At 38.8% G+C, this 60,948-nt stretch overlaps 1 protein-coding gene across 5 annotated transcripts; it reads right to left on the minus strand.

Annotated features, from left to right (window-relative positions):
• Window positions 1-5,878: 5,878 nt before the first annotated feature.
• KIF5B (kinesin family member 5B) lies at window positions 5,879-54,433 on the minus strand. Of its 5 annotated transcripts, none has more exons than XM_083376210.1 (26): window positions 54,075-54,433; window positions 45,307-45,394; window positions 43,076-43,149; window positions 40,894-40,998; window positions 37,309-37,357; window positions 35,213-35,268; window positions 35,040-35,127; window positions 33,723-33,847; window positions 33,284-33,388; window positions 32,862-33,007; window positions 32,133-32,281; window positions 31,467-31,660; window positions 30,097-30,165; window positions 28,958-29,164; window positions 20,780-20,923; window positions 20,030-20,215; window positions 16,794-16,911; window positions 15,367-15,428; window positions 15,165-15,274; window positions 13,390-13,491; window positions 12,573-12,633; window positions 12,413-12,484; window positions 12,209-12,313; window positions 9,867-10,083; window positions 8,499-8,650; window positions 5,879-8,278 (listed from the first exon to the last, which is right to left on the minus strand). In XM_083376210.1, the coding sequence occupies exons 1-25, from the start codon at window positions 54,198-54,200 to the stop codon at window positions 8,514-8,516; spliced, it is 2,895 nt and encodes a 964-aa protein (XP_083232336.1). In that variant the 5' UTR covers window positions 54,201-54,433; the 3' UTR covers window positions 5,879-8,278; window positions 8,499-8,513. The 5 variants fall into 5 exon arrangements, with proteins under 5 accessions (XP_083232336.1, XP_083232335.1, XP_083232338.1 ...); XM_083376209.1 differs by having other exon boundaries at window positions 20,030-20,218; XM_083376212.1 differs by lacking the exon at window positions 45,307-45,394 and having other exon boundaries at window positions 20,030-20,218; window positions 54,075-54,411.
• Window positions 54,434-60,948: the final 6,515 nt, after the last annotated feature.

The raw sequence follows: 60,948 nt of genomic DNA on the forward strand, positions 1-60,948 counted from the left end.
ATATTATTCAATATACCAAGATTAGCAATCAATATTTGATTTTATGTTTTGTTCTATGATTGATGAGTTAATGGACTTTTAAACAGGTGAATAATTTATTTCAAAGAACATACCATTCAAACAGTGATCATCAGAGACCATACAGTATATGTTTTCTAAGCTAAGATTGGCAAATTAGGGATCCTCAAATTATATATCAGGCAGTAGTAATGTTTCTCTCAGCCCTGTTGTGACAGACAAAACCCCTTTTCACAGCTGTTTGATCAACAGCTGTATGACAAGCAGAAACATGAGTGTCCTAGGATGGGGAAAGGGAATTTGAGCCTAATACAATTTAAGGATTCATCATAAGTGAAGCTGTTTCACAGGCAATTTAAAAATGTGTAAGGCTCAGTGTGTTGTTCCAATTCATTATTAATCATGTCCAATTAGGAAAGCTGGACATGAAAGAAATGTATTTGTACTTCTTCAATCATTTAGTAGCCTGCACCTCTTTAGTTTACTTTCCCTAAAGATACTTCTTTCATTAAAAAAAAATCCTGTTTTACAGTTACAAAGATCTGCTAGAACAGACTATAATCAATAAAACATGCTAGATACTATTAAACTCAAGCATATTAGCTAATCTTCAGCAATGCTAAAAAGCTTTCTTTACCAGGTTCCTCCCATCTTTGGCTGCCAATTCTAGCAGGCAGCTGTTAGGAAGAGAAGAAGCAGAAACACCCTGTAAGTTTCAGAGAGACCAAAGCTTTTGGCTTATCTCTTTCCATTGCTTCCAACCCAAGGCTATTCTTTATCAACAAGATGTGGGAACTACAGAAGGTATTTGCTTGTTTCTCACTCTCCTCAATCTCTTATTTTTTTCTCTTATATCCTTTGAACCAGTTTCTCACCATGAAAAATCAACATTTTTTTTAAAAAAAGCAACCCAAAGATATTCCACCAACTGTATCAAGATTTGGATTATTTCACTATTCAAACAAGAATCATGAATGAAATGACCTGATAGGTTTATCCCTAGGTATAACAGCAAAGCCAGTTTGAAAAAAGGGCAACTAGAAGTCTGGGATGAAAGTTCAACATTTTTTAAAAGGCCTTGAGTAGCTTACTTTTCTTTTAACTATCTTTGTGAACCTTGGATTTTCATCATTCACTGGAAATGATGAGTTACTGAAATGAAATATGCCAGTTTGAAGACTTAACAAATCTTACTTCAAGCACTGGTTAAATATGCCATCATGCAAGCTCATATACTTCACTGGATTCCATAATTATTTAATAACCATTAAAACATGTTTATTTCAATAGAGGTTTTTTTGTCGAAAGAAACAGGAAAGCTCAGCATTAATAAGAAATAACTGGGTGTTTCATGTTCTTGAAAAGATTACAGTAACAGTGTTAATACTAAAGAGTCTCAGAAACAGGAACTGGCTAGGCTTATATATCATGGGTAAGCCAAAATGTGGTTTGCTTGGTTTTGGCTTAGTATGTGTAAACCCAGCCATTGTGGTTTTAAAATTGTGATTTATAGAACAGAGGAAACCAGCCAAGTCTTTATAAAACCACAACTTTTTATGACCAAAATGACCTGTGATGATAGATATGAAGTATTTTGAATTATGTGAAGAAATATTCCTATTCCTTATAACAAGCAATTCCATAATTGCTCTTTCATTTTTTAACATGCTCAAATTAAGTTTGGTTCTTTTCAGCCATTTCCAGCTATTTCCCCATCATTTTCTTTAAACTGGCCATACCAGTTGCAACTGAGGTGTTTTCATTTATACCTAATTTTTCATTATCTTCTGCTTCCTAGGATACTTAAAAATATTGTTAGGTAGACTAATAAGTCTTTCACTTAACTTGTTCACCAGCCTCTTTTTGCCTGAAAGAGTCAGCAATGAAATCTGTAAGTACCAAAAATTGCACATCTTTATTTTCAACACTTACTAAAGTGTTGAACTAGGATAAACCTATCCTAGATTATCAGAGGTTTGCAGCTATGTATGTATTTGAAGAATATATGTGTCCATCCACTCACTCTCAATGATACTGGGCAGTATACAAAAAATAGAAACCCAACATGCAAACAGTAAAAGCAAAAAACCCTCTCCCTTAGCAACATTTGATGAGCTCCATCTCAATCTGGGTTCTCCAGACCCATTGGCAAAACCAGGTCTTCAGGCCCTTGCAAAAAGTGAAGGCCAGTTTAATTTCCAAAGGGAGTGACCCACCATGGAGAAGCCCTTCATCTCAAGCCACAGCTTTAAAGGTGACAACCAGCACCTTGAATTGCACCCAGAAGCAAATGGGCAGCCAATGCAGCTCCTGCAGGAAAGGTGATACTTTTGTACCTCTGGGTCTGAACAAAACCATGTGGGCCATTGCATTTTGAACCAATTGGAGCTTCCAGATGCTTTCAAGGGCAGCCAGGATTGTTAGTCCACAAAAGGGCATAAGTGGTACACAACTCAGTTGCAGGAAGGCCCTCCTGGTGACGATTGCCACTTGCTCAAGTAGGAGTCGTGAGTCCCAGATTACACACTGAGGTCTGTGTAGAGCAGTGTCACCCTATCTGAGACTTGTATAACTTTTGTTGCTTTGTAAAAGCATCTCTTTAACCATTCTTTTACACATTATTTAATAAAATACTTTGAACCAGCTTTGTTTTTATTTTTTTCCAAAACAATGGAATAGCAGGGAAAATTAAGTTAAAGGGAGACAGAACTTTGTCACCAGAATGATTATCTGAAAACTGAGCAGAAAATCAATGGCAGAAAAGTTTAAAACAGATCATATTAGGATGAGAGTGCTAAGGAAAAAAATCATCTTTTTTTTCTTTTTGGAGGTAGGGGGGCAAAAGGGCAGCAGGTCAAAATGTTGTCAACTTTTCCATTCAGAGTCCCCTCCCTTTCCCATGTCATGTGATCTAGAATATAGGTAACATTAGCTGATACAAAAGATTTTCTCTATACCTTGAACTTTTCAAAATGATGTACTTAGAACAAAGGGATAGCTGCTCCCTCTGGTGGCCAATATCTTTAGCTTAACTCCTTTCGGCTAGCTGGAAATTGTCCATTTAATCCACAGGTCAAACTCATGACATCACATGATGTCGCACAACATATCGGGACAATTTTGCCATTGCTGGCAATGGGGTCAGCATGGCTTCTGGATGATGCATCTGGCCTGCGGGCCGGCAGTTGTTTTTTTTTATCCCATTTATATCCCGCCCTTCTCCGAAGACTCAGGGCGGCTTACAATCTAAGCACAAATCAATGTGCTTAGCAATAGCCTTCATCCTATGTATATGCCTGCTTATTAGGGCTTTCGCCCCCCCCCAAACGGCATTATTACAAAGTCAGCTTATTGCCCCCAACAGTCTGGGTCCTCATTTTACCTACCTCGGAAGGATGGTAGGTAAAATGACACCCCTGATTTAATCAATGCTATCAGGAACCTCACCAGATAATAAATGTTAATTTTTGCATAATGGAAGCAGTGTTGGTAGGAATGGGAATTATTATAAGTTGTACATTGAAACACAATTGTTAAAAATGGCATTAGTTTGTAGAACAAGAACTCGCAGTGAAGATAAAATTTATTGTATGAATTGAAATCTGAGCTGTGTAAATTTATTTTCGTGTATATGCTAATAAGGTATGCGGTGGCTCAGTGGGTTAGGACACTGAGCTTGTCGATCAGAAGGTCGGCAGTTTGGTGGGTCGAATCCCGAGCGCGGCGTAACAGAGTGAGCACCTGTTACTCGTCCCAGCTTCTGCCAACCTAGCAGTTTGAAAGCACGTAAAAATGCAAGTAGAAAAATAGGGACCACTACGGTGGGAAGGTAACAGCGTTCCGTGCGCCTTTGGCATGTAGTCATGCCGGCCACATGACCACGGAAATGTCCTCGGACAAGCGCTGGCTCTTCGGCTTTGAAACGGAGATGAGCACCAGTCCCTAGAGTCAGAAAAGACTAGCACGCATGTGCGGGGGAACCTTTACCTTTATATGCTAATAGGCTATCCTGGACTCAGTAGCAGCTGACTGAGATCACCCTCTTCAAGAAGCATTTTAATTCCTTTTCTTTTTTATTTCTTCACCTTCTACATCTCTGAGTGCAACAATGGGGGTCGTTCTGGGAAAGCCATCTAGCTTTCAGCATGCAGTTTCCCTGAAGAGCAGTCTAAGTGCCAACCTCTTGCATGGTACATCAGGGGCAATTTTTCAGAAATAAAAAGTCTGGTATGACAAGTTGGCTTTACACAGTTGTTCTTGGAAGAGTATGGAAGGTTAATGGGAAGGTTTAGAAATTTGATAATATCCTCCCTCAGTAGATGGAAGATTCAGGCTTGAATTTCAGATTTATATCAAGGCATATGAATACCACATGAGCAAAACTGATGCACATTCAAATCTGAATGCTAAATCCATGAAAACTATATACTTTTGTACAGGTAGTCCTCAACTTACAATCACAACTAAGTTCAAAATTTCCATTGCTAAGCAAGATGGTTAAGTGAGTTTTACAACCTTTTTTTGCCATACTTAAGTGAATCACTGCAATGGTTAAGTGAATCATGTGGCTGTTAAATAAACAAATAAAAAAGCTTCTCCCCTTTGACTTTGTCAGAAGCTAGCCGGAAAGGTTACAGATGTTGATCTCATGGCCCTGAGACAGTGAAACTATCATAAATACCTTCCAGTTTCCAAGGACCTGCACCTTGATCATGTGACCTTGGGAATGAAAATGGGTCATTCAGTGCGGTTGTAACTTTGCATGGTTGTTAAACGAATGGTTGTTAAGTCAAGGACTACTGCAGAGGTTTGTATGATTGAGACCATGCTCATGTTCAAATGAATGAAGATACTATCGCATGTATATGCTTCTTGGTCTTTGGTACTATGGCAGAATTACCAGTTGAAGGAAAGGGGTACTTTCTAGGAAAAATAGAGAGGCATTTTCAGCTCTGAGCCGGTTTGGGGGAGAAAACACCTGAGATAAAATATCTATTTGGGACTACAGTTGTGGCCAAAATTGTGGAAATCTTTTGGGAAAAGTGTATTTTTGAGGTTTGATGGCTAATAACACTTTTTTTAAAAAATAGTACCATAAAATTATATATCAATGGAAAGATAATCAAGAATGTAATACAACATAGTTTGTTCAATTATCTGTACTGTGTTCTATGAAGTTAGCCAGATAACCAGAAAAAGGAAGCACAACTTGCTTAGGTTGATGTTAGGTAGCTTTCCTTCATCTGATTGTAGCCAATGAGCATGAGTGTTTAGAGAACCAATCAGGTGTCATCTTGTTTTGGCAATGAGCCAATCAGATCAGTAGGATTCAAGTTATTGATGTCATATATTGAAGCTGAGAGGAGGACATTTGTCAGTGTGTGATGTGATCGCTATCAAGTTGGTTGGGGTTTATTTTCCTTTCATTTAGTGAGCTTGTAAAACATAATAAAATTAAAGTAATGGTGCAAAGAGTTGACTGGTTGCCCAGAAAGTGATGTAAAATAGCATTATTAAGTGAACAAGGGTACAGTTATAAAGAAATTAGAAGAAAAATTGGTTGAAACCTAACCAAAGGTGGCATTTCTACTTAAACTTTTCCCAAAAGGTTTTCATAATTTTGGCCACTACTGTACACAGTGATTCTGTAAGTATCCATACAAAATTATGTATTGTTGAATACGAATTCCCCTTTGCAGTGAGGAGAAAATTTTATGCTTGCTATTGAAGACTCTTTCCAGAATTAATCTTAGCAGAATATTGGTTGTAATAAATATGAATCCTTACTACACTACTGTACATATTAATATGTCATGAGAGATTCTACTTGAGAATTAAATTACATCTCAATTAATTTCACTAGAATTCAAAGATTTTCTTTATTTGAGACACAAAACATTTACAGCATGCAAGTAGTTAGCTATATGGCATCCTGTCCAACAAATCATTTATTTATCCTAATATACTGAGAATAAACCAATGTGCCAATAGGCTAACTCTTTCATTTCATGTCTAAATTAGAGATAATTGTTATCAGTAAAGTTAGGGAGATTATTTAGTTTATCTCCATAAATAGTGTCTTCCATGTTACTCAACTCTTATCCTAAGCCATTTTTAGAAAATGAGTTAGAGAAACAGAAAACTCAAGGACCATAAATTGAAACTTCAATGCATTTAACATTTCTAATGTAGACTGAAGATTTTAAATTTGCAAAACCATCAGTTGTGCTGTCATGCAACATACCACAGGTGATCCAAAGAATTAAAAGGGAGTTGTTTTGAAAGTCTAAGTTGCAATTCTTAGTAAACTTCATATTGGATTAAAATAAAAAACCCTCCAGGTATAAAAAATGTACATATTGAGGTACATGCTAGGTACAGTTTATTTAATTTACACAGCCATATCAGCACCAAAACCTGTGATACATTACTTACAGGAATGAAACTACCATAAACAACCATGAGAAAATATCCTGCTTCATATCCTGCCAAGAAATCAAATTTGAATTGTGCAAACTGAATCGGGATTAGAACATTATAGTTACTGTTGAGAAAGTGACATAGGCTATTGCAACTGAAAATACTAAGAACTATTACTTAAATATGCATTTCCCTTTGTACAAGTCCTATCTTATGTTGCAGAGGTCTTTTCATCTTATGTCTGGAGGGTTGATTTTAAACACAATACTGCGTTAGGTCAATTCCAAAACTAACAACAGTTTGGCTGATTAAGAACAAAATCCAGACTCTAGAAATTATTTTTAAAATCACAAATGAGAGGTTATTGGGAAAAAGCCTAATTTTTCTATCTTTAAGCTTCATCATAATATAAATACTTTAATTTGTAAAAAAAGTTAAGTCATAGAAATCTTCAGAAAACCTTTATCCCCAAGTGCTTGTGAACTTACTGTAGCAAGATATAAAACTAGCATTAAATGCATTCCAGGAAAGCAGTTATTTAGCATCTCCACTGCTGTAGTTTATTCTTCTACTCCTACAAACCTTATGATTGTTATGAGAAAGCCTTCTAAATTCTTTAGAATTTATCATGCAGGAAGTTCCTATTAAAGGTATTATTTGAACTTCCTGAAGTGCCATTCTATAGGGTAAAACTCTCGTTTTTAAAAAACAGGGCTTGGGATTTTTTGTAAAAACTAATAGAAGAGTAATTAATTTGTCTGACAAGATGTTTGGAAAACATACATTTACAGAAATCTAAATTTAAAATTAATTACAGTGAAAGTTCATCTCAATTTCCATAGTCATCTAATATTTCTGGTCTTTTTAAATAATTAACTTTGCTCCTGTTTTTTAGTTTGCTGACAACTAATGAATCCATTCTTATTTTTGAGTTTTAAATCAAATTTGTAGTTTGCAGACTACTCTAAACTGTCATTTACAGAGCATTGTATAGTTTACTTATAGAATAAAGTTTATTACAGTAAGAAATAAAAATAATGCAAAATAATTTCCCGATTTCTCCTCCAAATTTATACAGCTCTGATGATTGGATAGGGATAGGCTCATCAAGAAGAAGCAGAACGTTTTCATCTCATCATGCTATTCTGTGTATAGTCAGGAATAGGACAAATTAAAGTCATTGCCAAATCTTTCCATGCCAATCTATATTTACTACTTGCTATACACAGTATTAACTGTAAGAGATATTTAACTAAACAGTTACATAGCCTTACAAAAACACTTTCTTAGTTCTATGTTTTTGAGAGTTCAGTGCCTAAAGGCAACAGTCGTCATAAGTACATCTCAGTAATTTCACACTGTACAAATAATTTTAGTCTTAGTCTCTATACAGCCACACAGGCAAAATTAATGTACAGCCATATAGGCAAAATTAATGTACAGTGTTGTTCTAATTCAGGAGTGAGTCAAGTAGTGTAATTAAAGTGGTAAAGTTTAAAACTTATTTCAACATAGCTCCACACTTCCTAAGACCATTAAATATACATAAATTAAACTAGGAAATTTTAAGATGTTGCTTAACATACATTCAACTTGGCACAGTGCAGACTAAATTTAAGACGTGAACGACAGATCATGTAATGAGACCTACATTTTAAGTTATACGTCAATTTTCCAAAAAAGAAAAAAGAATTCTAATTTGCTGGGATTCCATTAGCCAAATCCAAAAATGAGGAGAGCTGTACAGATGGTACAAATTTATATAATTTTCTAATTTTCAAGGAATGACTCTCATTGCGGAATATCCAATTTTGATCATGTTGTATGTACTTCTCACCATCTAGAAATAACCAAAGAACATGCATAAATGAAACATGCTTGTAATTGTTAGTCTCCAAAGTGTAATTTTACACAAATATTCATAACTATATACGTTTATTCATTAAATATACAATCTCCACGTCAGTAATGATTATATGATTCTAACCCTAGTGCACAATTCTGGTATCTTTTTAATTCATTGCTTTTTGTAAACTACCAGTTTAAAGTAATCAACCAACCTTGATCATCAAAATTCATGCTTTCTCTTGCCGAGCTCCACCTCCACGTACAGCAACTGGCTGACTATTTTGGGTAAAAGCAGTTCCACCACGAATTGCATTTGGATGAGTTGGAGAAGCAGCTGGATGCTGACCAGGACGAATAGGCTTAGCTATATGAAAAAAAAGTGTAAAGGATAAAGCAAGGCTATGTGACAAATTAAAATGTGATCAATGAGAGATTAAATGGAAGCAAGAAACATTTAAGTTCCAGAAAAGTATTTCAACATATTTCAGTTGAAGATTGCTCTTTACAATAAATTGAATATTTGTAATTAACTAATTTTTGCTTTCTTTTTTCCTATTATAGGTTCCTTTGTCCAATGGACTAAGGGACTTTCAGTGTCTTCAGGACTGGCCATTAAGGTTTATACTGCTGTGAGCTAGTTATTACATATATCTAAGGTAGGTAATGCTAGACACGAAAAACATATCTTGATGTGTCACAAAATGATGGGGGTTTTATGTTTATATTTAATGTGGAATGACATATTCTATGATGCATTGTAAAAAAAATTGAAATGCAGGATATTAAAAAAGATTTTTACATGAGTGCTCCAATAGGTACAAGACAGCATCACACTATCAGATTTTGGTAGATAAAGCAGCAAATACTGTGTGTGTGTGTGTGTGTGTGTGTGTGTGTGTGTGTGTGTGTGTTACACTAGCTTCTGTTTCCACTGGCAAGCCTTATTTCTATGTGCTGTATCCCACAATATTTTCAAGGAGTGCGAGGTTCTTTTCTGAAGTGAGATTTATTTTTACTTACTGAGGTTATATCCTACTTCAGTTATATAAAGCTCTTTTGGGGGAAGGGGGAGAGAAAGGAAGCATTCTGTTCTTTACAATCCATAAACATTAAAGAACGTTTGCATACCAAGATGTGAAAATGTGAATACCAAGAGGTTCAGTTAAAATTAGGTAAAACCTAATTTTTCAGGCAATCATAGATTTTCCATGCTGTTGGATTCAGTTCTCCCTGAATGTCCAATTCCCTCTATTGTGCCAAAGGCCACCAGCTTTTCTGTACTGGATTCTAGTAAAAGAATTAGTGTTTTTCTCTCCTCTTCCATTTCCCTTTCCTTTTGTGCCGTACTTTTAACTGTAAGTACAAGTCATTCAATTCCTTTGTACTGTAAAAAACACTTGCTGTATTTAAATTATTGCTATACACAAAACATATTTTGAGACCTTCAAAATTTGTCCCACAACAACCCAAGTAAAATTAAGGGATTAACAGTCCAATAATATGCACATTTGTTATATTCCATTATTTTAAAATTTCTGTGTGTAAGCACATCATGTTTATGCTTCATTTGTTCTACTTACCAATCTGTGCTGAATGTGCCTTTCTGATCATGTTCTTTGATCTCACTGCTTCTTTAATTCGGTCTACTTCTTGCTGGTATCGCTTGCGATCTCGGGAAGCGTTCTCTTTTGCTTCTTTTAATGCTGATTCCAAAGCTTTAACTCTTTCAGCCGTAGCTCTAAGCCGTTTCTCCAGTTTTGGAAGTTCACAACGAAGATCTGCATTATCACGTACCAACTGGACATAGATAGGTAGGTAGGTAGGTAGGTAGAGGGAGAGGGAGAGGGAGAGGGAGAGGGAGAGGGAGAGGGAGAGGGAGGGAGAGAGAGAGAGAGAGAGAGAGAGAGAGAGAGAGAGAGAGAGAGAGAGAGAGAGAGAGAGAGAGAACAATCCAGGTGAATTTGTGCAACAAATTTTACAGATTATTGACAATTTATAATAAGTATCCAGTAAACCATTTCTATCACACAAAATGTTTGACATTCTAATAAAATCAACACAAATGAATCAATCATAAACATATTATTATTGTTTTTTCCATTTGATTCCCTTAAGATATTTTATCCAAGCCCCTCTTCCACCAGCAACTCCAAAAGCTGCTTAAGTCCTAAATTGGAATCCCCACAAATCCCAAACTATCTTATCCAAATTGATTCTGAAGGTTGAAATCTATACTATCTATTAACACAAACTGACAGCTCAGAAAATAAATAAATTGTCAAAATTGTAGACTGGGAGAAGTAGTTCTCTTTCTCTAATTGCATGCTAGTTCCTTTTGGATTCTAATTGTTAATAAGGAGGTAATTCCAGTTTAACTAGATGTTGATTGATTGCCATGTGATGGGGGGAACATTATATGTAGAGCTGATCCACTAATGCTGAGTCTTTGCTAATGACATTTGATATATTCATAGATCTTTCTTTGTTGTTGTTAGTTACAAAGTCGTGTCCGACCCATCACAACCCCATGGAAAATATTCCTCCAGGACTTCCTGTCCTCTACCATCTTCTGGTCCATTTAAGCTCATGCCTACTGCTTCAGTGACTCCATCCAACCACCTCATTCTCTATCATCCCCTTCTTCTATTGCCCTCAATCTTTCCCAGCATTAGGCTCTTCTCCAGTGAGTCCTTCCTTCTCATTAGGTGGCCAAAGTATTTGAGTTTCACCTTCATGATCTGGCCTTCTAAAGAGCAGTTAGGGTTGATCTCCTCTAGGTCTGACCGGTTTGATTGCCTTGCAGTCAAAGGGACTCGCAGGAGTCTTCTCCAGCACCATAGTTCAAAGGCCTCAATTCTTTGGCGCTCAGCCTTTCTTATGGTCCAACTTTCACAGCTATACATTGGCAACTGGGAAAACCATGGTCTTTTGTTGGCAGGGTGATGTCTGCTTTTTAGTATGCTGTCTAGATTTGCCATAGCTTTCCTCCCCAGGAGCAAGCGTCTTTTAATTTCTTAGCTGCAGTCCCCATCTGTGGTGATCTTGGAGCCCAGGAAAATAAAATCTGTCACTACCTCCATTTCTTCCCCATCTATTTGCCAGGAATTGAGAGAGCCGGATGCCATGATATTCGTTTTCTTAATGCTGAGTTTCAAACCCACTTTTGTATTCTCCTTCTTCACCCACATCAAGAGGCTCTTTAGTTCCTCTTCACTTTCTGCCATTTTTATGGTATCATCTGCATATCTTAGGTTGTTGATATTTCTCCTGGCAATCTTAATTCCAACTTTTAATTAATCTAGCCCTGCCTTTCTCATGATGTGCTATGCATTTAAGTTAAATAGGCAGGGTGACAGTATACAGCCTTGCCGGACTCCTTTCCCAGTTTTGAACCAATCAGTGGTTCCATGTCCAGTTCTCAATGTTGCTTCTTGACCCGCATATAGGTTTCTCAAGAGACAAATAAGATGGTCTGGTACTCCCATCTCTTTAAGAACTTGCCACTTTGTTGTGATCCACACAGTCAAAGACTTTAGCATAATCAATGAAGCAGAAGTAGATGTTTTTCTGGAACTCCCTAGCTTTCTCCATGATCCAGCAATTTGATCTCTAATTCCTCTGCCTCTTCAAAATCCTGCCTGTACTTCCGGTAGTTCTCGATCCACATACTGCTGGAATCTAGCTTGTAGGATTTTAACCATAACTTTACTAGCATGTGAAATTTCCTAAGGCCCATTTCACTTCACATTCTAAGATGTCTGACTTGAGGTCAGTGACCACCCCATTGTGTTACTGAGGTTTATTTAGGAAGCTGTGTAAGAATGTTGTTGTTAGAGAATAAAGCTACAAAATTTTATAAAATCATTGTTAATCTAGCTCTTTTAAATATTGCAAACAAAAATATAAGGTTATCACATTTTACCTGTTTGTGGACTTTTGTGAGCTGTTCAAGGTTGTTCTCTAGAAAAGAAATCTTCTGTTTCTGAGCAGCACTCCCACCAGTATCATCTGAATCAATCTCTGCACTCTTTGATAAGGAGAGATATGGTTGCAGTTCAGATTCTTGCAGAATGAAAATCCAAAATATTAAATTCATTTTTAAATAAAGAACTAATTGTGACATTACCTTTTTAACCCTGGTGGCCAAATCTTGAACAAAGAGTTTTCTGAGATTATGCAGAGTCTGAAGTTCTTTGGCCTAACAGCATAAGAGTATTAGAATTAAGACTACTCTTGGTAAAGTAGTTCAAGAATTTCAAAGATTGTTTTCAGAATATACAGCTTACCACAGTCTCCTCTAAACCTTTTAGGTCTTGCCTTGCTTGCTCTCTTCTATCTTGCATTACACTGAAATCATCAATTAAAATTTATTAAACTTTTAGTACTTGTTCTCAACTCTCTGGGGACTTTTAAATAATATGAAAAATAAAACCTAAACTACTACATTAAACATATAAATAGATTCCACATTTTAAACTTTGATTTACATAAGAAAAATATTGATTAAAAAAACAATGTTGACCTCCTTTGTACAGAAGGAATTCCACAATAGTTTGGAAGCTATCAAACAAATGAAATCATTTGGCATTTTATCTATATTATTTAACATATGCACTTGCAATAAATATTGCAGAAGCATGTATGTATATTGCATGAAATGTAATGGAACAAATGCAAAATAATCCATCTTTAAAACAATTATATTGTTGGAAGAATGGCACAATCAGCCACCTGCCAAAACTCAGTAATTACACTCTTCTTCTATCTCAGAACTAAAAAAACCTAAACTTGGCATACTAGCAATTATTAAGGACAAGCTATATCTTTTCTATCTTTCTTTGTAAGAGAAAGATAATGAACAAAAATTTAATTTTTATTAAAATCCAGTTCTAAATAAGTTCCAGAACTTCTAAGAACAAAAGCTTTTAAATTAGTTTGAAAATATTTTCTAAGTAACAACCATTTGTAGGAAAATATAAGATGGTAAAAGAACACAGTATCTCAAATTAGAATTCACAGGCCTGGAAGCCAATTTCTTGAAAAGTATACCAAAATGAACAGCATTGACAAATTTTTATTATATTATAAATTGTCTTTACTTACGTAAGTTCATGCAATTTCTTGCTTTTGTCCTGATCCACAGTTTTCAGCTTATCATGTTCAATTTTGAGCCGTTCCTGTTCTAGTATTATCTTCTGATTTTGACTGAACACAGAACAAAAATTAAGTGACGTGGAACAAGGGTGATTATTTATTTTGTGACATATTAAACTGATTACCAATTTTTTATTTCAAAATCAAGATGACAATCAACCATACAGGCCCTAATACTTATTTTAGAACTAGATGATAACTGGTTTAAACCCTTACACTTCTGAGCTACCAGATGAACTTAGTCGATTTTAAATAAAAATTGTTATATTATAGTACAGTAGGAATGTGGAAGTTAATGCCCATCTTAACTGACAAAGTCTCAATCAAGCCTCCTCCATGTTATCTGCAGCAAGACCTGTACCTCAAATCCAATATTTCCAAGAAAACTGTTTGGCTTGTTCACATCTTAGCCAAAACACATAAAGTGGCACAAATCAAGTACAACCACTCTTGAAATCAATTTGCTCAAAGATCCTACAAGGTTAACTGGGGGGAAATGCAGGCTGGCAAGACAGAAAAGGGCATTGAAGTGGAAAGTCCTGCAGACTTTCCTTCAAAACGTCATACCCTTTCCAATGGGGCAGGAGAGCACTGACCTTCTCCCTTCATAATATGTCTTCATTTGCTGCATGCCTTCTCTCATCACAAAAAAAGCAAAGGAAGGAAGAAATCTTTAGTTGCTGTTTCACACTTTCTCTTACTTGGAAACTGTAAGCAGCTCCTGCCATTTCATCAGTCATGCTTCCCTCCAACAGGGAAATTCAATTCACTTTGCAAGGTGAGAGCAGAAGTGATGGTTTCTGCTTTATCTTGCATTTAGCGTTGTTCTCCATGCTGATGGATACAAATATTTATTATCACTTCCTGCAGATGAACTATGTTCCTTAACCCAGAGGTCACCAACCTTTTCATGCTGGCAGCCCAGAGGGAAAGGGAGCAGCTGGGAAATTTGTACCCACGCGAACAGGGCTGTGTGCAAACAGGGCAGCGTGCACCTGGATGGCACTAGTAGCCCCATTTGCGCTTGCGTGCAGGTGCTAGCCGCTGCCTCCACTAGCACTGTGTACATGTGCAAATGAGCTGCGCAACCTCCATAGCTAGTGGCTGGTTTGCGCATGCACACTTGCGCTTGCCACTTCTATTAGTGCTGTGCGCCTGAGCCAGCGGGCTGCACAACCCGTGCATGCTACTGGCCCCACTTGCACAGGTACTAGCCACCCTCACATGCACAAATGGTCTGCAAGCTCTAGTGCCAGTGGGGGTGAGTGCGCGTACTGGCCAGCTTGTCCTGTGGCCCAGTGACCAGTAGGCCACGGACCATCAGTGTGCCACAAACCATAGGTTGGAGACCCCTATCTTAACCAATTCCAAATCCTTCAATCAAATCAGGTGAAAAGATGGAATAGATCCAGTTCTGAACAAGAACCCATTCTGATACCTAGACTTGAAGTATGTCATTGTTTCTTTGAAGTGGATGTTTTATTTTATTTCTACTATGCTTTTTAATTTTGGGAGGAAAAACTGCAAAAGTGAAAACAATGAATATAGAAAAGATGTTTCTGGCCACTGTGGTTACCAAAGTTTTATCCACCTCCTAAAAAAGGCTGAATATGTAAGTATGTAAAATAAAAGAACATAGTGCACTTAAAAATCTATTTCATAAGCAAAAATAAGTTATTCCCACCAATCCCACTCATTACAACAAAGCAGTGTGCAAAACTTACTCTTGCAAATCAGTAATTAATTTTTCTTTTGCCTCAATCTCATCTCTCAAGCTGCTAATCTGCTTCTGATGAGTCTCACGGTGACTTTGGATTTGCTGCTCAACTGCTTGCTGAAGAATCACATATTCTGGTTATTTTACAGCATAAGGACAAACATTGAATTTAATTCATTTTAAAAAAATTAAAATGTTGGTTGACTTGCCTTGACCTCATTTGCAGTCTGAACTTTGTTCAGATGTTCCTTCTCCATTTCATGAACTTTTTCTAGTAAAGAAAGGGGAGAAACTCATCTTTAAAACTCATGATCAGATAGTATAAAAAGTCCTCTAATACTTGTACCTTACATAAATATAATTATCCTGAATGATCAAACTAGCGGGCAACCCATTAAGGAATTCTGCTTTAGTAGATATTTCTAAGAAATTCACTAGTCAACCTGTCTTTCACACAAAAAATTTATTCATTGGAGTTATAGGTCCTTGAATTATGACAGTAATTAAAGTAGAATTTCAATCACTAAGTGAAACTATCGTAAACCATGACATCATTTGACTGGATCACTTAACAACAGTAATCCCAGCAATCCCCATTACCATTGTTAAGAGAATCCCAGTGGCTGTTAGCCATGGGCCAACCCCAGTCCAAGCCATTCCTGGCTTACTCTCTTCCCTGAGCCTTGGTAAGGTAAGGGACTGCCTCCTCTGCCTTTTCAATTTTCTCCAAGCCTTCCAAAGCAACATGAGGAGGGCATGTGCTGTTTGAGGAACAACATGAGTAGACGTGGGAAGAGGCTCTGGCTGGTCAGCAGTTGCCTTGCATAAGACCAGGCAAACATCAGCAATAAGGGAAGACAGGGCAAGTCAAGTGCATGCAGCAGGCCTGTGAAGCACAGACGATAGGGGCAGATAGAGCTTTGCACTCTGGCCCACATGTTGTGATGCTAGAAGCAGCACTCCTTGGCAGCAGCACCACTGGGATTAAAGTAAAGGCTGAAGGGTGGTGGCAGCCAGCTGAGACTGCTGAAGGGCCCAGGCCTCTACATCTGTCCCACCACCGCCACCACTGAGAAGTATTGTTGTGGAGTGCAGTCAAAAGGGCAGAGATGATGGAAAGGGAAATAGGCCATCAGAGGAAGTTGAAACCCTCCTCTGGTAAGGTTGGGTGCTCTGCCAAGCACCCAAATCTTGATCATAAGGGCTGCAATGGCTGCCACTTCAGGGATTGCTTGGAAGTATCATTTGTTCAGCCCCCTTATAACTTTAATTTGACCCTGAACAGATGGTGGTAAGCAAGGACTACCTATATATTATTTTCTTTACCAGCTCAAAGCATAACAACTTCCCCCAACTTGTTCTAATGAAATCATCCTATGAGGTGAAGTGATTAATTCATAGTCATCTATAGAGCTTATAGAGCCAACTGAGGACTTGTCATCCTGGCTTAATCTATCACTTTAATATCAATATACCCCCCTACATATGTGATTAAAACATGCTTACTAGCAAATACAGTACCATTCCCTTATTGTAGAGATGTACCGGTTGCCATAATTTAAAACTTCAACTTCTCAGCTTATGAATCATGTTCTTAATCATCCACATAAAAACAGCAAAATAAAGCAATACATACTTTGGGTTTGGAGCCCAACTAGCTCCTCGTTAAGAGAATCCACAGACTCTTCAAGCTGTCTTTTCTTCTGTTCCACATTCTGAAGATATTCTGTAAGTGATTTGATCTTGGCTTCATGCTTCAAGATGAAAATAGGATTGATATTCCAGTGAATTAGAGACATGTATCAGAGATTTAGAAAACTGATGGTTTAAATAAAATATCAAGGAGAAACATCTATTGAACAATTTACAGAACACTTAAAAAGTAAGTTGAAGGTTTATACATGTTGTATATAGTATGTTTAAATGTATATTATGTATGTGTACACTTTTGAGAAGTGTACACATACATAATATTTCCATTAAGAAAACCAAGATCATGTTATCCAGCCCTCTCAATTCCTGGCAAATAGATGGGCAAGAAATGGAGGTAGTGACAGATTTTATTTTCCTGGGCCCCAAGATCACCGTAGACGGGGACTGTAGCCAAGAAATTAAAAGATGCTTGCTCCTGGGGAGGAAAGCCATGGCAAATAATGAGCCTTGGTGGAGCAGTGGGCTAATGCCTCCTTAAGTAACACCAGCTGCCTGCAATTAGTGCAGGTTTGCATCCCACCAGGCTCAAGGTTGACTCAGCCTTCCATCCTTCCGAGGTAGGTAAAATGAGGACCCAGATTGTTGGGGGCAATAAGCTGACTTTGTAATAATGCCGCTTGGGGCCCCCGGAAGCCCTAATAAGCAGGCATATACATAGAATGAAGGCTATTGCTAAGCACATTGATTTGTGCTTAGATTGTAAGCTGCCCTGAGTCTTCGGAGAAGGGCGGGATATAAATGGGATTAAAATAAAATATAAATAAATAAATCTAGACAGCACACTAAAAAGCAGACATCACCCTGCCAACAAAAGTGCATATAGTCAAGGCTATGGTCTTCCCAGTTGCAATGTATGGCTGTGAAAGTTGGACCATAAGAAAGGCTGAGTGCAAAAAAATTGAGGCCTTTGAACTATGGTGCTGGAGAAGACTCCTGCGAGTCCCTTGGACTGCAAGGCGATCAAGCCGGTTTGTCCTAGAGGAGATCAACCCTGACTGCTCTTTAGAAGACCAGATCCTGAAGTTGAAATTCAAATACTTTGGCCACCTAATGAGAGGGAAGGATTCACTGGAGAAGAGCCTAATGCTGGGAAAGATTGAGGGCAATAGAAGAAGGGGACGACAGAGAATGAGGTGGCTGGATGGAGTCACTGAAGCAGTAGGCGTGAGCCTAAATGGATTCCAGAAGATGGTAGAGGACAGGAAGGCCTGGAGGAACATTTTCCATGGGGTTGTGATGTGTCGGACATGACTTCGCAACTAACAACACTTTTGAGAGCCAACAACAAAATTTCATTTTCAATGTGCGCCAATGCGCCCATAGTAAAAAATGACAATAAAGTTTATTTATCTAAGAATACTTTCTGTATCATCTATATTATGCAAAGCCAAATGTGTTCTCCTCTAAGTAATTCAGTTTCAGCAATTTTTAATGTCTTTATTTTCCTTGCTCTATTAGTGAATCATAAGAGGGAATTTTATTTAAGAAACACTAATGATACACCAAGGTGTAACATAGGAATGTGGGAATTACACTTGAGAAAGTCCAAGAATATGGAAATCTATTAAATCCCTTGCATTGTTTAAACTGCTCCATTATAAAAACAATTTGCATTATCCAAATGGGGATAAGTATATTCCCTTTCTACCTTAAAAGTGCTTACTAAGGCTTTCATTAGGATTTTAAGGCCATTCTGGGAAAGAAAAAATCATTGTGCCATAATAATAGATCAGTTATCTAGATTCCTTGCATATTTTCTGACTATTGGGAGTAGCCAGCATCTGAAACAATTATTTCCTTTGAATATTATAATTACAATATTTTTGTTTAGTTAGAAAACTTGAACTTATAAAAGCCAATAAGATACCGTATTTTCTGGCGTATAAGACTACTTTTTAACCCATGAAAATCTTCTCAAAAGTCAGGGGTTGTCTTATACGCCGGGTGCTGAAACTTTAGGGACAGGGCTGGCTGGAAAACCTGGAGCAGATCTCCCATTTGGTCTGTGCAGGGAAAGTGGGACCAATTGGAGAAGAAGCTGCAGTCTGTGATTTTTTACAGGCTGGGGTCCGGGAGTCTTTCCTTCTAAAGTTGAAGAGCAGCTGCAATCTATCCCAACTTGAAAGGCAGGTGGGGAATGCAGCAGTCAGAGCAGCTGCTTAGCTCCAAGGACACATTTGACTCAGGAACTGGGCAGGCTGGCTGGAAAACCTGGAGCCTTACGTTTATAAGTGACAGTTTTCCTACTAAGTACCTGCATGTCATAAGCATTTGAATTAAAATTACCATATTAAAATCAAATCTGATGTTTTTTAATTTTTATTTGGTGTGCATTGGAAGAGGGGTAGTCTTATATGGTGAGTATAGCCCAAACCCTATAATTTAATAGGAAATGTAGGGGGTCGTCTTATACGCCCAGTCATCTTATACGCCGGAAAATAAGGTATTTTATTACAACTGTAGCTTAGATACAGTTCATACGCTGAGAGCTGTAACCTAAGCTTAAAATATGAAAATTGCTGAGATTTTGTATACTAATTGTGTAAAAAACTCCACCAAGTTCAAACCCATCAAAAATGGTCTCAAGCTTAATTTGAGCTACAATGTTCAAACAAATAAAATCTAATATTCAGCTTAGAAAAAGTTGTTCCATTTCAAGTGTATAGCCATTACTTTTGTACCAGAAATGGTATATCGAGCACACAAAGTATCAGTGGATATAGAGGAACCCCAAGATTTTCAAGCATTCAGAAAATGTATTTTAAAATATTTTCAAGCCCAATAAGGACTCAGCACATTCATAGGCAACAAAATGCTAACATTCTGTTCTGTACAGGAAGAGCAGATGGGATGGAAAATGAATAACCATTTTAAAATTAGGGGACCCTAATCTCCTTTTCCTATGCCAGGTGTGTCAAACTCGCAATGTCACGTGATGTGTCGCAAAGTATCGTGGCTTTTTTTACCATTGCCGGCAATGGGGTGGGCGCGGTTTCATTATAATGTATCTGGCCTGTGGGCCAGCAGTTTGACACCCCTGTCCTATGCCCTTGTATTATATTAAACACGATCCTCAAATTCCCAGGTAGGATGGCTACTGAAGAACATCAGATTGGACAAGGTTGTTATAAAGTATTTAACAAACAAAATCAAAATTACCTGTGAAATACGAAGCTGACAGGCTGTTAGTTCTTTTTCGTTTTCTTCCATTTTCTTATTGCTTTCTATTTGCGTACTTTCTAACTGCTTACATCGTTTTACCATAGTCTTTACTTCAGATTTCATTTTACTAATGTAGAGTCTTGCAACTGTGAATTCCTCATCTATCATACCAGTTCCTTCTGGCTGCTAAGAAAGAACTACTGTTTAGCTCCAAAAAATTGCAAGTTCATAAAATAATTCAGCAACTTATTCCGAGTTCATATATTATTAGCATCAGACCATTTCCTTCCTATTAAAGTGTCAAACGTATTCTTAATTATGAAATTCTATTTTAAATGAGATTGTAGCAAAAATGATGTACAACATATATCTAACTCCATTTCCATTTGGCAAATTTGGGGCATTATGATTTAACACTAAATGTTTCCATAAAAGTATTTGTTTTAAAACTGTTTTTTTTCACTTCTCACAATATCTACAGTTGAACTCTTATAAATTACAGTATGCTTATCAATACTGTGCTATATTGCCATCAAAATAACATGCTCTCATGGGAAATGGTAAGCATACTTTTAAAATTGTCTTAAAAGAAATGCATACGTTTATGTAATATTTCTCATGAAGAAATACTGTAATGAGTATTCTAATGACAAATTAATAATGAAAAGAGAAGACATACAATGATAGGGATGTGCCACTTAGGGACAGAATGTATTTGGAATCTTAATGGTTCATTAGATGGCTTACCTTTACATCATTATTTCCAACTGCAATTCCTATTTCTGCAAGATCTTTTAACAGAGATGCCATCATTTCAGTTGCACGTTTTTTCTGATGATTGGTCATTTCTTTAAGTTTTTGAAGCTCTCCATCTATACTAGCTAATGTTATCTGGAACAGAAAAAAATATTGTTATCCAGATAATATTATCAGCAGCCAAAAATCAAAAAGTTAATGAAATAGGGATTACTTTATGAACATCTTTCATCTTTAAATAATGCCCTCAGTCAGCTGAAAAAAAATCTATTTTTGTAACAGATATTGTAGACGTATTTGTTATTTTATTAAATTTAGAAACCACCTAATTTCATTGTGACTCTGAGAATTCTATCAATCCAAACTTTCTTCCCCTTGTAGCCAGATAAACAAACACATGCTTATGTCCTGGTATTTCTTCCACAATATGTTCATAATATAATTACCGGTAATATCATGAGTTTACATTCCACAACCTATTTTATTATTGTTAACAATTTATAATTTCTTGATGATAAAAGGTAGGTTTGCTTTGTTTTACCTAAAATGAGTCTAATCAAAACACTTGATATGGAGTTTTTATGAAAGTGTTGAAAATATAATTATTTTATATTTGGATATCTCTTCTGTGTTAGCCATAACACAAAAGAGATATAACACTGTGCAAGAATTCAAGAATTCTATTTTAATTCCAAGAGTTTCAATTTTCATCTGTCAAGCTTCCCGATGAACTCTTCAAAGAACTCTGAGGCATTGTTTACCCTGAAAGTCTTTATTAGAGCAATATCACATCAGCAATACTTGGTTAAAGCCAAAATCTGGATTCCACTCCCCTGAGCACAATATTAAAGCATAATTCCCTCCTTTAGTTAGCTATCATAAATCACATTCTCCAATTAGTTTGAAAGGTAAGTTTTCCCTCCTTAGCTTAACCCGTTCTTATCACCTCTTATTACATACAATCTTGAAAATGCTCTGCTGCTATGTTATTATGTCTAACTAATCCACCATGCATATTCTTCCTTTCCCCCTCCCATCTTTATCTAACTTTAACTCTAAAAGTGATACACAAGTAGAAATATAAAATAGCTGCTTCTTCATTTTTTGTCAAAGCAAGAACATCTGATGTTAGCAGCATTGACATCAACATTCTTTCTATGTTCTATGAGCTCAGGAATGATAGGATACTAGGATTATTCTCACTGTACTCCAAAAGATTGGCATGATCATGAAAGCTTCTGCCTCGCTGCCAGTCATCATTAAAGCCATTGGGCACAATTATTCAGTCAAGCTATTGAAGGTACAAAAACAACTACCAACTCCCATAAACCCTAAAGTATTGGTTGCTTTTCTTTTTATTTCTTAACTGCTCAGAGCTTTCTCTGATTACTGTAACCTTTGGACAGTGCTGTTCAAGAAAAACATTATCTTAGAACAACTGCTGGAAGCAGAAAATGGAATTCCCACATTTAACTCTTGCCTCTGCATCTATTTATCTTTGGTATTTAAACTTAATTATTAACCAGTTCTATAGCCTAGAACAGAGCTTTTCAACCTTTTCACCCATTGTACCACTTTTAGGATATGGCAACATCTGAGTACCACCAGTCGCCTAGCAAGGTGTCAAAAACTTGATAACCAAAAAAAAGAAAAGAAAAAAAGTGATGAAGTACAAGTAGTCCTTGACTTACAACAGTTCGCTTAATGACTGTTCGAAGTTACAATGGCACTGGAAAAAGTGCCCCCCAAGCCACAGCTGAGTAAGAGACCTGCCTGCCCACCTGGTGGCGCTCTTCCTCCTGTCCGAGGTTTCCACTGTTGTGAGCATTTCTGTTGAGGATTGCAGCGGGGATGGGGTGGGTATTTGGTTTTTATTCCCTCCCCATCTGCTGGGTGGTTGCAGCAGGTTTTGGTCACTTCACATGACCCTGGAACACTGTGACCATCATAAATATGAATCAGTTGCCAAGCATCTGATTATAAATCACAAGACCCTGGAGATGCTGCAACACTCCAGCTGATCGGCGCTTCTTCTGGGCTCAGCAGAAGCGCCAGGATCAGCACTGGAGACTGGCGCTGATCCTGGTGCTTTCACTGAGCCCTGGCATCCCTGCAGCTCCAGCCGTCTCTCGCTCAGGCTTGTGTTGTGCTGCCACCGGTTCAGCTCATTCCCCTCCCCCGCTACCACTTTTCTAGGATGGTTGCTTACCACTGCCAGATGCCAATGTACCACAGGTGCTACCCATACCACTGGTTGAAAAGCCCTGGCCTAGAAGTTGCAATTGATTTATTATCATCCTAAAATGTTTTACATTTCAATGTGGGTGAAGACAATCATTTTAAAATAAAAAATTCAGATTAAGTTATATTTTTAAAAAGGGTATGCAGAACCTTAAATTCCCAAATACAAGCTTCTATTTGAAGTTTCTTAACATGTCAGTGAAAATCAGACAAGATACAACAAGCCCATGACATAAGGCATATAATTAAATGTAGCCCTCTGGGAAGTTGTGCATCATAGATACAATCCATATGGGGATCTTTAAATAAGATGTATATTACACAAAGCTGGTCAAGTATACAAATTACATTTATGAATGCATGTTATCAGAACCAAATTCTTTGGTATTCAAAGTTGTAAAGGCCCAAAGCAATGTGGAAAGGCACTACTGTAACTGATCGTACATATCCATTTTTTAAAATAAATAAAACAAAAATACAGAGGTTGTATGCTATCTTCCTGAGAAGCATCAGTTTGCTTTCTGTGAATAGAATATTTTATTGTATTTTGAAGTGAGGAATGTGCAATTTGACATTTGGGACTCGATCTGCCTTTTATTCAAATTCTCATTAATATTAACTTGTATGTCACTAACATTAACTAGAGTGTACAGTCTACAGAAATATGTTAAACTGCAAATAAGAAAGACTGGAAGTATTATAACATTGCACTGCCTCAAACTTTCAATTGTTCTCAAACAGGTTGTATTTCTGAAAGTACTAAAAACAAATTTGTTCTAGTAGCAATACTACTAATTACTAATTAGAGCAATGGATGACACTTTATACCTAGAACATAAAGGCAGCAAGGTCTTTACGTTTGAATTATATTACTAATAAGAAGACATTTAGTTACCGTATATACTTGAGTATAAGCCGAATTTTTCAGCCCACTTTTTGGGCTGAAAAATCCACTTCGGCTTATACTCCAGTGAACAAAAAAAAAAAAGAACTTCTACCCCCGTTTGGAGAGCTGCTGCTTTCATCAAACATGGACAAAGGCAGCAGCTCTCCAAACGGGCTGCGGCGGTTTGGAGAGCTGCGTGCGCAGCTCCGCCACCACCTCTGCAAGCCTCCGCTGAGAGAATGGGGCGGTGGAAGCTTGCCACCCATTTTCTCGGCGAAGACTTGTTTTGGGGGATCCAGCCTCTGTCACCCCCTTCTCTCAGCTGGGCAGCTGAGAGAAAGGGGCGGCAGAAGCTGCATACCCCGAAAGAAGTCTTCGTTGCTGAGACAATGGGCGGCAAGCTTCCCCGCCCCACACTTCGCGGAGCACTCCAACGCCTTGTTCTCTCATCTCACGGAGACTTGTTTCGGGGGATCCAGCCTCTGTCACCCCCTTCTCTCATCTGGGCAGCTGAGAGAAAGGGGCGGCAGAAGCTGCATCCCCCGAAAGAAGTCTTCGTCGCTGAGACAATGGGCGGCGAGCTTCCCCGCCCCACACTTCGCGGAGCGCTCCAACGCCTTGTTCTCTCATCTCACGGAGACTTGTTTCGGGGGATCCAGCCTCTGTCACCCCCTTCTCTTAGCTGGGCAGCTGAGAGAAAGGGGCGGCAGAAGCTGCATCCCCCGAAAGAAGTCTTCGCCGAGAAAATGGGCGCTGAGATTTTCTCGGCGAAGACTCACCTTGTCCCGTTCACCTTCAGCAGCTCCGCCAGGCCCGTCCAGTGCCCTGCTAGCAGAGCTTGACAAATGCAAAAGCTGCTTTGGTTAAACACTGGAAGGTTTAGTGATTAACCCACCCCACCCCACCCGGTCTTCTTGCTGTTTCTCCCCATCTTCACTCCTACCCACAGGGGCTCTCTGCCTCTTCTACTACTTCTTTTTCTTTCTTTCTTTTTTGCTGAGGTGTGCGTCTCTCTCTCTCTCTCTCTCTCTCTCTCTCCCTCCCTCCCTCCCTCCCTCCCTTCCTCCACACACACACATTCTTCGGTAAAGAGACTCACTCGATCCATGGTTTCAAGGTTGGGGTAGAGAAATCCCGGTTTGTTTCAAGAAACCGGGGTGGTTTATGAGCCTATAGATTTTAGACTTTGCATCTTGTTTTGCTTCCTCGGTTCCCACGAAGCCCGAAACTCTTTTTTTTCCCCCTCTGGTTTCTGCCCAACTGTCAACTCGTGGTAAAACAAACAAACAAACAGAAAGCCCTTGCCTCTGGTTCCTGAGGAAACAAAAAGTTGAGGCGAGAAGTGGAGAACATTCCCTTCTTCGTTGAAAGCTGAAAGCAAACGCGCTGCAAAATTCGTTCATCCTCATCCTCTTCCTCATCCTCATCCTCTCTCTCTCTCTCTCTCTCTCAAACGAATTGAACAGGCACCCAAGCTATCAGGTGACGGCGTTCACGCTTGGGTGTTTGCGCGGATCAGAAACGGAAGGAGAAATTCATTTCTGCTTGCAATTCACTATCTCGGGCATCCCTGAGAGAAGAGAGCTTTTAAAGAAGCAGCCACTTCCCATCTTTTTCATTCTTAGTTCAACTGCAGGGACCGCCGCCTTTCGGTCGGATCCCCAGGCTCTTTTGCTGGCCGGGCTTCCTTTTTTAGGGTTCCTGGGATTGCGCGGTAAATGCGCCTTTCCGAAGGGGAGTAAGTTTGGCTTACGCGCTTCTTTTCACTCTCTCTCTCTCTCTCTCTCTCTCTCTCTCTCTCTCTCTCTCTCTCCGTGTGTGTGTGTGTGTGTGTGTGTGTGTGTGTGTGGTGTGTTATCTCGAACCAGATGGGATGGCAAAGTCAAATGCAAATGGGGATCTTGCAGATCTTGCCCTGCCTTTCCCCCCACGGTTACATTCTGTTCTTGATGAGCTCACAAGTGCTCAAGGACAAAATAGGGCAGGGCAGAGCCGGCAGTTAAAAATAGGATGCAGATAAAAGGAAAGGTAAGGAGGGGTTCAGGTTGAGAGGAGAGGCTGCGTAGCCTTAGTGTAACTCCTGTTTGGGCTGACTGGGTTGCCTCCGATGGGCTCTGACAGTGGAACAGAATGGAATAGAAAATATGGAATGGATTGGAACAGAACGTAGAACAGAACAGAACAGAATAGAATAGAAATATAGAAAGTGAATAGAATAGAATAGAATAGAAATATAGAAAGTGAATAGAATAGAATAGAATAGAATAGAATAGAATAGAATAGAATAGAATAGAATAGAGAATGGTAATAAGAATAGAATAGAGTAGAATAGAATAGAATAGAATAGAATAGAATAGAATAGAATAGAATAGAATAGAATAGAATAGAATAGAATAGAATAGAATAGAATAGAATAGAAATATAGAAAGTGAATAGAATAGAATAGAATAGAATAGAATAGAATAGAATAGAATAGAATAGAATAGAATAGAATAGAAATATAGAAAGTGAATAGAATAGAATAGAATAGAATAGAATAGAAATATAGAAAGTGAATAGAATAGAATAGAATAGAATAGAATAGAATAGAATAGAATAGAATAGAATAGAAATATAAAAAGTGAATGGAATAGAATAGAATAATAGAATAGAATAGAATAGAATAGAATAGAATAGAATAGAATAGAATAGAATAGAATAGAGCTGGAAGGGACCTTGGAGGTCTTCTAGTCCAGCCCCTTGCTCAAGCAGGAGGACCTATACCAGTGGTGGTGAACCTATGGCACGCCTGCCAGAGGTGGCACTCAGAGCCCTCTCTGTTGGCACATGCGCCACCACCGCTGCCAGCAGCAGGTCCTTGTTGGTTGGTGGACTGGAAGAAAAGGGAGGGGGAAGCATTTTACATGCATGCATGCGCGCACGGGGCCACGAGCAAGCACATGCTGCAAAGGGGGCGGGGCTAGTGCCTGCGTGATACTCACTAGCCCAGCCCCGTTCTCACGTGGTGCGGTGCCTTGTATCTGCACCCTGCGGCACGGCGGTTGCCGTTTTTGTGCCTTGCGGTATGGTGGCCCATTTTTTGCTCCCCCTTTTTTTTCGTGCCAGAGGCGGCACTCAGAGGCACCTCCCTGTCCCCTCCCCCGAGGGCACCAGAATGCCGATGCTGCCTTGGCACTTTGTGATAAACAAGTGGGGTTTGGCTTGCGGTTTGGGCACTCGGTCTCTAAAAGTTTCGCCACCACTGACCGATACCATCTCAGACAGGTGAATGTCCAGTCTCTTCTTAAAAACCTCCAGTGATGGAGCACTCTTGATTTCTGGTGGCAAGCTGTTCCACTGGGCAGCTGAGAGAAAGGGGCGGCAGAAGCTGCATCCCCTGAAAAAAGTCTTCGCCGAGAAAATGGGCGCTGAGACGCCTCATTCTCTCGCTCAGCGGAGACTTCTTTCGCGAGATCCAGCCTCTGCCGTGCTGCACCGAGAGAACAGCAAGCCACCCCATTCTCTCGGCGGAGCACTCCACCGCCCCATTCTCTCGGCGGCTTGCCACCCCGTTCTCTCATCTCAGCAGTCTTTCGGGGGATCCAGCCTCCAGCTGCTACATTTCCCAGCCTCGGCTTATACTCGAGTCAATAACTTTTTTCCAGTTATTGGGGGTCTCAGCTTATACTCGAGTCAGCTTATACTCAAGTATATACGGTATATATAATTTTTATCGAAACATTTATACAAGAAGATAAGAGCTAACATAAAATAATGTAAAATAAGGAGGAAAAGAAAATTAAATCAAAGAAAAAGCAAAAAGTGCACGAAAAGGAAAAAGTTTAAGAAAAATAGAAAAAAAGAAAATATAAATAAGTAGCTTCTGATATTTTTCACAGCAGTTGTAAGTAGAAATATACTTTAATGCCTCTAAAGTTACGTCATATTCCTTTTTTCTATTAGGAAGGCATATAGAAATATTTTCAAATGAAGCTATGTTAGTGCAAGTTAAATAAATGTTCACATCATCTTTAACCATTTAATTTGAACATCAGATACCCAATGTATCTATTTTTATAAATTAATCCATATATGGATTTGAATAATAACATATATAGTTAACATAGCCACCCAGAATCAAAGTAACAGTAAGATGAACAGCTTATTTATTAATTCTTATGAGGCCCATCTCATTATCAAGCAACTTTGGAGAGCTTAAAAAGGTAAAGGTAAAGGTTCCCCCGCACATGCGTGCTAGTCGTTTCCAACTCTAGGGGCCGGTGCTCATCTCCGTTTCAAAGCCGAAGAGCCAGCACTTGTCTGAGGACGTCTCCGTGGTCATGTGGCCGGCATGACTAGACGCCAAAGGCGCACGGAACGCTGTTACCTTCCCACTGTAGTGGTCCCTATTTTTCTACTTGCATTTTTATGTGCTTTCAAACTGCTAGGTTGGCAGAAGCTGGAACGAGTAACAGGCGCTCAGTCTGCTACACGGCACTCGGGATTCAACCCGCCAAACTGCCAATCTTTTGATCGACAAGCTCAGCGTCCTAACCCACTGAGCCACCGCATCCCTCTTTGGAGAGCTTACGATGCCATAAATAACAGAACAATTAGAAGGTTAAAACATTTAAATACAATAAATATTAAATAAACAGTATTATTTAAGACAAGGACGCGGTGGCTCTTCGGCTTTAAAACGGAGATGAGCACCGGCCCCTAGAGTCGGAATCGACTAGCATGCATGTGCGGGGGAACCTTATTATTTAGGACAGGAGTCCCCAACCCCCAGTCTGTGGACCGGTATCGGGCTGCGGCATGCCAGCAACCGGTCTGCACAAAGAAGCAAAACCCCATCCGCGGGATGCAGACAGCACACAATACCACACCTCCTCCAGTCTGCACAAAAACCTCTCTCCACGTAACCAGTTCCTGGTGCCCAAAAGGTTTGGGACCTCTGATTTAGGAGGAAAACCACGTAGGAGGTTTTCAATTAACAATTATACAGTGTCACCTGACAACCAAAGTTTGGTTTACTGAAGAAGCCCCTTCTATTATCTTACCGATTTCTGATTCAATTCCTCACTTAGTATTTCATATTCCTTTGCCTTGTCTTCAACTTCTTGTGACTTTTGATCATAGTTGACAGCAAGTTCCTCAAGGGCTTGGAGAACCTCTTTTACCTCTTCTTTAGAAGCATCATTTTCAGCTTGAAGGCGATTTAGTTCAGCTTGCATATTGTCTTGGTCCCGCCTGGTAGATGCTAGAAGCTATAAAAAAAAGTCCATCAGTAAATATTTTTTAATACCTGCTTCTTAAGCAACAATGAACGTATTACAGGAGCTTAGGGTCACTGATTGTTACTGTACACAATTTATTTTAAGGCTCTATAATGACACTGCTCACTATTTTAAATCTTGTCAGGCTCTATTTACAGATCCAGTTTTGGTCACAATGTGAAAAAGATATTGAGACTCTAGAAAAAGTGCAGAGAAAAGCAACAAAGATGATTAGGGGACTGGAGGCTAAAACATATAAGGAACGGTTGCTGGAATTGGGTATGTCTAGTTTAATGAAGAGAAGGACGAGGGGGGACATGATAGCAGTGTTCCAATATCTTGGGCTGCCACAAAGAAGAGCGAGGCAAGCTATTCTCCAAAGTGCCTGAAGGCGGGACAAGAAGCAACAGATGGAAACTAACCAAAGAGAGAAGCAACCTAGAACTAAGGAGAAATGTCCTGATAGAACAATTAATCAGTGGAACAACCTGCCTCCAGAAGCTGTCAATGCTCCAACACTGGAAGTTTTTAAGAAGAGACTGGACAGCCATTTGTTTGAAATGGTATAGGGTTTGCTGCCTAAGCAAGGGGTTGGACTAGATGACCTCCAAGGTTCCTTCCAACTACTGCTACTACTATACTACTACTACTAATTATTGTTATTATTATTATATTATTATTATCATTATATTATCATCATCATCATCATCTCCATTCAATGATTTGTAACATAGGTCAATAGAAACCAGTATTATAATTAAAAATATAGAATCTTCTTTTGAACAGCTAATAAAATTAGCTGTAAAATATTGACAGCAAGAGCTATGTTTTTCATAATTTAGTAACATAAATCACTTTTTTACAATAAGCATTTATTTTGCACCATTATGCTTTTCCTTTATTCACAATATGTAAACAGTCACCTCTTCCTGATCCAACATCTGTGTTTTCAGTTTTTCCACTAACTGGCTTTGTTGATTAATTTCTTCATCCTGAATAAATAAGGGAAAAGATAATTATTCAACTGTAAAACTCATTAAAATAAGCACTGTTTATTAATTCTATTTAATATTAAGAAAACAATCAGTGTCCAAAAAGCATAGTGAGATGTTGTACATGTCATGTAGCTTTTATTAACATCTAAGAGATTTATAAGAAGTGTTCCTAGTGCCAGGAAGGTCTCCTTTTCAAATCTAAAATTTCAATGCAATTTATGATAGGATGGAAGCAGTTTTATCACATTTGTTTTGTCTTAACAGAAACAGTAATTATAAAGTAGATTTGACCCAAACTTTGAAGATGCTCGTAGAAGTTCTTTAGAGCCTGTCAGATTCTCAGAATGTGAATGCTCAGTTCAAAAAACATACCTCTTAGATCAGCACCTCCTTTGATGGTTTGAAGCTTAGACAAATTTATTTATATCTGTCATTCAGTATCAGTGGCAATAAGATAGGACTGCCAATTTAAAAAACAGCATGCTTGAATAAATTGAATCAAATTAATTTGAGTGATCAATAACTTGCAATTATTCATTCCATTTTCCCTTTCAAATTTGGTCTTTGATGTATTAATTTTCAGATCCATAGTTCTCATTGCATCATACAATCTATCATGCACCCAAAATCTTCCTGGTTCAGCCAAAAATATGGAATAATTTACAAACAATCCTACAGCCCTCAACCAATGTATATGTTGGGCACACTTCTAGTCCTTCCCCTAAATATTACCATCTTATGGGAGATAAGAAGCATGCCTTTACTTGGTAACCCCTGCCTCCTGGAACAATCTGTCCATTGAAGTTTAGCAGTCTTTACCCTCTTAGCCTTCCGTAAAGCATTGAAGACCTGGCTTATCTCCCAAGCAGTAGGACAAGATTGAATAATTGCACATTAGAAGGTAAACCTGATGCCAGGTCTTTCTTGTTTTTAATGTTTTAATCTGTTTAGTTTTAAAGTTTAAGTATGATTTTATATATTATTTTAACTTTTGACTGGGTGCTACCTAGAGATGATTGGAAGATAGGCAGCCATATAAATATTTTAAATAAATAAGTAAATTACTGCTTCATTTGTATATAAATATATATATATATATATATATATAATAGATCCTTGACTAACTCCCTGCTCAATGTTGTCGTTCACTAGGTGTTCCATTATATGCACTTAATTACATTCAGCAGGCAACCTTTAACTTCAACATTCATGCAAAAGGTCACAATTCAAGTCTATTCACTTTCCTGTATGTTTTCTCTAAATACATAAATATACAATATATAGCTTGTAAAACATACCTTGTCATCTAACTGTTTATACACTTTAGCCATTTCTTCTTCACACTTTCTCCTTTCAGCATCAGTAAAATTGCCAATCACTCCAATAGTAGGAGTTGGGGTATCATTAATGATTGTAATATCTTTGTCCACAGCAAATGCTTCCAAATTAGCCTTTTCCTTGTCAAACTGTTCCTCAAGAGGTACAGTCTCACCTTTAAAACAGAAATTCCCCAGGATATAATTACTTTCAGGAAGAAAATGTTAAAAATTGACTTCACTATAAACAAGTATATATATATCATAAAAAAAATTTGAAATCCCATTATTCATATTTATAAAAGCCATCTAGATGCACAAAAAATACTGTCTTTCTGACTGAATACAGAATGTCCATATATGCACAGATGAAACGTAAAACAATTTAGTATTAGAACATATTTTCATAAGACTTCCACCTAATCACTAGATATATAGCATATTTAGCTGCAATACTGTAGAGAACTTTAGTTAATTTCAATGCTATGCTGAAAAAAAGCCTTTTTTTAAGACAAAGACAATTGTAATATGTTGAAAATGCTTTGCAAGTCCCATTACATCATATAAGTTATTTTTAATCAAAAGCCATGGTAATGACATTTCACATTTAATAAAAAAAATCTCAAAATAAGACTGTGAATAACTCACCATTGCGCCATCTACTGAGCTCATTTTCAAGCCACTGGATCGTGTTGCGCAGTGTTTTGTTTTTCTCTTTTTCTTTTTCATATTTTTTCTTCCATTGTTCTGCAGTTAATTCTACGTTAACACACACTGTATTCTTGATAGTCTTGGCTCTATAAAGGCAATTGCAAAGTTAACTAAATATAGGATTGTTTAAACTGATAGACTTAAATGTTAATCTTCAACCCTATCTTCAACCCTAATCCCTTTTCTGAACAATTACAACAATATGTACATAGTTTTGTCACCTTTATGCAGCTTTACAACATGGCACATTGTATCTAGTTCATCTTTTGTATGATTGTGAAAAGCCATATAGCAGAAAATAATACTAGTTGCAAATAGAAGTGTGCAACATAAGCAAGGTGAAAAAACTTCAGTTTACGTATAATTTTGTATCCCAAACATACATCAATTTGTATTTTTGTATTCCCAAAATAAATCAATCAGAAATGTATCCCCAAAGGACTAACTTTCTATTTCTGATTATAATTGACAAGGAACTTACAGAATCAAATACCATCAAGCTTTAAGAAAAATATTTTAGTGAAACAAACATTAGGCAAAAATACATGTATATTTTATGTACATAATAGCTCAAAACTTGCATCATCAAGTTTTGTGGCAGTCTAAAGTCTGCTTCAGTGTAATCATTCTGCTTTTATAATCTCATGCTTAAGGTTATTCACTCACCTCTGGCCAAATAACAGTGTAGATTTTGTTTCAGATTCATTGTAAGATGATGGGGAACAGCAAATAACAATTGTGGTTCTACAATTGCCTCCTAAGGAATCTTGTAAAATTCTGGTCATTTTACTATCTCGATATGGAACATATGTCTGCAAATAAGAAAAAGGTTTTTACTATACCCTATTTTAGACAAGTGAGAATATTTTGTACTTTCCCAAACCAAGAATATTTAAGTTTAATTTGGTATGGTATTTTCAACAGGAAGTTCTATGTAATTTTGCATAGTACTATAATTATGCATAATGTAATTGAGCTTATTAAAATATTCAACACATACTAAAGCAATGAAAGGAATTAACATAACAAATTTCCTAGCTGAAATAAACAATTTGCATCAAGCATTTGCAAATCACTAACATACTTACACTATTTTCAGCTAAAGCAGAAATTACATTTCCAAGAGCTGACAGAGATTTGTTGATATTCTTAGCCTCATCCAATACTGCACCTTCTGCTCCAGTTTTACTAACCTAGAATAATGTAAAGAATTGTAAGCCTAAACAATCTGTATTTTACAAGTTTTGGACTGTAGTTAGAAACACACATGCAATATAGTATTTGCCTTTCCCACTATAACATTTCTTCCCATGTACCCTGATCCCAACTACGTTCCTAGTATTTTTTCAAAATTATGGAGGACCTGCTGTTTATAGGTAAGTCACATGCCATTTTAAAAGGAAAGCTCTAGCAAGTGTTTAGAAGAATATTGCAAGTGCATGTAACCCATATTAAAATGCAGTGTTAACATTATGAAATGAATCAACAAATAATCTGGAAATGTTTTTTAAAACAGTAAGCTATTACCTTTTCACTACCTGCCAAGTCTACAAGATAAAGTTTTCCACTCAATTTCTGCTCTGTTTGAGTGTTTTCTTGCTTTACATTAATGAGAAAGATGCTATGACTTCGAGAGCTATGTTCGTTCATATCTGTAAAAGAAGTTTTAAGGCTTTATATGTGTCAACAGCCTTTACTCAATAATTGAATTATAAGTGTCGCAAAAATCAAAACAGAATAAAATCAATACATCTAGTAAGAAAACAATATATTCCTTCATCAAAAAGAATTGTACCAAATCTACAAAATTGATTTTTTTTATTTTTAAAGCCATGTTCATTTGTCATTGCAATAAGGAAGTATATAAAGCAACCAGATGCTCTTAAGTCAAGCTTGATTCCTTGTGGCTATCTAGACAACACCACAGAAATGGCTTGTTTCCCCCCCCCCCCCAAATAAGGAAAGATTCAGTTGTAAAATTCTTAAAGTCTTTTCATCCTGGAGTCCTTCAATGTATTGGATTATACATGCAATTTATAACCTGCTTATGTAAAGGAATCATAGCCCTGAAGTCTCTCCATGGGCAACTAAGTCTTCCTAATAGGAAATGGAAAATCACTGCTACATATATTGCCAGTATATTTTCATTCCCATTTTATTCAGGAAAACCAATTATCCCTGCCATAGAAGAGAAACATGGGAAAGGGTAAAATTTAGGCCAATATTTAAAACCAAATTAATTTTATTTCTATTATATGCATTTATAATTTAGGTAGTTATCTGAATTATTGGGATTAGATATGTGCTTTCATTCAGAGAATTTTTAAAACAGTGTGCAATTGAAATAAGAGATTTTTCTTTTAGGTTTGATGGATATGCAGCTTGAGAAAAAACATGGGACTTTGTTTCTATATATAGTAAGAGCAGGGAGACTTTTGTATGCATAGAAATAGAAGGGCCCAGATTCCCACAATTGAAGCATGGGTGATGAAGTTAAAGGATCTGGCTGAGATGGCGAAGCTAACTACTCTGATTAAAAAAAAAACTTTGTCTGGTTTTGTTTTTGTGGATCTTGGATTTTTTACTTGAAGCTGAAATTAAATTAAATTTTAATTTTGGGATTTCATGACATTTTCTTTATTTTCCTCTTTTTTCTTATTTCTTATTTTTACATTCCTCCCCTTCATTTTTCCTTTTTACTTCCTTTTTCCCTGTTTTTTATATTTTATCTTTTGTAGAAATGTTAAAAAGTATATATAATTTAGTTACCCGCTGGAAAAAATCCTAATTCTTAATTAGAATAAACTGACTTTTTAAAAAATTAAACTACAACAAATCACTTACTTGTAACTGCTACATGCCTGTTTGATTTTCCTTCATCTATAGTATCCATAACTTCGTCTGGACTACATACAAACCGTTCAGTGCAGCCCTGTGAAAATATATTTTAACATAATCAATAATTAAACAAATTACATCTAAAGAATCCAAGATACATACTCAGATCTTATACTCACCTTCACATAAGGTACTCGGTTTTTGTCCTCATGAACAGAAAGATTGGTCTTTGAAACTAAAAGGGAAAAAATTACAATAGTTGATATTTACTCATTAAATAAGGATGCCTAGAACTAAGCATATTCTCGTTTTGACTTGATATAAGAGATACCTTTCACTGAAAAACAGAGTACAACAATAAAAGCCATTTCTTGCTAATATCTGGACATAGTTACTTATAACTGTGGACATGAACTACTGTCATATTAATAACTGTTGGTACAATCATAATTCTCCACAAATACTTCTGGATTTGCTTAATACTACCTTAATACCATTTTGTAGCAATTATTCCATAATGTAATTATTCCTTTATTAGACAAAAGTAGACCTTCATTTAATTAGAGATTAGAAAGATTTTAGAAAGAACTAGCATAGTTATACTCCACTCAGTATCAAGGATGCAGCTGTAGAGGTAGTCAACAGCATTAAGTATCTGGGGGTGCAGATAACTAACAATCTGAATTGGTCTCTCCACCCGTCATCCTTAGTGAAGCGTGCAAACCAGAATCTGCATTTCCTGCGTCGGATGAGAGCACATCTTTCTCCTTCTGTCCTGGCCATTTTTTACACAGGCACGATTGAGAGAGTTTTAACAAACTGCATCACTGTCTGGTTTGGGGGCAGCCTCAGATAGAAAGTCCATACAGAGATTGGTAAGGACAGCCGAGAAGATCATAGGAAGCTCACTCCCTGGTATTCAGGATGCTGCTTATAAGTGCTGTGTGCTTAGAGCTCAAAACATTGTTAGAGACCCCACACACCCACTTTACCGTCTGTTTCTGTTGCTCCTCTCTGGGAAGAGGTTTCAAACTATTTATAGCAGGACTACCCGATTCTGTAATAGCTTTGTTCCCTATGCCATCCCTCTGGTAAAATCGCAAGATTTGTTTTTCTCGCCATGCTCATAACTAGACTGTGTTGTTTCTCTATGTCATATAAATGGGTGTATGTATAATTCTGTATTTATTTTCGTCATATATATGTAATCTATACTGGAGGTGGTGACCCTTTGAGAGCTGAATGCAACAAAATATAATTTTAATGTATGCCGATTAGTGTACATTCAAAGTGACAATAAAGTTATTATTCTATTCTATTCTAATTGGTTACAAACTTGACATTTGTAAAATTTGCTATTAAAATTTAAGTCCATTGTTGTTTTTCCCCACTAAGTTTTAAATTCCTTAGCTTTCTTTCCTAGCAAAAAAACAGTATTCACATGAATTTTACATTTTATACTTTTTCTAATCACATTACTAAGTTGAAGTAACAGCAACTATTCAAACTGCAACTTTACAATTTATACAACGGCATTGCAGTATTTGCAACAGAGGGCTAGCCTATGCTCTTCAAAATTCTGATCTGCTTCAGCTTTCATTACAAGCCTTTTGTGTTTGGCCCAGAGATAATTCTCACTTAACAACAGCAACGGGGACTGACCACTCCATCACTAAACAATGTAGTTGTAAAGTGAAACATCACACGACCACATCGGACTTGCATCAGTTATGCTACAATCATTAAGCTAATCATGCATGGTCATTATGTGAAACATTACATAACAGTGATTTGAAAATTACTGCCAGCTTCTCCACTGACTTTGCTTGTTGCAAGCCAGCTGTGAAGCTTGCAAATGGTCATTGCCTGACTGTGGGATGCAGCAAACATCTAAACTTGAGGACCAGTCATAAAACTACTTTTATGCACTGTTGTTAAGTTTAAACAATTGCTAAACATGAAAGTCATTAACTGAGGACTACCTGTACAAAACAATATTACTATATAAAGTGTAATACTAAAATCCTATACATTTTGCCACTAATCATGAATTCTGTCTACTTCTTTTTATAAGGCCAAGACATAATTCCCATTATATGCTAATTCTTTAATTTGCCCATCCTAATGCTATTATTATATGCACATCATTGTCTTACTTCCTCATTTAGAATCTCCAAAAATTCTCAACTGTGCTAATAAACAATACCTTTGTTTGGTTATGCTTGTTTGCAAGAAAAATGCATCTATTCATCTTCAAAAGAAAGAATATACTCACCATCCAAAAGGTCCCTTATTTTATCCAAATAAATTTCAAAATATGATACCTAAAAGAATATGGCATAAGGAAACTGTAACTTTTCACTTATGCAAAATCAATAAATACTAAAATAATGCACCTATGATTCCAGAGTGTTATAAAGTTCACAAATGTTAAAAATTTAAAATGGCACAATTTTAAAAAAGCAGACCTGTGACAGTAAGAACTGAAGCTTAGAAAAACGAAAATGCTGCTGCAACTTAATAAAAATGTCACTAAAGTTAGACATCACTGGCTTATTTACAAACATTCTCTTCCTAAAATTATAATATTATGTATGATATGTAAATATAAAATATGTAATCTTTGCAGTAAATTACTACTTTCAAATCTCCATGGCATTCCAAACTATACACGTTTTGAAAGTGTGAAGACTAATCTTATCCAAGTCTCAAATATACCGTATTTTTCAGACCATAAGACGCACTTTTTCCCCAAAAAAGTGAGGGGGAAAACAAGGGTGCGTCTTATGCTCCGAAGGTGATCCATATGGCCAGCCCCAATCTCTGCAAGTGGAAAGCAAGGGAGATTGCCAGAAGCGCGAATCGGCACGTGTTGAGAAACGCCGATCTCGCGCTGCTGCAATCTCCCTCGCTCCATTTCAGCTTGCTTTCTGCAAGAGAAAGCCAGGCTGCAGGGCCGCTTCCGTGGGTACTGCTATAACACAGAGAGGGAAGGACAAAGAGGGAGAGAAGAAGAAAAGAAGGAAGGAAGGAAAGAAGAAAGGGACAATGGGAGAGGGAGGGAGAGAAATAGAGAGAGAGAGAGAGAAAGATAGGGAGAGAAGGAAAAAGAAATAGGGAGGGAGAGAAAGAGGGAGAGAGAGAGAAGGAGAAAGGGAGAGAAATAGAGGGAGAGAAAGAGGGAGAGGGAAAGAGAGAGGGAGAGAAAGAAAAGGAGAGAGAGGGAGAAATAGAGGGAAAGAGAAAAATAGAGAGGGAGAGAAAGAGGGAGAGAGAAAGGAGAAAGAAAGGGAGGGAAATAGAGGGAGAGAAAGAGGGAGAAATAGAGGGAGAGAAAAATAGAGAAAGAAGGAGAGGGAGAGAAAGGGAGAGAGAAAGAAAGAGGGAAGGGGAGAGAGGGAGAGAAAGAGAAGGAGAGAGAGAAATTAAATTAATAACATGATTGTTAAGTGAATCTGGTTTCCCCACTAACTTTGCTTGTCAGAAGGTTGCAAAAGGCGATCACATGACCATGGAACAATGTGACCATCATAAATATGAATCGATTGCCAAGTATCCGAATGTAAATCACATGACCCTGGGGATGCTGCAATGGTCATAAGTGTGAAAAATGGTCATAAGTTGCTTTTTTCAATGCCATCGTAACTTTGAACAGTCACTAAGTAAATCGTTGTAAGTCAAGGACTACCTGTATTTTATCATTTTTTTTCTTTTTGGGGGGGGTTATCAAGTTTTTGACACCTTGCTGGGCGGCTGGTGGTACTCGGACATTGCCTTGTCCTAAAAGTGGTACAATGGATGAAAAGGATGAAAAGCCCTGTTTTAGTATACTGATACTATTTGGTTCAGAATATTTTTTTCTTGTTTTCCTGCTCTAAAAACTGGGTGCGTCTTATGTTCAGGTGCGTCTTATGGTCTGAAAAATACGGTACCTTGTTTTAAGGCAAGTAGTCATCAATTTTTGGAAGACAGAACTGATCTTACATTCTCAGACCAAGAATACTTTCCAATTGGCTCGCTTTAGTAAAGTTTAATAGCTTGGTAAGAAAACCTTTGTCTGTATATAACTTCAAACTAAAGTTTTTTAAGTTGCACATTGGGAAATTGGATTGCTCTTACAATTGGAAATTGCCTGTACTCTCTATATACCTCCCAATTATTTCAGATGGGTTCTCAACCCCTTAAAAGCAACTCTGGATTCTCTTTATTCTTGCAATCCATCTTAAAGGCCACCAAGAAGACAATTCAATGCATCTAACAGAATGTGCTCTGAGACAAACTAAATGTTCTTAAAAGTTTAAAATCATAAAAATTAAAATCATAAATTTCTTATGAACTTGACTGAGGCATAGTCTGACTTGGCTATTTGGAAAGAGTTTGAGTATGCTGGTCTCAATGTAGTGGACAGTTTCATTGGGCCTGTAAGGCTACTCGTGTATTAGATCATGTCAGCTCCAGAGGGCAATGAAGCAAATGGATTATCTGGAACTTTTTCAGCTGGGTTCCAGATCACTTTATAGTACTAATAAGGCACTGGTCACGCTTACAAATTGCCTCTAACTAAGTTGGGATTGTAGTAGTACATCCATCCTGACATTCTTGGGTTTCTCAACAGTTTTCAGTACTGCTAATTATGGTGGACTTCTAGACCAGCTTAGAGGCTTACAAGTGTTAGGATGGTCCTTTCTACTTGTGGGATTGGTTCCAGTTGGTGTTTGTAAGGCAGATATATCTACCGTATTTTCCGGCGTATAAGACAACTTTTTAACCCATGAAAATCGTCTCAAAAGTTGGGGGTCGTCTTATATGCCGGGTCATCTTATACGCCGGAAAATACTATTCACCTCTCTGATCTTTTCTGCTGGACAGCGGGATCGCTGGGTGAATGGAGGTAGGTGATGGTGACCCGTGGTTAAGTGGCCGATGGCGAACGGGTGATGGAGGGCAAACTCTCGTCAGCTCCTGGGGCAGCTACTGCAGCCGCCGCCGTTGCTTTCTGTAGGACTGGCCATGCTGGCGCTTCCAATGCTGGCTGTCAGGTCCCCGAAAAGAGGAGGGGCAGGCGGTCCCCAGAGGCGCGCTGCTCAACAGTAGGAAGGGAGCACCTTTGCTCCTGCCGAGGTACCGCCTGACCCGCGCTGACCAGAAGAATCGCTTGTCTGGTCACAGAGTGCGGAACAGCGGTACTTGGCACCCCTCTTGCCCGCAGACCATGCAGCGGCCCTCGCCAGCCGGCCTCGGCATGGCCACCCCAAGCCCGGCTCTCTAGAGCATCTTCCGGGCCCGCCTGGCCAACCGTCTCCTGGGTGGGGCTTGGCTCCAGATGCGGCGGCTGCTCCGTCTGCAAATGCTATCTCAAAGCCGAATCGCGCTTGGCTGTGCAGGCTGCCAAAAGGCGGGGACTCAGAGTTCCCACGGTGGTTGCGGCTTCTGGCGTGCTGTTTGCAGAGTCTGGCCTGGAAGAGCGCGTGGCTTTGCACCATTTGCATCAGACGGGGCTGAATCTGAATCGGGCTTGTGTCGGACACTTGGCAACTGGCATGTAAGTATTTTCCGGCGTATAAGACGAAAAATCTTGGAAATCGTCTTATACGCCGGGTCGTCTTATACGCCAGAAAATACGGTACTGACCATTTTAGATTATTATTATTATTCAATATAATATTATTATATTAAGGATTTGCTTATTCCCAGGCCAGGGCATTCTGTGACCCCCCTGAATTGTGAATACACAAATGACCTCAGATGTGATGTTTCTTTTTCTTTTCATAGCTTACCTGTTGTTTTTACAATATGCTAGCCATCCAGTTTCATATTGTAAGGTATACATTGATATAAACAAAATGAATGAATAAATTACCTTAATATGAAATTCCAAATTTTCATCCATGGAATAAATATAATTAAATATATCTTGCACTATTCTTGGAATAATCCCCATTCCATCTGGATCATGCAACTTCCCCTTCAAAGAAAAATAAATTTAATTATTGCCATGATTACATAAGTCTGAAAAGAATAGGATTTTTGAAAAACTATACTCACAATCAGCTTATAATTCCTAATTCAGACAGTCACTTACAGTCTGGTCTCCTCAGTTTGATTACTGCAATATATTCTACATGGGATTGCCCATAAAAATCAACTGGAACCTTCAACTGCTCCACAATGCAGAATTCAGCAACATAGGCAGTGATAAGCATGCTTTGATATGTCCATCTAACACTTCTACTTCACTAGCTGTGTGATTGCTTGTTTCCACCTGTTATTCTAGTTGCTAATCACTACCTCTAAAGTCCTCCATGGCATAGGGCCTACTTACTTGAGGGACTCCCTCTCTTATAGTGTCTGCCTGGCTGATCCAATCTAACATCTGGATGCCTTCTATTAAACAATGATATATTTTGAGACCTCTCTAGCAGCATTTGCACTCTAGAATGATATTCAAATGGCCCCAGTCTACCCATTGTTCTTTGAAACCCTCGTTGGATTGTGAGAATTTTTTTTATTTCTATCTGCTTTGTAATTTTGCTATCTTATCTTCTTTTTTGTTCTTTGTTCTTCCTTGCTTTATTTTTTTTAACAATATGTAAACCAGTCACCAATGATTGCAGGCATATTAATTGCTATTATTATAAGCAAAATGTATAGGCATGATCCAGCTAATTACTAACCCACTAGTATCAACTCTGAGAAATAAATTTTATTTTTTCCACTGAAATTGATGGGATGTAATAATATTTACCAAATTATCATTATACCATATAGAGATAATCCTTACTTAATAATAGTAATTGGGATGGTAATTTCTATTGCTAAGTGATGAGGTCATAAAATATGTCACATGATGGCATCACATAATCCTGGCAATCCCTGTTGCCATTGTTAAGTGAGGATCGAGGACCATTAAGCAAGGATCTTCTTTGTGACAAGGATCTGCTAGCAAAATCAGTGGGGAAGCTAGGAGGAAGTCCCAAGTCCCAAGCAGCTTACAAGTAGGTCAGAGGGCAGGTAAGTGGCTGTTGCAGCATCACTAGGTGCTCCAGTGGGTGGGAAAGCACACAAGTGGCTGCTGCAGTCTGGTACAACTACAGACAGATGCAGAGTGGGTGCTCTGAAGGATGGGAAAACATGCAGACAGTTGGTGCAATCCAGTGTGAGCATGGTCAGGCATTGAGTGATCCAGAAATACGAGTGCGTACAGATAGTTGCTGCAGACTGGTACAAATGTGGCCAGGAGGTAAGTTCTGTGGAGTGCAGCAAAGCACATGGGAAAGTGGTGGGAATGATTTACAGGAGCAACTTATGACCCTCCTTGCTGGCTTCCACATTGACTTTACTTGGCAATCAGGTGACCATATGGCACTGCAACTGTGAGCTAGTTGCCTGCACTGGATTGCAATCATGTGAGTGTGGGGGGGGGGGGGTAAGATGTCCAGAACTTTAAGGACTGGTAGAAATTATTACTAATTTAGTGCCACTATAACTTTGAACAACTGCTCAATAAGTGGACATTAATCAAGGACTAAGTATATCTTATTTTACTGTGTTCCCAACTATCAGCAACTAAGCTCTATTTTTCCTCTCCTATCATTTAAATTTAGAAGTAAATATTTAAGTTCATAGTTGTAAGTCTAGCCTTATTTTGTTGGATCTTTTTACATCTAATCCTCTTTTTATTATTGCATTTTACACTTTCTTTTTTGTTGTTTTTTATGGAATGTTACATATTGTGACCTGTGGTTACAATACACTTACTAGCTACTTAAAATGGAATGTATACTATTGGTAACTTGATAAACAGAAATATTATTCCCTAGAAACAATTATATTAATGCTTATAATTGTCTGTGAGTTTTCTACTACATAATTTTACTAAGAAATTTCTTGCTGAGCTATAATTTTTCATTTATTTCTACAATTATTGCTAGTTTGCCTTCATTTGGATCTTATTTATTTAATAAATAAATCTTATTCACTAAATACACTTTTATGTGTAAAGAGAAGTATGCACCAAGTAACCATATTTAGTAATACCTTACCTCCATAGTGTGAGTTTTCCCAGATGATGTTTGTCCATAAGCAAAAATTGTACCATTGTATCCTTCAAGTACATCTACAGTAGAAAGAATGTACATTAATAATAGATTCCATAGTAGCTTCATGCAAAGCACTGTATTTTGAAATCAATATTCTTCTTTGGAAGATTCATTAAGTTTTGCTCCAGAGAGTTCAGTACTTTTGTATGCAATAAAAATGTTTAATAAAGCAAGACAATTGTGGGAAAAAGGAAGAATAGATATTTGATCTGTGCAAATATTTAACTTCTTGGCACATCAGGAATTTCGGTCCATATTATCTCCCTACCAGAGTTTCTACTATTCAATCTAAACATTAATAAAGGTGTATAACTTAACCCCATCCTTAAACATCCACTAGGTGCCAGGGACTTTCTTCCTAAATATAGCATGGCTGAGTTATGGTGCTTCCATATGTTCCACAAAAAGAAACTACTGGACAAAATCTTTGCAATGTTGTCCTTGCATCCTTGCTATTGCTGCTTTCTCACAGTATCCTATATGATTTGTACTTCTTATTCACTAGCAATACAATCTTTAGTGCAAGGACAAAACAACCACTATGCACTCTCAGTTCTCTTTCATTGTCACCTATCTCTCATTTCCATTTTGTTTCCTCATATTCTCTTATGTCTTTATGATTATTCTCAGTAGCAAGCAAGAAGCAAGTACAATGCTTCCTACACTGTCAGTTCCTGATTAGAAGATGACAGTTAATAGATAACATTCAATAAGCTTAACAGGATATAAAGAATAGGTAAGAGTTGTTTGTTTTTTAATGGTCTAAGGATAACTGAGAGGAAGAGAGCGAATGTATGTCTGCAGTATGTGGAAATAAGAAAAAATGTGTACATGGTTTTCTATCCAACAGTCAATTGCTATGTATGAGAAAAAAATTAATGTGGCAATTAATTCTGAAGAAAAATCTTATTTTAAAGGTGAAGGTGAATATATTTATTTTACAAGAAACTACACACAGAGAAAAATCAGTTTGAATTGAATTATCTATTTAATTACTATGTTGTTATTATTACTGATCATTGCACAGTCAGCCAGATGTTCAGACTGGATTTGGCATTTTTGTCTACCTATCAAGTCCTTACCAAGGACCTGGGATAGGCAGATGTAGATGTTCGATGGTATTATAGATATCGTCGCAGGATGGAAGCAGTTCCTAGTAAGGCCGCCTTTTGCAATTGACTAATGGCAAATTTTTCAGTGCCAATGGTGTTCAAGTGGTGCTCCAGTTGTTTTGGGATTACACCCAAGGCGCCTATTACTGTTGGTACTATCCTTGGTTGCCTTTGCCACAAAGTCTTTCTATTTCTATTTGTAGGTCTTTGTATTTTGTTATCTTCTCTGGTTCTTTCTCGTCTATTCTGCTGTCTCCAGGCACTGCCATGTCCACTATCCAGACTTTTTTTGTCTTTCTTATCAACAATTGTTAAGTCGAGGGTGTTATGTTGCAGGTGCTTGTCTGTTTGAATTCTGAAGTCCCAGAACAGTTTAACTTTATCATTTTCCATGACTTTCTCTATTTTATGATCCCACCAGTTCTTGCTTACGGGCAAATGATATGTCTTGCTGATCTTCCAGTGCACCATTGTTGCTACTTTGTCATGCCACTGCTTGTAGTCAGTCTGTGCGATCTTCTTGCAGCAGCTTACCAGGTGGTCCACTGTTTCTTCAGCTTCTTTGCATAGGTGGTACTTACTGTCTGTTGCTGTATTCTCAATTTTGACTTTGTATGCATTTGTCCTTAAGGCTTGGTCTTGTGCAGTCAGAATTAGTCCCTTGGTCTCTTTCTTCAACTTTCCTGCTCTTAGCCATTGCCAGGTCTTGTTATTATCTGATTTCCCAGTTGCTGCTGCTGCTGCTGCTGCTGTTATTATTATTATATTAATTACTATTACTAATTATTATTATAAATTTGGGTTTATTTCGTAAATTTTGGAGTGGGTCTCTTGGCATATTTCTGAAAGATATATGAAAAAAGCATCTCCCCCTTCAGACATTAGGCTGAATTTTAACTCTGTGTCAGATTTAAAGAACAAGCTAAATTCTGAACCTAAACTATACTGTTTGGTCTTGCTACTAAATTAGTGTTTTAAAAGGCAAAACAGGTTATAAGACACAAAACTACACCTGTGACTCCAGTATTTTATTATTATTTAAGTAAAATTGTCTCCTCTTACCTTTGACAATCTTTTTAGCACAATCATTATATACTTGTTCTTGTGATGTGTGTGACTGGAATACATGGTCAAATATATAAGGCTTAGACTGGAAAAAATAAACAAAGTTATAAATTTAGAATAAATCCTTTGGTATTCCAATTAATGTTGGGTCATGGGTTACGTTGTATACCAAATGTTTGGTAATAAAAATATTTTTTTGCTAAACCTCAAACTGTTCCTTGAAAAAACTAATTTTCTTTCAGTTTATTTAATTATTAGACTTCTATATCTCCCATCTAATCGATTTAATAATAAAACTGATTACAAATGCCAGCAAAAGGAAAGGTGATTTTCAAGGTGAATTTTACCCAATGATTGAGAGTATTTTAAATAAATATACACGCATGAATATCCAGCAATTTTTTCAGACATTGAAAGCAGTGATTTAACCATTAAAACTGGCCGTCATGACATGTCTTTGAAAATGTTAGAAAAGATGCAGGGATCCAATATAACCTGAAACTGTTAATTTTAGCTTTGAATAATTTTATTATTTCATCTCATTTTGATGATAGCCAGCTTTGGCCTAGTGATTAAGTGGTTAAGACCAGGCTAGAAAACAGAAGACCATACGTTCAAGTCCCATCTTAGCCATGAAAGCCAGATGCATGACCTTAGATCAGTCATACTTTCTCAGCCCAACTCACCTCACATGGTTCTTGTTATTGTAGAGAAAATAGGAGCAAGAAAGTGCATTGGATATGTTCACTCTCTTGAGTTATTTGTGAAAATAATAAAGGCGGGATATAAATAAATATTTTTTCCTGTGTTTAAAATGCAATGCAATTCTTACTAATTTTTCTGCCAAAGGAACAAACACTGGAATGATAAATATATATTTTATAGTTTCTAGAAATGTTTTTAGCTGAAATATTAAATGATGCTTCCCTTACTAGATTGAAATACTGTATAAACAGTACTGGATGCTAAAGTAGTGAACAGTCTAAAGACTATAAAAATAGTAATCCAAAAATATATTAACTGATAAAACAAGAGCTTTTTAAGAATTGTAATACACTGCTAATTTTAAATTAAGAACAAATCTGAATCATATATTTCAATGTCTAAAGATTACCATTATACTCAACACTCCTAAAGAGTTAAGCAAAGATGTTTCATAATTCTATCAAGTGCTAACTAGGATTGATTTCAATAGGCTGCTTCAAGAAATAATACTTTCAGACATTGTCTCGTTTCCAACATGGTTAAAAAAAGGTAGGTTTAACAGCTTTTGGTTCAAAATAATTTTTTTAATATTCTTCTTACAAATTAGGTAAAGGTAAAGGTTCCCCCGCACAAGCGTGCTAGTCGTTTCCGACTCTAGGGGCCGGTGCTCATCTCCGTTTCAAAGCCGAAGAGCCAGCGCTTGTCCGAGGACATCTCCGTGGTCATGTGGCTGGCATGACTAGACGCCAAAGGCGCACAGAACGCTGTTACCTTCCCACCATAGTGGTCCCTATTTTTCTACTTGCATTTTTACGTGCTTTCGAACTGCTAGGTTGGCAGAAGCTGGGACGAGTAACAGGCGCTCACTCTGTTACGCGGCACTCGGGATTTGACCCGCCAAACTGCTGACCTTCTGATCGACAAGCTCAGCGTCCTAACCCACTGAGCCACCGCGTCCCTTTCTTACAAATTAAGAATATACTAATACTTTTATTAACTCTGTTAAATGTGTTTTATATAAATCACTACAAAGCTGATTTCACAAAAACCACTGTATTCTTAAAAAAAACCCTGAAATCTGTTTTATACCAGTACATGATAGCAAAAACAAGTAGCATTAATTCTGAAGAGAATACATAAATAATAGTTTACTGATTTTGAAGATAAATTTGTTATCTCCTGATATTAAAGCTTCCCAATTTCTAGGGAAAATTGTTTCTAATCATTACAAATTTATAATCAAGAATTTCCATTTTGTTTTAATTAAAACACTTTACAAGTTAAGAAATTAGATTTAGAGAAGTATGAGGAATATTAAAGAAGTTTATTATTACATTCATTGTTGATTTCTATTACAGACAGGAAAAAAGGCCTATCTAGGCTCTGTGAGGTGAAAAAGATTCTGCTACTTTAAGATATTCTTATACAGTACTCATTTATTCATTAAAAAGATGTGCTATGCTCATATACTATCCAAAGTTCTTGTCCCTTAACATTTCTAATATATGCATAGCTCTAGTATTTATTTAACTTACATTAAACTTTATTAAAGTTATGAAGTAAACATTGCTTAAGATATAAATTTCCTAATCGAATGACATCATGAGAGTGACAATCAAAGGTTTTCATGACTATTAATTCCGACTGCTGTAATTTCTCTCATGAGATCAACAAGCCCTTGTCACCAGTTATAAGGAACACATGGGAAAGTGTAACTGTCCATATGTTGTTTACAAACTTTCCACAGGTGCTTGGTTAACTGTTTTGAGAAAATATTGGATTGCAGCCTTTAATCTGAACAAACATGAGTTCATTTTTTTAGGAACTACTTGCCTTATTCTGACAAACTGAATTCACACACTTTTCATCTGATTTACCCAGCATGAAGCATGTCTTCATGTTTTGCAGAGTTCTCATGAAAAAAAATCCATTCATCACATCAGATTTTGGAATCGGTGAAAACCAGTCAATTTTTTAAAAAAAATCAACCCCCCCAAGAACCTTGGCATCTGACAGAAGACTTAAGGGTGTAGCATCAAAAATAATTGTTCATTATAAGGTCAAATAAAAATAGTGGATGTCCATCAATCATGAAATAAAAAGGTCCATGCACCCAATTTTAAACAATTCTGTCAATATATACTTTTGTCTGTTTATCAGAAACCTTTATCTCTGTGTGTGTGCCTGATAGGCATGCATTGCACATAAAGCACAAATAATTTGTCCTACCTTAAGCATGAAAGTTGACTGGGTGATTTTGGGACAATCACTGGCTTTTAGCTCAACTCACATCACAGGGATGTTGTGGGGGAAAAATGAAAAGAGGAAGGAATACTATATATATATTTGGTGCCTTGAATTGTTTAAAAAAATAATAAAGGAATAAAAAATCTAAAATAAAAATGTGCCCTGCAAAATAATTAGCAGTCCTGAATACTTTAAAAATTAAGTACCAACAAAAATTATGGCCCTAATGTACCTTGAGAAATTGGAAACATTTCATTGTTGAGCCCAACACAAATGTTACATATCTGAATTAGCTTATTAGAACATGACAAGTATCAGCAAAATGTATATATTGTAGAAACACATTCTTCTTCTGTAACTTCAGTAAATTTCAATATGTGAAAATTGCTTTTAAAGTTTTATATTTTACAATAAACTTTAAAACTTATTAAAGAAATATAGATATCCCCTCCTTAATAAATTGCTTGCTTGCAACAGGTAGTCTATATCAGGGCTTTTCAACCGGTGGTATGCGTACCACCTGTGGTACGCGAGCACCTGGCTGGTGGTCCATGAGCCTGCCTAGCTAATTGGAGTGGGGGAGGGAACAAATTAAAATGGAGCCGCACAGACCTGGAGGAGATCAGTTGCAGCTGCAGAGCTTGCCTGAATCCCCAGGATCTGTGGTGACATATTAAGTGGACTGGAGCCTCCAGTGCACCCAGAAGAGAAAAGAAAGGGGCAGATTGGCATGGCCTGTTTTCTGAGGAGCAGCAAACGAGGAAGGGTGCATGTAGCCCGCTGATCCTGGGGCTTCACTTAGCAAGCAGCATGTTTTCCGCAAGCTAGCAGAAAGCAAGTGAGCGGGGCAGGAGTGCAAGATCGCCATGTGCAACTACAGGTGAGCCGCGCTTCTGCACCCAGAGCACAGCTTCTGAGCGCGGGCTACTTCTGAGCACCAGACGACCTCCAAGCGCCCTGCGTGGATGGCTTCTGAGTGCCGCTGGCTTCTGAGTGGGCACTGGTGGCCTCTAAGCGCCCCACACGGGTGGCTTCTGAGCGGGCGCAGGCGGCCTGCAAGCAGCCTGCATGGGTGGCTTCCGAGTGGCGCCAACTTCTAAGAAGGCACGGGTGACTGATGCGCCCCACGTGGGCAGCCTCCAAGTGCCCTGCGCGGTTGGTTTCCGAGCAGCGCCAGCTTCTGAGCAGGTGTAGGTAGCTTCCGATGTGCCCCGCGTGGGCGGCCTCCAACCAGCCTGTGCAGGTGGCTTCCAAGTGGCGCCAGCTTCTGAGCGGGCACAGATGACTAATGCGCCCTGTGCGGGTGGATTCTGAGCGCCGCCAGCTTCTGAGCGGGCACGGGCGGCCTCCAAGCGGCCTGTGCGGGTGGCTTCCAAGCGGCGCCCACTTCCGAGTGCCCCGCAAGCAAGTGGAAAGCAAGTGAGCGGGGCAGGAGTGCGGGTTCGGGGTGTGCAAGTACAGCTGAGCTGCGCTTCTCCGTGCTCTTTTGCTGTTTTTTGCAAAGTTGCCCCAGGTCGGTGAAAAAGCTTTCAGTCTCCCCGCTGGAAGCGTAGGAAGCACCAGAGCTCCTGATGAACCGCGTTTAAGGGAGAAAGAGAGCCGAGCTTGACCTATGCGGCTGGGCTGTTTCTGCTTTTTTTTTTATTCCATTTATATCCCAGCCTTCTCCGAAGACTCAGGGCGGCTTACAAGCTTAGCAGTAGCCATCATTGAGGAAAAGTTCTTGCATGATTTCCAGACGTTTCCTCTCCCACCCCATTCCATCCCAAGAAGCAGTATTTATTTCTGCTTTTCCTTTGCAACTTGGAAGAATAATAGCAATAAGAGGAAAAGTTCTTGCATGATTTCCAGATGTTTCCTCTCCGTCCCCCCCCACTCCATCCCAAGAAGCAGTATTTCTTTCTGCTTTTCCTTTGCAACTTGGAAGAATAGCAGTAAGAGGAAAAGTTTTTGCATGATTTCCAGACATTTCCTTTCCATTCCCCCCACCCCATCCCAAGAAGCAGTATTTGTAGTTTGTAGCAGGTTGCTTGGCTGCTCTCCTCCTTTGCTCATGGGGCGCACATGCTGCCCTTTGCAAAAGACGGCGCTCCCACATTTTTGCATTGCAAGATTACTTCGCCCGAAGGAAGGGTGACTTGGTGGCGATTCGGGTTTGTCTCCCTTCCTTTGGAGGGAAAAAAGCATCGCTCTCTTCCGTCAGGCAGGTGAAAATTAACAGTAGCAATGCGGCCAGAAATGGGCATCTCTCGACAGCACTGGGGAGTGCTATGGGAAGAACGATGTACACAGAGAGGATAGGGAACCTGGCTCGAATGCTGGGCTCTGGTAGGGAAAAAATGACTGGGAGAAGCAGCCGGTTTGTAATGTACCTACCTGAAAATGGGAGATGGGCAGGTTGTGTGAGGTGCAATATTTGTAGTTTGGACTAGCAGGTTGCTTGGAAAGGAGGGGGGGGAAGGAAGGAAGGGACAAAGAGGGAAGGAAGGAGGGGAAGGACAATGAGAGGGAGGAGAGACAATGGAAGAGAGGGAAGGAAGAAGACACAAAGAGGGAGGGAAGGAAAGAAAGGACAATGGGAGAGAGGGAGGGAAGGAAGGCATCCACCCCCCTCCATCAGAGACCAACGGATCCCCCCTCCACAGGTCGCCGGCAACTTGAGTGATAAGCTGGCCATGCCACGCCCCCCCCGGACATTGATCACATGACCCAGGGACACTGTGAAGGTCATAAGTATGAATCAGTTGCCAAGTATCTGAATGTAAATCACATGATCCTGGGGATGCTGCAACAGTCATAAGTGTGAAAAATGGTCATAAGTCACTTTTTTCAGTACCGTTGTAACTTCGAATAGTCACTAAAGCAAATCGAGGACTACTTGTACTTTATCATTTTTCCCCCTTTTTTTTGGTCAAGTTTTTGACACCTTGCTGGGCGACTGTAGGTACTCAGATATTGCCTTATCCTAAACGTGGTACAATGGGTGAAAAGGTTGAAAAGCCCTAGTCTATATTTCAACAGCCCTCATTCATTTGCTGAAAGCATACTTATTCCACACAGCAAGTTAATAGTTTGTTAGGTCTCAGTCAGGACTAGCCTCATTTTCACTTCCGTTTTAACTTCTCCTCTAGTACAATTGTAGTCTATATACAATGAACTCAGAGCAGACTGAACCACTAAAGACACAAAGATATGATAAGCCAACTCAAATATCTAAAATAAACAAAAAGGAAACCTTGCTGGGAAATTAGTATACTGTATGGGCTATATTTTCAAAACAGTTTTTATTAAAATATTTTAAATGCGTAGGGAATACTGTAAAAATATAATAAATGTGAGAAAGAAAGAAAAAAGGAGTTAGAAAAAAATGAAAACATTTTAGATATTGATTATAAACTACATTTGGGCAGTTCTAATCAATTTTCTCCAAGGTGGTATCTTAATTCCCTTTTATGACTTTTTTTAGCATGTATGAAGTAAATATGAGCCTTAGAGAGAAAAAATGTCCCAATAGCTATAATTCTGCGACACTTGGAAGTTTTCTATATCACAAAAATTTCTCTATTTTTTTATAAAATTTGGCCAAGTAGGTATCTTTGTCTATTGTGCCAAATATACCCATTCTATAAACAATGCCATACCTCAAATTATTCAATTCTTATAGCTCCCAAGTCAGATGCCTGTAGTGCAGGGGTCTTCAAAGTTGGCCCTTTTATGACTTGTGGACTTCAACTCCCAGAATTCCTCAGCCAGGCACACTAGCTAAGGAATTCTGGGAGTTGAAGTCGACAAGTCATAAAAGGGCCAAGTTTGAAGACCCTGGTCTAATGTAATGCACACGAGGCTTCTTCTGAAGACTGCCAAAGAATTAATTCAAAGTGTAATTTTGATATTGATAGACTAGGACCATAATTATGAAAAACCAGGAAAATATGGACAAAAACAGAAGACTTTTTTCAAACCACGAGAAAAACAAGGTTTTTTTGTTATTTCTCCATCTTCAAAGCTCTGTTTATGATTTGGAGCATATCCTCAAAAAATCTGTACTTCCTCCTCCACCATTTCCAAGCACAGTTCAAAATAGTATCAGTTTTTAAAATCTTTTAAAGCTTAGGACAAACATACCAAAACAATAATTTATTACTCCAAGTGAGAGATATTGTTCGGGAAATTTTAAAGCAAATTCTGCAACATGTCTTTAAATATGCGGCTATTTCAGCCCCAGCTACTGCTCAGTAGTAATGAGGAGTAACTATTACAATGGAGGTAAATTTACAGCAAATAAAACCATTTAGGTTAGGGAAGGTTGCCATAAAGAAATTATGTCACATTTCTTGCTGGCAACCGAGTAAAACTGAATTGAATAAAATTAACTCAAAGGAAAATATTTTCAGTAGCTTTGTCAGAAATGTATTTCTGAAATGCTCTTCCTGGGAGACCTCTTGAATCTACCAGTAATACTCCATTTTTTCATATTTCCTCAGATTTATAAGGAATTTTTCAAATGCTCAGCTGATTTTTTATGCTATGCAAGTCATTCATACAAGTTTTATTTTAACAATAAGAATAATCTAGTTAACTTAGTTTTCAGCTCTTCATAAAAAGTTATTTTCACAAAACTTCACTATATTAAATTAGAATAAGCTATCAGACAAAACTTTAAAAAGGACTTCCAGATGTTGTTACAATTCATCTGAAACTTATTAAGAAAAAAAATGTTAATAGTAATTATTACAGAGGTATTATAAAGTGAGCAGTCAAACCAATTATGTTTTATTTTTCCCCAAACCTTTCTTCTTCAGTTCTGAATTAACTTTTTATAAAGTAGCTGCTGACACAGCTCAGCATCAACTACAGTTGATCAATAACATAAAGCTTATCTTCCATATGTAAACATTCATATTTTTGTTTGAAGAAAACCTGAAAAATAAGATTAGATATTCCAGAATGCCAAATCCAGAAACATTTAAGAGTCTGGCATAAAAGCTTACCGGCATTAATATTTCTGTCCCACATATAGCACTAAATTATTAAATGCTTTTCTGCAAACACCTATAACATTAGTAATAGGATTCAAGTTGTGCTTTAATTCTACTTGTACAATATTGTATAACAAATTAATGTAATCTATGCAAGCTCCTCAAGTTTGCTATCCAATGATCTATAAGAATTTGCTGGGATAGAAATCTACCTACTACAAATGTGTCAGGTGCTATCAATTAACTTGCTGTTAGATAATCCCACTACTGCTCCTACCATGCACTTACTACAGACTTCACAGCCCCACAAGGGAGCTCTTCGATATTCTGTGAACACAAGAGTCACCAGTGGGTTTTGTTTTGATGCTTTTGAATACCTCGCTGGTTCTTCACAATAAGGCGTACAACAACATGGAGCCGACTGCTTTTCTGTAAGTTCGGTACCTTTTCCAATATGTGGATGAGATAATGACCAAAGAGTTCACAGCTGCTCGAATTCTTCCCTGATTATGTGAGAAGGCTCTTAAACAAACACTTCCCATGGGATGCCAGGCTTCGTTCAGCCCTTCCCTTTTACTCCCACAACTCCACTCGGGCAGTCCCACCTCCAGATCTCTCACACCCTCATTCATCTCGGGCGCAGCCCCTACTTTTGGCCCCAGTATCAGCTTTCCATATCAAGCCATCCCAATACCTTCACCTGCTGCACCCCCCATCACCCGGTCCTCCAGCCAATGGCCAAGCCTTTGGGGCGACCCGAAGGCGCCGCTGCCACCCCTTTCATTTCTCCCTCTTTCCACCCAGCCTCTTCCAGCCACCCGCCCCTCCACTCACCGCGATAACTACGGTATCTTCGCTCTGGAACTTGGCAATATACTTGTCGCCTCGAATCACTTCCGAATCGTTGAGGGGTCTGAAGCGACACATCACTTTGATGTTGCACTCCGCCGGGTCCGCCATCTTAGGCCAAAGCCGCCGCCGCCCGCTGCAGCCACACCGTTTTTCCCGTTGGGATGCTGCCTGTCAAGCTACCGTGCCGCTCAGCTCCTGAATCCACCGCCGAATTAAATTTTCTTTGGTCTAGGGGAATAACTACGTCCTTCTCCGCACTAGAAGTGAAGAAGGGCTTTTCCGCCCTTACTGTACCGCTACCTCCTGCACTGACTTCCTTCCCAATATGGCAGCCATAAAGGCACCCGCGACCGGCGAAACCGAGACCTCCCCTTTTTAAAATGAGGGCGGAGTTGACAGCTGGCTTGGGAAGAGTGACGTCACCTTCTGCAGGGATGCCAACGGCTTGTTTGCCCTCTCACTCTCTGCGCAGGCGCCGAAACGGCTGGTGTTCTTTCAGCGTGAAGCACAGGGAACCATCAATTTGAGCAGCGGACTACATCGGTCGGGGGTGGGGCTGGAGAACAACGCGCGTGACGAACAAACGGAAAGTTGGAAATTCGAGCAGGAAGGGTATTGATGCGCAGGCGCCCACCTCAAACGAGGGAAATCTGGAACGCGTTGTGCAAACGAGGGGACGAGGGTCTGATGCTGGAAAGGGGAGAGGTTGAATTTAGGACATTCTACAGCAGAAACGTCAAACACAAGGCCCGGGGACCGGATCCGGCCCGTGAAGTGGTTTCATGCGGCCTGCGAAGCCATCCTGGAAACAGTGAGGGAATGGCCCCCACTGCCTTGGCCCTGGCCCAGAGACCCTCCTTCTGCCAGAGACCCTCAGATCTGTCCCACTCCTGCCCAGGCCCCCATAGGCACCTTTGATGCAAACAATGTAGAGCTGGCCACGCCTACCCAGTAGGCCATACACACTTTAGCCACGCCTACCCAGTAGGCCATGCCCATCCAGGCTATACCCACCCAGCTTCCTGAGGGCAACCACAATGCTGATGTGGCCCTCAATGAAATTGAGTTTGACACCCCTGTTTTACAGTCCCAGATTGACTGGTTCATATCAGAAAAGCACCGTCTTCATCCCAGGATGAGAGACCATCAGGGATCTCAGGGCTAACTAGAAAACTGAATAATCTTTGTGCAGAGAAGGGAACAACAATTGACTGTCTTATTTCTATATAGTTCTATTTGTTTCCAGGAAGCTTTACCTAATATATAAATTATGTGGTCAACTACTTCAGGATCATGGTACTCAAACTCTATACCTATATCTTTCTTTGCAGGAATGTTAATCTATTCCAGTAGCATTTCATCTTACCGTGTTGTGTGAACCCAGTCATTCGTGAATGGTTCTGTGTCCCAAGTGAAACCAGGAAATTGGATTAATTAAGTAGACTGGTTAAGTTAGTTATTCATTGATCTTATAGGCTGTTCCAGGCATAACTCATTCTGAGCAATGTACACCCCCAACATCTTTATTTGGATTGAAACAATAGGATTAAAGTTACACAAATCAATAATATTGGCTTCAGATAATGCCAGAAACAATCAGCTCTCTTGTTCATTCTATTTCAAGTTTTTTTGAGCTGCCCAATTCAAGCTAATCTGAGATAACAAGCAAAAACCAGCAACATTTAAATACAAAACTAAAATGGCAACCAAACAGAGCAAAACAACCTCAGGGGGACTCCCACCCAATCCCGGGAGTAAAACCAGGTCTTAGGGCAGTGGTGGTGAACCTATGGCACGTGTGCTAGAGGCAGCACTCAGCCCGCTCTGTGGGCATGCACACCATCGCCCCAGCCCTGCCTCCCCCTGTGGTCCCCTCCTTACCAGCAGCCCCCCCCCCGAGGAGAGTCACCCCTGAGCATGACCCACTCATCTGCTTATTTGGACCAATATAAACAATATCAACGTAAACAAGAACTATCTCATACCTATTATCAGATCTTTTAGTAAACACGCATTCATCTGTTTTGGACTTAATAAAGCCCATTGAATTTAGTTCGTCAGAAAGACATAAGTACCACATTAAACCAGACTGTTTCAGACCACAAAGACTTTTGTGTAGAAACCAAGTATCCCCTTCCTGTTGTCAGAAACCTGGAGGACCTTTCACATAAATTTCTTCATCTAGATCAGCATGTAGATAAGCCGTTTCAACGTCAAACTGGAAAACCTCTAAACCAAGGACAGTTGCAGTGGCTAAGGCGATTTTCACACTCTCAGTCTGCACTGTGGGTGAAGAAGTATTTGTATAGTCCTCAGGATAACGTTGAGAAAAACCCTGGGCTACAAGTTTGGCCTTATACAACGACTCACCATTTGGCTTCTTTTTAATTCTGTAGACCCATTGAGTGCCAATAACTTTCTTGTTTGCTGGAGGGCTTGCAGGCGTAAACACTTGAAGTTTCTTTAGACTGTCCATTTCAGCCTGCATTGTCTCATACCATTTATCTTGCTCTGATTCAGGAAGATGTTTGATTTGTGTGAACTTCAGAAGGAAGTGTAACATTACAAATCAAAGGTAAAGGTGCTTTCGTTACTTGCCACGAATACCGTTTTGGAGGGATTCCTTTTGTGGGCCTCTTGGAACGTCTCGGACCAACCGTCCATTCTTCTTCCGTTTCGTCCTCGTCTTCATCGTCGCCAGCGGCATCATCAGCAGCTTGCAAAGACGGAACAGTAGATTGAGAATAACTCGTGGAAGGAACATTCGCCTGTGAATCTTGATCATCAGGCTGCGTGGCATTAGCAGCATCATCTCTAGGAAAATAAACTCCAGGATCGTTAGAATGAATCCTGGACCAGTCAGCATCTTCCTCAAAAGTAGCGGATTGTGAAATCACTATTACATGAGAAGAGTCGATGTATATGCTCCATTTTGAATTTTCATCAATACCCATAAATCTCATTCTTTTTGCTGCAGGACCCCCTTTCTTTCTTTGAGCTAAAGGAATATTCACCATAGCGTATGAACCAAAAATATGGAGATGCGAGAGATCAGGCTAGTGTCCATATAAAATAAAATAAGGGGTCTGATTTATTACACTATTCCAAGTACGGTTGATGATATGATTAGCATATTTAATAGCCTCACCCCAGTATGGGAGACTGAGGTTAGCATCTTCAAGTAGACAACGCATCATTGTTTGCAGAACCCCGTTTCTGCATTCTGCCACTCCATTTTCAGCCAGAGTGTAAGGAGCTGAGGTCTGGTGTAGTCTGCCATTCTTACGCATCCAGTCCTGAAAACACTGAGACATGAATTCAGCACCGTGATCACTCTGAATTCTGGCGATGCTGACTTCATATTGGGTATAGACAAGAGCAGCAAAGTCTTTAAAGATCTGAAAGGTCTCAGATTTTTCTCTCATAGGAAATACATATCCATATCTAGAGTAATTATCAACAATTGTCAATAAATATCTTTTACCACCAATTGTGGTGTAAAAGGACCCACTATGTCGGTGTGTACCAAATCAAAAATGTGTGTTAACAGGCGTGTAGCCTGTGGAATTGCTGCTGCTTTGGATTTGGATTTTTTGCAGATAGCACAATCCAAGAACACCTTACACACCTTTAGATCCAAACCTCTTGCGAACTCTGGCATCTTCTTCAGAACACGGAAACTGGCATGACCCAATCTTCTATGCCACTTATGAGTACACCTGTAATGCAAAGGTTTACCTGTTAGTGAATTCTCAACATTAACATGTTTATCAGGAACCTCAGACTTGCCGTGAGCAACCTGTGTCTTATTTGTCTTCTTGTTGGCTTTAGGAGCCTTTGAAATAATAACAGCATCTCTCACTGGGACATCTCTCACTGGGCCTGCTCTCTCCCTTTTTGGATCTTGTATACTTTATTTATTTATTTATTTTATTTATAATGAGACTTGTATGTCGCCCTATCTCCCGAAGGACTCAGGGCGGCTAACAACAATAAAATACAAATAAATACAAATATTAAAAAAGAATTAAATTGTGTCAAAGTCCCACTAAAACCAATAAAAACATTTAAAATCATAATAAAAAACCCCATTATCATCAGTCCAGGTCGGCCTGTTGGAAAAGATATGTCTTAAGGTCACGGCAAAAGGACCGAAGATCTGGGGCCATTCGGAGCTCCCAGGGGAGTTGATTCCATCAAGCAGGTTCTCCAACAGAGAAGGCCCTCCCCCTGGGGGTCGCCAGCCGACATTGTCTGGCCGACGGCACCCTGAAAAGTCCCTCTGTGTGAGCGCACAGGGCGATGGGAAAATGTTCCTGGTAGCAGACGGTCCTGCAAATATACTTGCCTGCTCTTGCAGCTTAGACTTTGGCTTTATGTAATAAACACCACCAATCAGCATGGTTTCAGCAACAATATCTCCGTCTTTAACTATATAACTTGCCTTTTCAAGATGATGAACCTGGAATTTTGATACCCTAGACAAGTGACTCTGACTAAGCAAATTACTTTTAGCTGATGGTACATAATAAACATCAGGAATAAATGCATCGAGCTCTTCAATATAAACAGTTCCTTTTCCCTTGACCTAAACAGGATGATTTGAAAAAGAGTAAAGCTGTGCTCACTTCGGCAGCACATATACTAAAATTGGAATGATACAGAGAAGATTAGCATGGCCTCTGCGCAAGGATGACACGCAAATTCGTGAAGCATTCCATATTTTTATGGATAATTTTAGTTAGAATATGATTATTATATCTATAACCCTGTATTCAGCTCTGGGAAGTGGGGGGAAGGGAGGTGGTTTGGGGTGGGTGGGTTTTGGGGATATGTATTGTAAATTTTTTTAAAAAATAATAAAAAAAAAAGAAAAAGAGTAAAGCTCACAAAGTTCAGGTTCAGGCTCGTGCATCTCTGTATAAAGCTCTTTTCTATAGGTAACATGTAATGCTGCTCCACTGTCCAAAGTCCAAAGAAGTTGTCTGTCATACTCTGGTTGAGGTTGTGGATCGTTGGTTAAAGCCAATGTGGCAAGTGGAGCTTGTGGATCACACCTGGGACCACGACTATGACCTTGTCCTCTGCCTCTACCTCTGCCTCCTCTGGAATCTGTTCCTCTGGGCTGGTACGTGGCGGGCACTGGAAATCATTGGGGACAATCCCGGGTGGCATGTCCCACACGATTGCAGATGTAACATCTTGGCATCCTTGGAACATAGGCTCTTTCATGTAAGGAACGCCTCGCTGGAGCTCTTGATGCAGGTGGTCCTCTCAAATGTGGTGCAGCTTGCATAAGTGCTTCTTCTTTGGTTAAAATTCTGCATACATGATCCACTGTGTGTTGAGCAATGGGCACTTGATTAATCTTGGTAATAGCATCTTTCCATTCATAGTTCAATGAGTTAATAATGCTGATCATTTGAAAGTCATCAATAGGATAGCCATTTTCACCCAGTTCTCTTCTTATCCCTTTCATTTTAGCTAAATGTTCTCCAATATGTTCACCAGGTTTTAATCTAGAGCCATGGAACTCGAACAAAAGCAAACATGTAGACTCAATTGACGTAGGCCTATAACATGCTTCTAAATGAGTCCAAATTTGTTGAGCAGTTGCATCTTGTGAAAACGTAAGCTGCAATTCAGTGTCCATTGACATCAATAATGTTGTGCATGCTTTATTATTCAAGTCCCATATATCAGGAGTCCATGGCTGGTTAGGAGGATTAAATACCATGCAATGAGTACCTTCTCTGCGAAGCAAAAGTCCAACTTCACTGACCCATGCCCTATAATTTTGTTCTGATCGCTTCAATTTTGAATCGCCAGCCAGTGGTACAATAGAAGATGCCTGTTGAGGAACATGCATTTGAGGTACTGGCTGCGCAGGTTGTGCAATCCGGACTTGACCTGCAGGAGGCACTGGTGGTGCCTGTGCCAAGAATTGGGGCAGATGCATTGGAACTGCCACTGGTACCGGTGCTGGCTGTGGCTGCATTTGAGCTGCAATTCCACCCTGGCCAGCAGAAGGCGCTGGCACTTGAGCTGCTACATTAAATTGGCCTGCAGTTGGCATTGGCCTTTGAATTTGAGAACCCAGTGGTAACTGCACTTGGGCTAAAGGCTGCTGTGCTCTATCTGAGACAGGAACCTGGCTAGTAGCAGTATTAACAGGACTTCTAGCATCATCAGCTTGGAGCAATGATTGATGAATAGACATCTGTGTAAACACATTTTGCATTCTCTTAATTTGCTCTTGCATTCCATATAATAAATCATTTCTATCTTGTAAAACAAATTCACCAGCAGATAGTGCTATAACATTAGATTCAGGCATCACTGTAGCCTTGCGTGCCATTTGATCTTTCTGTTCCCCTTCGTCTAACATAACACCCACTGGTGGGCATGGCTTTGGCTTGGAAGAAGAAAGCAATATGGCCGAATCTGGGCTTTGAATAAAAGCAGGGTCCCTCTCACGCTGCTTAATCATTGAGACCTATGCTTTCGCCTGTTAGAACCTCTGTTCAAAAATCTCAATTTGTGCAAAAACACTTCGAACAGCCTTCTTAGGCAGAGTTTGTTCAGGGGTACGAGAAGAATAATAAATTACATCCTGCCCATGTTTCACTGGTCTGGCACGGAACCACTCATATTCAGCATGAGCTCCTTGAGTGTGAAAACTTTCTGAGATGGCTGCATTAGAGCTTGTAAAAATAGAAGATGGTGTAACTAACCTTAAATCTTCTTCTCCAAGACGTGTGGCAGAAGCAAGTAAAGTCTGTTCTTCATTAGACTCCTTACTGTCTTCCTTTGGCATCAGCATTTTCAGTAAATTGAGCACAGCGTAAATCAGTCG

This window comes from Vipera ursinii (assembly GCF_947247035.1).
Source record: "Vipera ursinii genome assembly, chromosome: Z".
NCBI lineage: Eukaryota > Metazoa > Chordata > Lepidosauria > Squamata > Viperidae > Vipera > Vipera ursinii.

Coding starts and splice junctions, on each gene's coding strand:
- KIF5B (XM_083376209.1), bottom strand. CDS start 54,200: ATGGCGGACCCGGCGGAGTGCAACATCAAAGTGATGTGTCGCTTCAGA. Junction 40,999..43,075: donor GGAAAACTCACACTATGGAG/GTAAGGTATTAC, acceptor TTTTCTTTGAAG/GGGAAGTTGCATGATCCAGA. Junction 31,661..32,132: donor GCTCAGTAGATGGCGCAATG/GTGAGTTATTCA, acceptor TCTGTTTTAAAG/GTGAGACTGTACCTCTTGAG.